The sequence below is a fragment of the Medicago sativa genome, chromosome 4 (assembly GCF_051527215.1).
Source record: "Medicago sativa cultivar Bolivia chromosome 4, Bolivia_mono, whole genome shotgun sequence".
Classification (NCBI taxonomy): domain Eukaryota; kingdom Viridiplantae; phylum Streptophyta; class Magnoliopsida; order Fabales; family Fabaceae; genus Medicago; species Medicago sativa.
Window position 1 is genome coordinate 35,266,705 of NC_140752.1, and position 65,315 is coordinate 35,332,019.

Sequence of the window (65,315 nt, forward strand, 5' to 3'; positions counted from 1 at the left end):
GAACCACTAGTCGGGGTGTCGATAACCATCTCTCGGGACAACGGAGTCACAACCAAACCCAAACGCTCAACACAACTAACCGCGATAAAAGAATGAGTAGCACCAGTATCAATAATTGCAATCAAAAGAGTACTATTGATAATACACATACCTCGGATGAGATTATCTGTATGCTCCACCTCTTCCGCATTCAGTGCAAACACCTTTCCTGCTTCGGCTTGGTACACTTAGTACGGATATGCCCCTTCTCACCATAATTGTAGCAAGTAATCTCCTTCTCAACATAAGTACACTCAAAAGCCTTGTGACCCGCTTTTCCACACTTGTAGCAACTCTCTCCCTTCTTGCAATCATTAGCAAAATGACCCAATGTGCCACACTTGAAGCACCTGACCTGAGTAACATTCGGCTTAGAGCCTCCTCCACCTTCTTTCTTCTTTCCTTTGTCCTTGTTGTACGGTTTCCCAAATCCATGACTCTTTCCTTTTTTATCATGCTGAGCCTTGTAATGATTAGCTTTAGCCCTCCCGACATCATCAAACATACGACACTTGTGCACCAAAGTATCAAAGTCTCGGATCTCCTAAATACACATATATTGGTAGATATCGGGCCTCAAAACGCTCTCAAACTTCACACGCTTGGAAACCATCGCATCCTCCGCATTGATGTACGGACAAAACCTCGAAAGCTCTTCAAACTTTGCAGAAAAAACAACCACAAACAACTGAGCTTCTCTATCCAAAAGATACCTGGAGTATGCTGCTTCTCCCACTTAGCTCAGACCCTTCTAAAAGAACGGAACACTGGAACAAGTACCGACAGTACTTTCATACATGTCGCATACAACGGGAAAAACAACCAACAGATAGGAACAAAAGCACAACAAGACAAGTATCGAAGGTAATCCATTACCATTCGCGTACAAACAGGAAAATTCAACGGATGCTAATCCGGACAAGGACTGACCACGGCTCTGATACCAACTTGTAACGCCCTATTTCTATTAAAGCGATAAAACACGCGAATATGACAAATATTCAAGAAATAGACGCTACGTCTAAACAAAATCCAATTCAACATGCATATATAATAATATCTCAACAGTAGCAGCGGATACAAATAAAATATCTCCAACAAAACATGTCATGGTCAACACTACATCAACATACAAAAATAATCCTCCAAGTCCAACAATGGACAAATCTCAACAACATAACAGAATTCAACAGAAACAAAAGGACACTACACCCTAATCAGAGCCTAAAATCTAGACTCGACAACCGACAACAAGACAACTCCCGCTATCCAAGCATCAACTCACCAAAAGCAACTAATCCTGCACGGCGTCTACCCATCCATACAGACAGGTAGGCGGCAAAAACCATTGGAGGTTATCTTTACATTAATCATAATCAATAATACAAATTAAATGAATAAACAATTCAATTTTCAAATAGTTTGCATAAACAATTAACCTCCAGATTACATTCATGCAACCAATCCAATTATCACAACAAGCACTCATCAATGCACTTATCACTAACAACATTATTCACATTCACAACAAGACTCCATGTCATTATGCAATGCGCCTAAACTTGACACATATATGCATGCGGTACCGTAACAACAGTCATTAGATGTCAACCGCACATCTAGGTAACAGTACACCTCCTCTTACATGTAAGAGCACACCTCCTCTTACAACAACTATGTAAAAGTACACCTCCTTTTACATTTCAACAATGACTCAATATGATATGATGCATGTACATACAACAACGACCCGATAATGCACAACTTCAACATACAACTATCAACGACAATGTAAAAGCACACCTCCAATTACATTGACTATCTCAACCAATATTGCATTATCAAGTACTCATGTCCACACATTCAACAAATCACCATTCAAATGAGAGTCATCAACATGGATCAACATACATCAACAACTACCACAAAATATTACCACAATTCCAAATACTCTTCATAAACCAAGTAAAATGGAACAACACATCATTTCATGATAAGCATCATATTCAATTGTCCATAATCATCCACATATCATCAATTAATCATATACAACCATTCACAAAAGATTTATAAGGTATTTGGTTTAAAAGAACCATTTTCAATCAAGTTCGTCTATCGGTATCTCATTTTCAAAATAATTGAAGTATTGAACCAAAACCAAGTAAACAAGAACCAATGCCTCAATTAAGTATTCCTCTAGGCTACATATAAGTGCAGTAGAGAATACCTTGGCATTTCACCGGCTAAACACGACAAAATCATGAAATTCACAAAGTTCGTCTCACTTTATCGTTTTTACAAAAGAATCCCATTTTCAAATCAAAACAAGTTAGATCCATCACATCATAGTTTAAATACCATTAAACACCTTAATTTAACTCATAAAATTCAAGTTTCGAAGCTTGGAAACAATCCATAAGGTTTGGGTCAACTTAGAAATAGTTATGCGGATTTTTCGTAAAATTTCACTAAGACCTCTTAGGAGTATTTTCCTCATAACTGAAAAACCAAAAATCATTTTCAAGTCAAGCTAAAGCCACTGGAAAGATAACAAAATTATCTACAACTTTCATGTTTACACCGAAGGCCAATTCAAAACAGACACGTGTGAAAAAGACGCAAGAACTCGAAACAAGGGATGTTGTCAGAGAGCATTTCGTTTAAACGAAATCAATCTCGCGCAAGCGAAATCAACGTCGAGAGAAAACCCAATTTCGCTTGAAAATTCGCTTGGGGCTTCGCTTAAGTGAACTGGGCCCTGTTTCTGATGAACACTTACGGGTTCTAACCCCTTATCACCCAAAAATCTCAATTTTGATCACCCCAAACCCCAAAACTCAATCCCAAAGATGTTTATATGTCATATATGCTTCAAAACACTTAAACATGCATACAACTTGCAATCACAACATCAATTCATAAAAATTCACCAATTCACCAAAACTCTCACAACTTTCAACAACAACAACAAATCTCATCATAATTCACCAAATCATGATACCCAATGTATCAATTCATCAACAACACATCTAACAACAACAACAACAACAACAACAACATTTAATCATGATTTCATCCTCAATCTAACAACTACAACATTATCCATCATCAATTTCACTCAAGAACATGTCATATACATATAAACCCATTTTGACATACAAATTCAACAACAACAACACAAATAACATTCAATTCATGCATATAATCATGTCATTAATCTTAAGCACGAATTTCTACAACCAAAAATCAAATTAATCACTTAGTCAAAGAATTAGGGAAGAACTACAACTATTAATTATGATTAAAGTCTAACCCCCTTACCTTAATTCTTCACAAAATCAACTAGAGCTTCACTTTAGCTCCCAAAGCTTGAATCTCTAGCCTCCTCTAGCTCTCTCTAGATCTTCTTCATCAAACCCTTATCTTCTCTCTATCTCTATCTCTTCTCAATTGTGAAAATGTTGGTAAAACCCTATTTCTCTACCAACACTAGTGTTTAAACTTTACTTAATTGAGTTCAACTCACAATGCCTTAATTGGCCTAACCCATTACTAATCTAACCCAAAATGTTAATACTCACTTCACGGTAAAATGTAATACTAACGGTCACTTACCGGTAATAAAACAATTCACTACAACTCTCTAGCACTTGGTAAAATAATTCTAGCTCTCACTAAGCACTAAAAACAATTCTCAACAAAATTACTAAATTACCCCTACTCATAAAATGACCAAAATATCCCTGAGTCCAAAATGATTAAAATACCCTTCTACACCGAATTCTACAACTCCCAACCAAAAATACACATAGAGGCAATTAATCACATAAGAACACATATAAACACATAATAAACAATTAAAAATAATTAAATCTATCGAAAAATCGAGCTGTTACACCAGGCACAGATAATAGATGTTGAATGAGATGTTTAGAACATCTTGCTAGCAGTAAACAAAAATAACAAGGAAAATAAAGAACAGAAAAATAAAAGGCACGAGAGAATTGTTAACCCAGTTCGGTGCAACGTCACCTACTCTGGGGGCTACCAAGCCAGGAAGGAAATCCACTTGTGTAGTCCTTATTCTAAGTTTCACAGCAAACTCCTCGTTTACAACTCTAGACCTAGGACCTACCCGTATTGACTTTAACCTAGGAACTCCTAGATCTGAGATCCCATCTCACTTCTTACAGTCAATCACAGCCCCTATGATTATCTGAGATCCCTCATAAGAAAATAAAATAAAAAATATGAACAAAAAGGAGCATTTTCTTCTCTTCAATAAACTTTTACTATTAATGTTACATACAATAATTGATACATATTATTAAAAAGAAATACATATTATCGATTAAAAAAAGAAAAAGAAATTCACATTAAAGAGTGACATATTATAAACAACACCCTCCTTAAGTTGTTTTTGAAATTTGTAAATCAGGGTCTTCTTATTAATTACATGTATTTTGTTACCCTGCATGTAATTAAATTCAAAATCTTTTAGTACAAATAATAACAAAATAAAACACAAAAAAAGACATAATATATTTTAATCAACCTCAAGATCATGAAAAATCAACTTGAGTGAGTGGGATTTCTGAGGATTCGAGAACTCGGGCACAAGCCACATTCTCACAACCCTTACAATCAACACCAAATCGCGGGCATTTTCAGTAACATCAGAAATCAAGACATTTTTAGAATTAACATCCATTTAAAAATTGAAAAAAAGGAAACCAAATTAAAAAAATATGTTTTGAAAGCTTGTTTTTCTGAAAAAGAGACAAAAGAAAGATGTGATGGAAAGTGATTGAAGAAGCAACCTTTTTTTTTAGGGAAAGGTAGCTCATTCCATTTCATCTAAAATATTAGAGTGAATACATTCAAGAGGATGGAAGAAAATATTGGGACTAGCATGTAATATAGCCGCTCGAGCAAGGTTATGAGCGACCATGTTAGCTTGTCTCCTAACATAAGCTAGGGCATAACTAGAATTAGAGAAAAGAAAAGTCCTACAATTAGAGAGTAAACTTCCTAGTTCATTCATATAGGAGCTATTATTAAGGACTGCATTCACAACTAGTTGACAATCACTTTCGAATACTACCCGATTCAGGCCAAGGTTAAGAGCAATTTAGAGGGCTTGTTGTAGAGTAGTAGCTTCACACTCAGCTGCGGTTGAAACAGAAGGAAAGATCATTGAGTTAGCTTGGATAAGATGTCCAAGGATTTCTCGAAAAAAGATACCAACACCAAACTTTCCTTCGGCTTCAAAAATGGCACAATCAACATTACACTTGATCTAATCTACCTTTGGTTTAGACCAAACTGGAGTATCAAACTCCACATCATTGTTGAGACGGTGGCACCACATGTAACCGTGAACCGTATCCAAGGCTAGGACACAAGATGCATGTGCATTGACAGATTTTTTGCTCCCATAAACAAGCATGTCAAATACTCCATAAAATAGCGACAAATCTAGACGATTGTCCACTTCAAGCGCTATAAGAATGGCAAAGGTAATAGATGAAAAACTACCGCTAGACATCATGTATGACTCTATCTTGCCCCAAAAAATTGCCTCTTTCCAGCAATCAGTAGCAAACTTGCAATGCATAAACATGTGCATTTCATCTTCCAGGTCATTATTGCAAACCACCCAAGTTGATTGGCAATGGACTACACGAATTTGCAAATTAGACCTCGTGGGTAAGAAACTACGAAGAAATCTCCAACAAAAATGTTTAATTTTAGGAGGAACTCGCAATTACCATATCAACTTCCAATCACCAGAGACATGATATTTTAACCTTTGGTTTGAAATACTCAAACACATCTTGTAGGCAGATTTGACTATGTATGAGCCATTATGAGATGCATTCCAAATAATTGTATCTAAATGAGTTTGAGTGTGCAAAGGACACTTAAAAATATTGGATGTGTCTTGTGTGTTCATGATAGAAGCACTAAAGTCTCGATTCCAAGTGTTGGTTGTTGGATTGAAAAGCTGTGAGACACTCATGTTGAGAAGATTGCTTGGCGGGATTGAGGAAGGCCACAAATTTTGACGAGTGAAGATCCATGGGTCTTTCCAGACATTAATATCATTACCATCGCCAATTTTCCACCTATAACCAAGAGATAACATCGGAACAGTGCTCCAGATACTCCTCCATGTGAAACTTAGACTATGACCAATCTTGGCACCCAAAAAACCACTTCTAGGAAAATATCTATCTTTAAGAACTCTAGTGAGGAGAGAGGAGGAGTTTGTGAAGAGCTTCCATCCTTGTTTACTGATGTAGTAAATCCGCAAGTGCACGGTTTACAGATGTATTAATAAAAGAGCATCGTTCCGACAGGGAGTTATGAATTTAATTAACTTTCAGAAATGATTAGAAAAGAGTTTTGAGTTATAAAGTTTGGATTTTTAATTAAAAGAAAATAATAAAAATAAAAGCGCCTTGGGATTATTGATTCATCTAGATGACAAACCCTTCACAAAACAAACCCTAAACCAGAACTTTATATTGGACCCACTTTCTAAAGACAAGTTTCTCTTAAGCGTATCAAAGCTTCTCTCGAAGTCATTGAGTGTGTTCCTCTAGCAACCACACCTATTCTCATGGTTGATTGTTATTAGAATCCTTGAAGAACAGAACTTTATGTGTCTCAAGGTTTGCTAGACTATTCTCATGTTTCGCAATCCTTGTCTAATTTCACTTGTTCCAATATCAAAGCTACGCGTTCGCTTTATGAATTGATATTTGTGATGATGAATTAACAAATACTAACCCTCCGTGTTCGCTTTATGAGTTTGGTATTTGTTAAATCCCAAGACAAGAAGAGTTTACTCACTCACGTTAACAATTGTCACTTATTATTTCCAAGAACAAAAGATGTCATTACAAGTTTTGTGGCTGCTCTAAGAAATAAATCACTAAAGTGTTGCACAAGAAACCATGGGCTTTAGGTCAGAAATAAACTAAAATAAGCAGCTTGTCGAAGAAGCAACAGCAACAAAAGGAAAATTGGAGGCGTGCCAAGCTTCTATTGGTTGGCTTCATATTTTTGCATCAAATCTTCATATTTTGGTAAAGGATCTTCAAATTCTTTGCACAAGATATTTTTGTACGAGATCTTCATATTTTTGGCATGAACCCTTGCACAATATATTTTTGCATGAGATCTTCATATTTTTGGCATGAATAAGCTCAAATTCTCCTTTCTTTTGCTCCAAGACTAAATCTTTTGAATATTCGTTCCTAAAATATAATAACTTGCAATTGAAGTAAAATAGTTCTAGAAGGAAATAAAAACATATTAAATTTAATTAAAATAAACTTAAATATTAAATAAGATCGCCATTGGACTTAAAATTAAAATAAACTTAATGACTCATTATTGACTCATCATTTACCAAGCATGGCAAGGTTGAAACCTTCGAGGTCACGAAAAGTAAGACCACCTTGATCCTTACAAGCAGTCATCTTATCCCAATTTAACCAATTATTACTTCGACCTCCATTCTTCTTCAAACCCTAGTAAAATGAATTCATCATGCGCTCTATTTCCTCCACATAAGAGGTAGGGAGAAGAAAATCACTCATACAGTAAGTAGGAATAGACGGGCTATTGATTTTAAAAGCACTTCCTTACCTGCGCGTGAAAGAGATCGAGCATTCCAATTTTGAATATTTTTCAGATGTGTTCTTTAATAAATATTGATTTTTTGTCTCGTCCTACCATAGATGGGAGGCCAAGATACTTTCCATGCCCCATAAATTCCACAACCCCTAAGAGATGAATAATGTTGTTGTGACATGAAGAATTTGTATTTCGGTTGAAAGCGATGGAGGATTTTTTTATAATTAATAGCTTGGACACTAGCAGTCTCATAAGCATCCATAATATTCCTGAGGGTAGTCACTTCAGAGACAGTAGACTTGCAGAAGAGGAATCTGTCATCTGCAAAGAGGAGATGAGTAATAGATGGACTCCCTCGACAGATGCGTGTACCGTGAATAAGGTCGTTATTCTGAGGGTGGCGGATGTAAGAACTGAGACCTTCTGAACAAATAATATATAGATAAGGCGAAAGGGGATCCCCCTAACGAAGGCCGCAAAGAGGAGCAATAGTCCCCACATGATCATTGTTGACAAACGTGTGATAGTTAACAGATGAGACACATTGCATAATCCAATTAAACCAAGCATTTGAAAACCCCATTTTTTCCATCACCGCTAGAAGATAGCGCCACTTAACCATGTCAAAGGCTTTACTAACATCTACCTTTAGAGCAATATTTCTCTCTTTACCGTTGGTCTTGCATTTCATATAATGGAGAACTTCAAAAGCAGTGAGTGCATTATCAAGAATATCTCTACAAGGGACAAAAGCGGCTTGAGAATCATAGATGCACTTTTGGAGGATTAGCTTGAGCCGATTGGCAAATACTTTTGAGAGAATCTTGTATATGACATAACAAAGTGAAATGGGACGAAGGTCCTTCACTCTCTCTGGATGATCTACTCTTGCAATTAAAGCAATGTTAGTATCATTTAAATTGGGGGGAAAGATACCTTCATTAAGCCACGAAAAACAAGCTGCGAAGATCTCTGTACCAATAAGAGGCCAAAACTTATGAAAGAAACATGGATTAAGACCATCGGGTCCTGGTGATTTGTTAGGGTGCATAGAATAAATAGCTTGAAGGGGGCTGTTAAGGCAGTATTATCTTCAGGAGAAATGCATTGAGGGATGGTAGCAATAATTGGTGAAGCAACCTATTTATAGTACAATTGGAAACATAGTTTTTGTTAAGTATATAAATTGCTGTAATTATCATTAATAATGAAAAATAATAGACATTACAATTGTTTCATGTACCAGTTAACTACTTTTTTTCCAATTTATTAATCAGATTTTTTTCTTATTTGATATTGAACAAAAATGTGCCACACAACCCCACTAACGGGCAAATGTTTGGAAAAAAAATATCACAGCTCCACCATTCTTCTAGATTTTTTTTTTGGAATCAGATAATATATATTTTTTTAATCTCAATGAGCTAATTTTTTTTATATACATTTATATTAGCTAATATATTTTTTATGTTGTCTTATTAAAAAAAATTATTTACGTTGTCACTAACTTTTTTTTTTTGACAAATTTACGTTGTCACTAACTAAATTGTCATTTTGTATACTATTATAATGGGTTGTATAATTGATCCCAATAACATTAAGAAACAATCAAATAGAGAATCAACTTAGTTAATATGCGTTAATATTATTAAGAAACAGCCAAACAGAGTATCAACTAATTTAAGTTTGTATTTGGCTTAAAAAAGTCATCTTACTTTGTATAGTGTAACACACATACTAAACGTATCTAGAAAGTTTAGCATGTGCATTAACTTGATACTGGATACATTAAAATTAAAATTTACAACAATAAGTCTTCGAATGAATAATATATACAACAATACATGTTCGTACAATCATCAATACAATACTACTTGTCCAAAACGCAGAAAAATACATCCTTAAAGTCCATAACATCGAGCAGCGGGTACGAACAAGCACTTGCTGATTATCCATCCGGCTACAAGTATACAAAATCTTGCTATACCAACCTGCTAATCTGGAAAAAAAGAGGATTGGGATGAGACATAATGTCTCAGTGAGTTCTACCTAATCCTAGGCTATAGGTAACCTTGGGGAAAACCTATGGTCACCACGTGGTTACAATACAACCTGCCGGTTGATTATACGTGTGTGGACTTGCTTACCTAGACGGTCGTGCATGCTAGATCTGTCATAGGTTCTTCGTATCTTAGATCATAAGTCTTGTCTTCCATTCTACATGTCATGGCGTTCAAGGGAACCTAAGACCGCTGCGTCAAGATACAATAAACGTACCAAGACCTAAACTTAACCTATTCATGACACGATCCTAAACCGGACGATCGGGGAGGTACTAAGATCGTCAGCGGTATTACTTCATATTCTTGTTCTATTGCATGAGCTTGCACATATTCTTATCATAACATAACTTATCATAGTCTTGATGCATGATTCATTCATATTAAGTTAGAGGTTAGCGTTGAACAAACATAGTTATCTTGGTTCATTTTACGGATTAATCCCGAGTGGAGTAACCCTGGAAGTTAATCCCTCTTGGCGTGGATAACGGAAAGACACGACACCTACATCTTACTTTATGGTCTTGACCATGTATGATAATTTGTCTTGATACTTGCTTACTTAATCATTCTTGTTTAGGGTTCTTGCTAACTTTCTAGTTCTCGACGATCTATGTCGAGGCTCTATGGTTTTACCCCATTCTTAGTTTATTGCTACCCGAATAAACATGCTTAAACTCTCTCATGTGCCATTGTTGTTGAAATATGTTCATATGTCTCATGCATTTTCCGTTGGAAACTCAAGTGTGATGGTACATTAGGTTATTAGAGATTGAGGGTTTTCCTTAGATTAATAAGTGTTAAAAAAATGGTTTCGGATGGCATACAAGGCCCCAAAGCCAACTAAATGTGAAACTTGGTGTGCCATTTTTGCCGGAATTTCGCTGATAGCGAAATGGCTCTGTGATGGCTATCTGGAAATTTGGCTAATAGCCAAAATTTGGCTATTAGCGAAATGGTTCTGGGAAATTTCGCCATTAGCGAAATAATTTCGCTAATTCGGACCAGAAGTGCAGGAAAAGCAATTTTCAACATTTCACCTCAATCCTAAGCAACCTAATGCACCATAATCATCCAGAATGCATAAAAACAAAAGGAAATGGATTGCATGGCAATATAAACCTATTTCAAGCAACAATCACATAAAAGGGTACTAAAATCATATCATACTAAACTTAGCTTAAATCATGTTTTCTTACTAGAATCACACAACCAAAGGTAGGTTTACACTATCTAAAAACTCACATGATGTTTTTTTGCATCCTTCAAGCTTCAACATCTTTCCTTTCTCCAATCCAAAACCCTAGCTCTTGAGACTCTTTCCTAATATGCTCCACAAGCTCCAATGCAACACCAAACCCTCTTCTTCTTGATGTTTCTTGCTTATGAAGTATCTATGATTCATGCTTGCTTCCGAATATACCAACTTGGAAATATTAATGGCTAAAGAGGGAGATTGGGGTGACACCCTAGAAAGAAGGTGGAGAGAATTCTTGTTCTTGATGTTTAGAGAGAGAAACAACATAAAATTATGAAGAGTTTGGCTCCCATCACCTTTATATACTCCTTGTATGAAAATACTAAAATACCCTTGGTCTTAATCGTTCTTTCTCTGACACTGATAATTCAACCCGTGTTTAGCTGACACTGCATAATTGTACCCTCCATCTTGCTATAACCTTCCTGGACATTCTCACTCTGATACATCGACTGCTAAATTCTCAAACTTGACGAGCGGGATGTTACACTCTCCCCCCTTAAAAGAAATTTTGTCCTCAAAATTTAGAGATCGCTTAACAATCACTGAGTTTAATACATAACATCTTGAAGTATCCCACACATTATCAGACAATATCTTCTTGATTTAAAAGTCTCTTCAAAGTTTAGGTTCATCTTAAAACATCGTGGTCGAAACTCATCCTTGTTGCGTGTCGGACTAGTTACTTCGGATCCGTAGCCTACCCTCTTGACAATAACTAATCACAGAAGTAACTTATCGTTAACTGGAACACTCAGGATTTGCCTTTCTACTGGAGTCCTACCGAAATCCAGGTTTGCCCTGTAGTGCTCAATGGCATCTGAAGTGTCTTTCTATCCATACGCATACTCAAAACATCTCTGACACAACCATGTATCTCTAACCGACAATTTGTTAAGTCTGCACCTTGGTGTACGAATAGTTCCATAACTTCCTTACAGTGACCAACATTCTTGAGATTCTCATTTTATATGTAACTTACAAGGACTCATGATCTTTCTCACCGAACCTTGAGGCATCTGCCTCTTGCTTGTATAGCTTATCTGACGTTTCTGCGAAATTCTTGTCTTTGCTCAGAGTCTTAGGAATTTTCCAACCTCGTTTCAAACTTCATGTAACCAAATTCATAGGTAACTCATATAACTCGATGTGAAGAGGTAAAATCAAACCGCCAAAGCACCTGACAATCATTAACCAGTCATTTAATTCACACACTCTTGAAACTTCGGACTTAGACCACTTGCACTTGAGTACCCTTAGCAGAAACCCGTACATCCCGTACGATCTTTTGACGAACATGTTGTTCACCTTGTGATCGATAATTTCCCAAAACCATCCCGTAGGTTTCACATACTTCTCAAATGCCGTACCTTGTTAGATAATAATGATACTTGTCATGACGTTTTGTTTTCAAGAAACTTTAAACATTGACATACGGGTCCTTCGAATGAACAGGCACATAACTTTTTAAAAGAATACTGTGAAACTGAGTCCATAACGGCACTGTAGAACCACAGGACGAGTCACTATACTTTAAAAAAGTCGCGCAATTCGCCCCAAGCTCGCCAATGACGAGTTGGCTCTAGAGTTTGCACGTCTTAAGTGAGCTTACTCGCTTACGACGTGTTTCATCAGTTCCAGAAATGTAAAAATATCATGTTTTAAAATAAACTTCATTTCCAAGTCCCTTATTACATATCTTAACTCTAGGAGTTATAAAAATCATGGTTTGACATTATTATAGCAAGTATCATTATCACTTAACAAGCATGGTGCAAGATGTATGAATCACATCATGTAAAACTTGATATTCGTGTCTACCTTCTTGGCAACACTTTTAACTTCAAAGGTGGATTCTTTCAGTCTCCTCTTAATCGAATATCGGTTATCATTCTTGACAACCCAACGTTACCCTGAGTTGCAAGAGAAAACCTTCTGGACCTTACATGCGCTTCTCTTGTCTAATACACATTCCTTTCTTAATTGACTGACAATTATTACGTGTACTTGACATCACCAACCAAGAAATCCAATTATCACACTGGAGGTGACTTCAGTTTCTCATTACTCACTTAAGGGAGGACACATTCATCATATTCTTTCCACGCTTTTCATCAACTATCCGAGTTTTGCTACCTTGAATTTGATGCTTCAAATTTCTTACTCTTCTCGTAATGATTCTTATCCCAACATCCAAGACTTCGTGGACTTCATTAAAACTCTTACCGACCAAACCTCGGTTGCGCTACTCTGATTCCTCACTCGACTTTAGCCATAAACGTTAACCCGTCGAGACGAGTGAAACTTCACATTCTTCTTACTACATGGTTACCAATTCCATGAATCATTCTGATGGATTCACATGGTAGACTTATCACGTACTCGTATATGCCTTCCTTTAAAACAAACGTTGCACTTCATATTCTCGCGTACTATGTTTTGCTCAATCACACCAATAATTGCTCGTTGGTCTTCCTCTTAAAGAAAACCTCATAATACTAACACACGGTTCATTGGCGTTGATGATCCCTCATTATATATAAAAATATAGTGAATATGGGCCCAAAACGATATTATAAAATCACGGAACGAGTTGACAACATAACGGTGCCATTAAATCTCCCTCCAAGTGAGTTCAGCCCGCTTTATGCGAGTTATGACGGACTAGGACCTGCAGAATTCCTATTTACTTCAAGAACGCCAACTCCAATCACCCATATGCATGTATCCATTTTTAGACCTTGTAAATATTATAATACATCATTACCACGAGCCTTAGCAATTTAATCAAACAAAACATAGATTCGAGGAATAATTATAACCATATAAAATCCGGGAACCCTGTGATCTCACTTAACTTTTCACCACTTTACTTTTGTCTCATGTCTTCACATCCACGACATCCATTCCATATGCCAGAACCTCAAAACTCTTGGTCCAAGCTTCTTCTTAACTCTTGACACATTAACTTCTGATGTTACCTTGAACCGGACCGATTTCGTTAATGGTTGTCCATGCCTTTTTCTTTGGAAATATTAGCATGTAATGTGCATCTGATACTTGATGTTATAAAGGGTCTTTATTGCATATAACACTGCGAAGACGACCCCCAATAGCCACTGCGGACCCTATGGACGAACTGACAGCTTTTGGAAAAGATGAAAATTTCGCCCCAGGTTAGCTATTAGCGAAATGTTGCTGGAGCAATTTCGATATTAACGAAATTTTGGCTATTAGCAAGTTTCTTCAGCCCAGTTTTTCCAGAAAACGTATTTTACATAAAAATCTTGTTTCTCAAGTAACACAATGCACACTATTCATCCCGAACATCATAAAACAGTTCATAACATTTGCATAGCAAGCATTAACACCAATCAAGTTGGAAACTAATATCTTAATCATGAAAACACTTAACATAAAACTTTCACATAGAACCTTAACTTCGTCCGCTACAAATGGTTTAACTTGTTTCTCTACCGACTCACTCAACAATCCAAATGTTAGAACCTTGTCCACTCTGAGCATTCAAGTCCTTGGCTTCATTCACATACTACTATCCTTGAGATTTTACTGACCTCTTCAACGTATGCCGACTTCTCCATTCCGAATCTCTCCTTATCTGGTACCCTGAACTTACGTTCCAGAATACAATTCCTTTCTATATCATAATCCCATTCCGACAACGACTCTTTCCAAAGCTCTAGATGAAACTTAGATATTTCCAAATTCTTCACTTTCGTGTGTATCATTAACAACTCACCCAACGATTTCGGAGCACTCCAACTTACTCTTAACATTGCTTTGTGTTCCCAGAGGAATCAAACTTCGACTGCTTAGTACACCGGCCACCTTCTGGCGTGCTAAGACTCTTACTATTACTTGCTCCGAGTTCTCACCTTCTGGTTCATCACCAAAACTTACTTCGTTCCTCCTGGGTCCTATACAGCTCTCAGGCATCTGTTCTAATCGTCGAGTGCTAAATTGAGTTGATCAGGCTCAACTAACAACAACAATTAGAACATTTACCTGGAACCCAATGGTCCCACTACCGTAGTTGAAATTTAATTACCCATGGCACGATTTGAATCGACCTGCTCTGATACCAAATGTGACACCCATACTAAAAGTATCTAGAAAGTTTAGCATGTGCATTAACTTGATACTGGATACATTAAAATTTACAACAATAAGTCTTTGAATGAATAATATATACAGCAATACGCGTTCGTACAATCATCAATACAATACTACTCGTCCAAAACATAGAAACATACATCATTAAAGTCCATAACATCCAGCAGTGGGTACGAACAAGCACTTGCTGATTATCCCTCCAGCTACAAGCTTACTAAATCCTTCTATACCAACCTGCTAATCTGAAACAAAGAGGATTCGGATCAGACATAATGTCTCAGTGAGTTCTACCTAATCCTAGGCTATAGGTAACCGCGGGGAAAACCTAGGTCACCACGTGTCTACAATACAACCTGCCGGTTGATTATACGTGTGTGGACTTGCTTACCTAGACGGTCGTGCATGCTAGATCCGTCATATGTTCTTCGTATCTTAGCTCATAAGTCTTGTCTTCCACTCTGATGACACTCTGTCATATCACATTTTTATAGTCTTTTTAGTTAAGTTTCAATTCTATTTTATTAGTTTAGTATCTTAATTTAAAGTCATTTTAAATAAATTGTCATTTTCATATTCATTGAGTCAAATAGTGTATTAGTGTGGTCAATGATTAGATGAAATAAGGAAGGTGTGACACTTTGTAGTGTAATGGCAAAATTACAAAAGCATAATTATTTTTACAAGAAACACACGTGCAACAAGCTTGGTAATTGAGAAGAATAACAAATGGGCCTTAAACCCATTGGACATTGGTGACCCGAGAGAAAGGAAGAAAGAATGAACTAGGTCACTTAAAAAGGAGGTTACATATCTTTATAAGGGGCCGCACACACCAAATGAGAAGGAAATTTTTTTGGTGATGTACATACAGAGAGCAATATCACGTTTTAGGGAGAGCCGCACAAGAGCTTCACGTTTTGCATCCAGGGAACAGAGGCGGCAGCAACATCATTTTGGGAGAATTTTGGTTTGCTATTTCTAGAGAAACACAAAGCAAGTGGTTTAGGAGTAGATTCAACCCTAGATTCATTGAGACATCAAGGATCTTGGCATGGAATCTTCATCTTTCCTTCATCCTTTGCATAGTTTACATGTCTATGTGTAGCTATCATCTACTCTTGTAGTATTGAGGTAATCAAACAAGCTATTATGTAATCTTTTGATCTTTTAATATATAAGGTTCTAGCTTATTAATTCAATATTGTTGTTATTCTTGTTTTTAATGCTTTCAAAGAGATTCAAGATGATTTGGACACGAACTCTTGAATCTAGAACTAGAATAACAATCTATCTTAAGTTATATCACTCTTGACAAGTTTGTAAATCTTTGATAATCACTTTTAATCAAGAACTTAATGCTTTCGGATATTTAGTCAGGTTGTACATGATCGATTAAGTTATCCGATTGACTTTGTTATCTTTTAAGGGATTTGGACACGAATGTTTAAACGATAACTTAGAAATAACGGTATCGCTTTGGACACGAAGGATATTGTAGAAATGATTGTGATAATATTGGTTATAAAGCTAGAATCTGTTAATCGATCGAGAGATTGCTGCTGTTATGCTTGATTGTTATCTTATACCGCAAGCGAAATAGTTCGATCTTCTCTCGTTTTTACTTTTATGTCGTTTAGGAATTTAGTTTTACAAACAAACAATTTATAAAGGATTCCTTAATGTGAACTATTGTGAAAATGCTTATGATTAACGCAACTCCCTGCGGAAAACGATCCTATATATACTCACGTGTACATAGTTATATGACATGTAGAAATTCTACATCAAAATGGAGCCGTTGTCGGGGACTGGCGTTTAGATATTTTAAGCATCACGACAACTTGTATTGTTTTGAGCATTTGTATATAATTTGTAAATATTTTTCGCTATTGTATAGTTGTTTGCACTAACCCCTCTTTGGTATACAAAGAAAAATTTCTTGTTAGTTATATCCGTTTTAGATTGAAGAACTGATGATGGTTGCAGAGAAAAATGAACGGTTACTTAGCAAGGAAAGAATTATGCGAACAAAAGGGGAGGAAGGTATTTCTATTCAGTAAAAAAAAAAGCAAAGAAAAAAAAAAGTGTGTGAAAAGATGGACGAATAAAAAAATCAAAGTCCACATCAGTTCTTTTTCAATAACTCGTTTTTGTCAGTTGTGTCAGTTGAACTTTTAATTGTTGTGTTATTTATTTGGATAACTCAGCGTACCCCCTGTTATGTAATTGAATCTAAACTTGTTTATTATTAATGAATTTGCTTGTTTGTTACTTTTTCCAGTTTAGTAACAATTGGGTAGTCAAGCGGTATTCCAAAAGTTCATAAGGAGGTAATGACTTGAAATTCAAAGGCGAAGTGTACGGCATATGTGATAGGTAGTCACAACTCCTAGAAATCTAACACTATAAGGTTCATAACCAAATTTTATTTTTCAATTTACTTATATAGAGTGTTCCGTGCAACTACATTTCTAGAACTTGCATTGTTTCTTTATTGTTGATTGGTCTTTGTCATTTACACACTGAGGCGAAAGTGCTTGGTCCTGTGAGCCTTTAAAAACTACCCTTATTTAATTTGAAATTATCCTTTTTGAAAGCCAAATTGAGCCGGTAGGTTTAGACCTTTTTGTTCGGTGACAAACTACATATTTAGCCTAGAGACTTTTAGGATTTAACCCAAAATGCTATATTTGAGTTAGGCTAAGTAGGGTGTTGCTAAACAATAAGTTTGGGGTTGCTTTTGGAATTTGCAACCAACTAAGTTTGGGGTGGGTTACTAGAGAACAAAGAACAAAGCATGAAAAAATACACACAAAAATGGTGTATAAAAAAAATAGAATGAAAAGAAAAAGGGGGCAAACAATGAAAAATCTGAGTAATTTCAAACTCGATTGTCCCGATAGTTACAAATAATCTCTAGTACCTTTACAATTGTTGTTTCAAAGGGTGAATGAGGGATTGAATATGTGCTTTAATTTCCGTAGGAGTGACTAACTCAAATTTCGTGTAGCCTACTTATCCAAATATTATCCCACCTTTACCTAAGCCTCGTTATAACCCTTAAAGACCTCAAAGTGTGTAATGACATTGATTTTAATTGACGTTTAGAAACTTTTCAAGCGTATGGTAATATGTAGACCTGCACGTCGACTGTGTGTGAACCCTTATCAAATTGTTGAGTGGAGTTGTGTATGGTGGATGCAAGCAAGTCAAACTAGCTCATTTTTAGCTAGTAGGGAGATGAACTTTTGTGTACTATCGCTTGATTAGGTAATTGTTATTTGACTATCTATTGTCAATATTACAAGTGAATTCCTTGAGGACAAGGAATGATTCAAGTTTGGGGTTATGATGACACTCTGTCATATCACATTTTTATAGTCTTTTTAGTTAAGTTTCAATTCTATTTTATTAGTTTAGTATCTTAATTTAAAGTCATTTTAAATAAATTGTCATTTTCATATTCATTGAGTCAAATAGTGTATTAGTGCGGTTAATGGTTAGATGAAATAAGGAAGGCGTGACACTTTGTAGTGTAATGGCAAAATTACAATAGCATAATTATTTTTACAAGAAACACACGTGCAGCAAGCTTGGTAATTGAGAAGAATAACAAATGGGCCTTAAACCCATTGGACATTGGTGACCCGAGAGAAAGGAAGAAAGAATGAACTAGGTCACTTAAAAAGGAGGTTACATATCTTTATAAGGGGCCGCACACACCAAAGGAGAAGGAAATTTTTTTGGTCCTGTACATACAGAGAGCAATATCACGTTTTAGGGAGAGCCGCACAAGAGCTTCACGTTTTGCATCCATGGAACAGAGGCGGCATCAACATCATTTTGGGAGAATTTTGGTTTGCTATTTCTAGAGAAACACAAAGCAAGTGGTTTAGGAGTAGATTCAACCCTAGATTCATTGAGACATCAAGGATCTTGGCATGGAATCTTCATCTTTCCTTCATCCTTTGCATAGTTTACATGTCTATGTGTAGTTATCATCTACTCTTGTAGTATTGAGGTAATCAAACAAACTATTATGTAATCTTTTGATCTTTTAATATATAAGGTTCTAGCTTATTAATTTAATATTGTTGTTATTCTTGTTTTTAATGCTTTCAAAGAGATTCAAGATTATTTGGACAGTAACTCTTGAATCTAGAACTAGAATAACAATCTATCTTAAGTTATATCACTCTTGACAAGTTTGTAAATCTTTGATAATCACTTTTAATCAAGAACTTAATGCTTTCGGATATTTAGTCAGGTTGGACACGATCGATTAAGTTATCCGATCGACTTTGTTATCTTTTAAGGGATTTGGACACGAATGTTTAAACGATAACTTAGAAATAACGGTATCACTTTGGACACGAAGGATATTGTAGAAATGATTGTGATAATATTGGTTATAGAGCTAGAATCTGTTAATCGATCAAGAAATTGCAGTTGTTACGCTTGGTTGAGTGTCTCTGACCCCAAGCGAAACGCTCCTATCTCTTCTCTATTTATTTTATGTCAAATAGTTTATATAGTTTACACAAACACACATTTTAAATCCATACACTTAGATCAATATTGATTGTTGAATGACTTGAATATCGCGCTAGTCCCTGTGGAGACGATATACACAAAAATACTTACTTTTGATTGATAGAAAAATACTACATCACATTCTACATGTCATGGCGGTCAAGGGAACCTAAGACCACTGCGTCAAGATACGATAAACGTACCAAGACCTAAACTTAACCTATTCATGACACGATCCTAAACCGGACGATCGGGGAGGTACTAAGATCGTCAACGGTATAACTTCATATTCTTGTTCTTTTGCATGAGCTTGCACATATTCTTATCATAACATAACTTATCATAATATTGAAGCATGCATTCATATTAAGATAGAGGTTAGCGTTGAACAAACATAGTTATCTTGGTTCATTTTACGGATTAATCCCGAGTGGAGTAACCCTGGAAGTTAATCCCTTACTTGACCGATGAAAACCTCGCTAAGATACATCGGACTCCCTCAAAGACGTGCGGGCCTACCTTGCGGAGCGTATCCCATTCCCCTGGCGAGAAACTTTCGTATCCCCCTTGGCGTATATAACGGAAAGACACGGCACCTACATCTTACTTTATGGTCTTGACCATGTATGATAATTTGTCTTGATACTTGCTTACTTAATCATTCTTGTTTAGGGTTCTTGTTTACTTTATAGTTCTCGACGATCTATGTCTAGGCTCTATGGTTTTACCAAATTCTTAGTTTATTGCTACCCGAATAAACATGCTTAAACTCTCTCAAGTGCCATTGTTGTTGAAATATGTTCATATGTCTCATGCATTTTCCGTTGGAAACTCAAGTGTGATGGTACATTAAGTTATTAGAGATTGAGGGTTTTCCTTAGATTAATAAGCGTTAAACAAATGGTTTCGGATGGCATACAAGGCCCCAAAGCCAGCTAAAAGTGAAACTTGTTGTGCCATTTTCGTCGGAATTTTGCTGATAGCGAAATGGCTCTGTGATGGCTATGTGGAAAATTGGCTAATAGCCAAAATTTTGGCTATTAGCGAAATGGTTCTGGGAAATTTCGCCATTAGCGAAATAATTTCGCTAATAGCGAGTTTTTTCGGACCAGAAGTGCGGAAAAAGCAATTTTCAACATTTCACCTCAATCCTAAGCAACCTAATGCACCATAATCATCCAAAATGCATAAAAACAAAAGGAAATGGATTGCATGGCAATATAAACCTATTGCAAGCAACAATCACATAAAAGGGTACTAAAATCATATCATACTAAACTTAGCCCAAAATCATGTATTCTTACTAGAATCACACAACCAAAGGTAGGTTTACACTATCTAAGAACTCACATGATGTTTTTCTGCATCCTTCAAGCTTCAACATTTTTCCTTTCTCCAATCCAAAACCCTAGCTCTAGAGACTCTTGCCTAATATACTCCACAAGCTCCAATGCAACACCAAACCCTCTTTTTCTTGATGTTTCTTGCTTATGAAGTATCTATGATTCATGCTTGCTTCCGATTATACCAACTTGGAAATATTGATGGCTAAAGAGGGAGATTGGGGAGCCAGCCTAGATAGAAGGAGGAGAGAATTCTTGTTCTTGATGTTTAGAGACAGAAACAATATAAAATTATGAAGAGTTTGGCTCCCATCACCTTTATATACTCCTTGTATGAAAATACTAAAATACCCTTGGTCTAAATCGTTCTTTCTCTGACATTGATAATTCAACCCGTGTTTAGCTGACACTGCGTAATTGTACCCTTCGTCTTGCTATAACCTTCCTGGACATTCTCCCTCTGATACATCGACTGCTAAATTCTTGGACTTGACGAGCGGGATGTTACACTCTACCCCCCCTTAAAATAAATTTCGTCCTCAAAATTTAGAGATCGCTTAACAATCACTGAGTTTAATACATAACATCTTGAAGTAGCCCACACATTATAAGACAATATCTTCTTGATTTAAAAGTCTCTTCGAAGTTTAGGTTCATCTTAAAACATCGTCGTCGAAACTCATCCTTGTTGCGTGTCGGACTAGTTACTTCGGATCCGTAGCCTACCCTCTTGACAGTAACTAATCATAGAAGTAACTTATTGTTAACTGGAACACTCAGGATTTGCCTTTCTACTGGAGTCTGATCGGAATCCAGGTTTGCCCTGCAGTGCTTAATGGCATCTGAAGTGTCTTTCTATCCATACGCATACTCAAAACATCTCTGACACAACCATGTATCTCTAACCGACAGTTTGTTGAGTCTGCACCTTGGTGTACGAATAGTTCCATAACTTCCTTACAGTGACCAACATTCTTGAGATTCTCATTTTATATGTAACTTACAAGGACTCACGATCTTTCTTACCGAACCTTGAGGCATCCGCCTCTTGCTTGTATCGCTTATCTGATGTTTCTGCGAAATTCTTGTCTTTGCTCAGAGTCTTAGGAATTTTCCAACCTCGTTTCAAACTTCATGTAACCAAATTCATAGGTAACTCATACAACTCGATGTGAAGAAGTCAAATCAAACCGCCAAAGCACCTGACAATCATTAACCAGTCCTTTAATTCACACACTCTTGAAACTTCGGACTTAGACCACTTGCACTTGAGTACCCTTAGCAGAAACCCGTACGTCCCGTATGATCTTTTGACGAACATGTTGTTCACCTTGTGATGGGTAATTTCCCAAAACCATCCTGCAGGTTTCACATACTTCCCGCAGGTTTCACATACTTCACATACTTCACACTGGAGGTGACTTCAGTTTCTCTTGACTCACTTAAGGGAGGACACATTCATCATATTCTTTCCACGCTTTTCATCAACTATCCGAGTTTTACTACCTTGAATTTGATGCTTCAAATTTCTTACTCTTCTCGTAGTGATTCTTATCCCAACATCCAAGACTTCGTGGACTTCATTAAAACTCTTACCGGTCAAACCTCGGTTGTGCTACTCTGATTCCTCATTCGACTTTAGCCATAAACGTTAACCCATCGAGACGAGTGAAACTTCACATTCTTCTTACTACATGGTTACCAATTCCATGAATCATTATGATGATTCACATGGTAGACTTATCACGTACTCATATATGCCTTCCTTTAAAATAAATGTTGCACTTCATATTCTCGCGTACTATGTTTTGCATAATCATACCAATACTTGCTCGTTGGTCTTCCTCTTAAAGAAAACTTCATAAAGAAAACTTCATAATACTAACACACGGGTCATTGGCGTTGATGATCCCTCATCATATATAAAAATATAGTGAATCTGGGCCCCCAGACGTTATTATAAAATCACGAAACGAGTTGACAACACAGTTGTGCCATCAGATCTCGCTCCAAGTGAGTTCAGTCCGCTTTATGCGAGTTATGACGGACTAGGACCTGCAGAATTCTTATTTACTTCAAGAACGCCAACTCCAATCACCCATATACATGTATCCATTTTTAGAGCTTGTAAACATTATAATACATCATTACGACGAGCCTTAGCAACTTAATCAAACAAAACATAGATTCGAGGAATAATTATAACTTCACGAAATCCGGGAATCCTGTGATCTCACATAACTTTTCACCACTTTACTTTTGTCTCATGTCTTCACATCCACGACATCCATTCCATATGTCGGAACCTCAAAACTCTTGGTCCAAGCTCCTTCTTAACTCTTGACACATTAACTTCTGATGTTACCTTGAACCGGGTCGATTTCATTAATGGTTGTCCATGCCTTTTTCTTTGGAAATATTAGAATGTAATGTGCATCCGATACTCGATGTTATAAAGGGTCTTTATTACGTAAAAGACTGCGAAAATGACCCCCAATAGCCACTACGGACCCTATCGATGAACTGACAGCTTTTGGAAAAGCTGAAAATTTCACCCCAAGTTGGCTATTAGCGAAATGCTGCTGGAGCTATTTCGCTATTAGCAATATTTTGGCTATTAGCAAGTTTCTTCAGCCCAGTTTTTCCAGAAAATGTATTTTACATAAAAATCTTGTTTCTCAAGTAACCCAATGCACACTATTCATCCCGAACATCATAAAACAGTTCATAACATTTGCATGGCAAGCATTAACATCAATCGATACAATTCATGGTACATTGGAAACTAATGTCTTAATCATGAAAACACTTAACATAAAACTTTCACATAGAACCTTAACTTTGTCTGCTACAAATGGTTTAACTTGTTTCTCTTCTGACTCACTCAACAATCCAAACGTTAGAACCTAAGCATTCAAGTCCTTGGCTTCATTCACATACTACTATCCTTGAGAGTTTACTGACCTCTTAAACGTATGCCGACTTCTCCATTCCGAATCTCTCCTTATCCGGTACCCTAAACTTATGTCCCAGAATACAATTCCTTTCTATATCATAATCCCGTTCCGACAACGACTCTTTTCGAAGCTCCAAATCAAACTTAGATATTTCCAAATTCTTCACTTTCATGTATATGAAGTATCATTAACAACTCACCCAACGCTTTCGGAGCACTCCATCTTACTCTTAACATTGCTTTGTGTTCTCGGAGGAATCAAACTTCGACTGCTTAGTTCACCGGACACCTTCTAGCGCGATTGGACTCTTACTATTACTTGCTCCAAGTTCTCACCTTCTGGTTCATCACCAAAACTTACTTCGTTCCTCCTGGGTCCTATTCATCTCTCAGGCGTCCGTTTTAATCGTTGAGTGCTAATTTGAGTTGATCAGGCTCAACTAACAACAACAATTAGAACATTTACCTGGAACCCAATGGTCCCACTACCTTAGTTGAAACTTAATGACCCATGGCACGATCTGCATCGACCTGCTCTGATACCAAATGTCACGCCCATACTAAACGTATCTAGAAAGTTTAGCATGTGCATTAACTTGATACTAGATACATTAAAATTTACAACAATAAGTCTTCGAATGAATAATAGATACAACAATACGCGTTCGTACAATCATCAATACAATACTACTCGTCTAAAAGGTAGAAATCACGACACAAAATTCACAATCGTGACCAGCGCACGAACTAGAATTTCCTAGTTCGGCAAGCCTAACAACAACACTTAACAAACTCTAATTTAAATAATTTTCAAATTTACTTTCACTTAAAATAATATCCAGTTAAATTTCGACAGAGTATCATCTGTATTTTGAATACTTTCCAAGATATGAATCCTGTTTTAAAAACCTGTTTCATTATCCAGTATCTCAAATAGCATTTTTTTTTTCTCATACTTGTGTTACCATTAGAATCTCAAAGCGACATAACTAAATGTTTGCACAACTCAAAACAAAACATTTGTAAACAACCAATAGCTGCAGATACATTGATCATTCAATTTATATACATAGGAAACCTACCAAAAGATTGACACTGATAGATCTTTGACCCTGCTAGAAGCTTTCTACGCAATTGACTTTGAATCTGTAAAAATATAAGAAAAAGGGGTAAGTCACAAGGACTTAGTGAGAGATTACAACCATCACCAACTAGAAGGGAAACACACAAGAGCACGATTATTTACTTTATCAAATCTATTGTCAATTACAAAAATAGTAACCGTCTAAAATTCTAATAATCTGCAAACCTTTATACGCATGAAAATCCACACATTGTATATACTTCCAATCAAATAGGTATACTTCAACGAAAAGTCCAACATCGTAAAGACATGAAGATAACATTACAAGCCTTTAAAATAAATTGCCGAAAATTAAAATAAAAGCCTTTAAAAATATATTGCCGAAAATCATAATAAAAACCTTTAAAAATATATTGTCGAAAATCTTGATAAAAGTATTTAAAGAAAATATGGAAAACTCCATTTAGTGAAAATAAACAAAATGGGTGAATCGAGAACTAGCTCCATCTCGTTGATAGCCCTCTCCTCCTAATGGTGGCCTTTCCATAGGGGCGGCTCCATCTAACGGATAGCTCTTTTCTCTCGACTCAAAACAAAGTGCAAAAATATAGAAAACTCCGTTTAATGAAAATAATCAAAATGGGTGAATCGAAAACTAGCTCCATCTCGTTGATAGCCCTCTCCTCCTAATGGTGGCCTTTCCATAGGGGCGGCTCCATCTAACGGATAGCTCTTTTCTCTCGATTCAAAACAAGTGTAAAACATTTTCAATTAGGTAGTTTACCTCTCGTTGATAGCCCTCTCCTCCTAATGGCGGCCTATCCATAGGGGCGGCTCCATCTAACGGGGTAACTCCACCTAATTGAAATCACATACTAGGTGCACCTAGGTCGTCGTCATTATAACCGTAATTTTCAAAACACCGTTCTTAAAACACAATGCCAAAACCATATTTCACAACATAGCGTAACTTATTTCAAAAATAGGTATATCAAAATTCAATCGAAAATCTACTACTTATAAACATAAGTAAATCCAAATTCAAATCCAATTCAAAATCCAAATCGCTTACAAATTAATATCAAAAATTCCCAAGAACATATATCTCAAAACCGTATTTTCCCATATCTCAAAACTCATGTCATATTATATGCAACCAAATCTCAATTTCAAATCCTTTGCACAATAAGTGATAGATAAATCCAAATAGAGACCATAATAATATTGATGACTTTTAACATAAGTATCAACGAGAAGAAAAATGTTCAAAGGGTGTGTTCCCGAATCTGATAAATACTTTAACATATAAAATCAACAAATATCGATAATAACAATAATTAAAATTTATAACAATAATTAAAATAAGTGATAATGATCGTTATCAACTCACAGTTATGACGAATCAACTAAGTTTGCTCTCTAACCACTCCTGAAGAAGCATCTGAAGCGTCTGCGTCATATCTGAGCATCCATAATATTTTCTTATGAATTAGAAACTCATTCTATTACTTCACTAATTATAGTTAACCATAAAATCCCCATAGTATATATTCTTAACTCTAAATAATTTTTAAACAAACTAATCATGCCTAAATTAGCACTAATTGAATTGTAAGTTGATAAATATACCTCAAAGAGTCTCAATAGACAAGTTTTATGAGATGGGTATTCTTCTCCTTCTTTGGAGCACTAACTCCAACTCCAAAACTTTACCCAAAATTGTTTGTGCCATGAAATAGCTTTGATTATATGTGTAATTTTTCTCATGGGGTTTGATTTGGTGATGGAATTGGCGGTTTGTAAAAGGAAGAAGAGAAAATGAAAAGGAAAGGTGGGAACAGAGAGTTACGGGGAGGGAGTAAGAATGAGGGAAAGTGTATTTTTTCTTTCTTTCTTATGTGAGTGAGTGTGTTTGTTGTGTATCTAGTATGTTCCATATATATAATATATTATATTATATTATTATTACTTATTTATTTATTTTATTTTATTTTCCCTAATAAAATAATGGAACGGTGTGTTATATTCTTCCCCCCTTAAGAAAATTCGTCCTCGAATTTTTTGTTTTATCACATGAATACTACTAATCTTGATTCAAATAAATATGGGTACTTTTGACGCATTACTTCTTCGGGTTCCGTAGTGGTTTCTTCGTCGGACAGTCCTTTCCAAAGATCCTTCACTGAAACAATATCTTTTGAGCGTAAACTTCTCACTTCCTTATCTACTATACCTATCGGATGTTTGGTGTATGACATATTCTTATCCAATTGCACATCTGCGTGACTAATTACATCACAAGGGTCATAAAGGTACTTTCAAAGACAAAAATATGAAAGACCGGATGAACTGTTGAGAGAACCAGTGGAAGTACCCAACAATAAGCTACAACCTTAAACGTCCCAAAGAACTTTGGTCTTATCTTGTCGTTCTACTACATCGCAAACTCCTTCTACTAATGATGCTCGTAAAAATAAATGGTCTTATCTTGTGAACCTACGTCCTTTGTGTGCTTTTTATTACTTAACGATCTTTGATCAATTTCACCTTTGAAATAACATCTTGAATCAATTTTTTTTTTCTCAAGCTTCATTGCACTGCCTACAATACAAAGCCCCCAAGGGTAACATCTAAACACTAGATTGGTGACTATTGTTATATCCAAATTTCCACCTTAGATAAATATCGATCCTAAATCCCTCAAAGTTCAAGAACAAAAGTACGAAGCATATCCTCTAGGATGTGTATAACTTTCACTAATTAAGAATCATTCTTAGGATGAAGGTTTTACTGAGATTCAATCGGGTATTAAATTCATATTCGAAAGACTTTCTAAACGGAGTAGTGAATCGAGCTTTATAATCACATGTAGCAAAGATCGGCACACTAAATACCTAGAGATAATTAATTTATTTTATTTTACACCCTCATTCATCCCTTCCCATCACTAAAATTTCCGTAAATCTTTGTACATATTATTAGAACCTAATACTCCCTCCGTTTCAAAATGAGTGTCGTTTTAGCCAAAAAAAATTGTTTCAAAATGAATGTCACTTTCAGTTTCCAATGCAATAACAACTTTTTCTTTTCAATTGTACCCTTCAATTAATACTCTGTTACACTACTTCCAAAGTATTATTTTTTCTTTAATGAAAAACAAACCAATAGTTGATTAGGATAATTTGGTAAAATTGCTATGACATTTGACTACTTTATTCAATTTCTTAATATGTGTGCAATTAGCTAAAGCGACACTCATTTTGAAACTGAGGGAGTATATAACAAGAATAATAATCCTCCTATAATATTTTTCTCCTTAATTTAGTGAACACATAATCAAGGCTTCAACCACAAAACACCCTCAAAATTAACTAAGAAGCTTATAACTTTATCATTCCACACATTATATACCACCTATACCAAACCTAAATCAAATAAGAAGTTTGTAACTTTACTATTCCTCCCATTATCTATCAACTTACCTACCGAGTCTCCCTGATATTGTAAACTATGGTGGAACAGATTTACGCATGACCAATAATGCCATTGAATGATCAAGCTAAAATTGAATCTCACTTCCAACAAGTTTTTGTAACCCTTTAATTATAGGTCCATTCATTTTGTCTAAATGAGTAAGCCCATCCATGTTTTTCCTACTCAAAACATCTACAACAACATTCGACTTTCCAAGTCTTTTAAGAGACTTCATCCACCTTATTTCTCTTAAATTTAAATTAGACTATAACCTTTGTGGCTGTTATAAATCTAAGAAAGTCCTTTCATATAGATAATGCCTTTGTTTACTCTTGAAATACACAAGAATGTCATCACTAAACAACATCACCCATCTGTCTAAGAAAGGTTTAAAAAATCCAATTCATCAAATCCATAAAAGACGTTGGAGCATTAGTAAGTCTTAAAGATCTATCTTCCTTACTTATAATCAATACCATTAATCCTCAAGGAAACAAACTTAGGTCAATAAATCTCTTATTGAGAAGGTCTTGTGGTCAATCCCTTAACAATGTAAGTTATTTCTAGGTCATTTGATAATGAGGTATGGATGTGGGTTGAGTGGTAGGGACCAAGTCTATAAAGAATCTAATCTCACTATCAAGCGACAATCCAAGAAGTTCAAGACAACATCATGAAACCCAAATGTTTTTAGAACTTTTATAATTCTTTACTCACTTGTATATCCATAAACAAATTCAATTATCCTTGGCAACCTACTTTCAATAACTTATTAGATCCTAAATCTAAGGTTAAATCATATGGTACCCAACCACGTTTTTCTCAAAAGTAGAAAAGCAATTACCTAGTATCTCAACTCTTGCTAGTTTGTTATAATGGACTATGGCGGCATGTTGGAAGGACAATCAACTCAAAATCCTATAAATCAATACTAACACGACTACTGCTAACGCATGACTAGATAATAGTTGTGTTGTAACTGCAGAGGACTATCCCTTCTGATATGACATACTTAACCACGTTGAAATCATACTTTTCATCTTTGAAACAAAATATTTCTAGATTCGAGTCAACCATTGTAGAATCAAAAGTACTCTATGGAAAAGTGAATTGTCTATATGTTCCATGATATAACCTATGATTTTGCATTCCGCCCAAAAGTTTGTCTACTTGAACCATCCACTTGTGATATTTATGTTTGTTGTCCCTAATGATCAAGTATAACTTCACCATCACGCTAAGAATAATCAATATATAATCATTCAAGTCATTTCTTGCAAAAATTTGGTTTACTACTTCCCTTAAGATTTTGTTGCCTAATCTGAAGTGTCAGGTTCAAAACATCCGCGTAGTACAATTAGATCAAACCACAAATCAAATTAAGTATTCCAGCAACACATCTTTTCTATGATAGGCTGATGAACGTGCCTATGAGCTCTATCAAACAAGTTTTGTACCCTAAAAGTGACATATCCTCCGTTTGTTCCAACACTCCGTACTAGTGAGAATCCATTGAAAATGCCATTTGAAAATATCAAATATCAACTAACTCTTTTTCTTTAATCTCCGAACTTCCGCACAACTTAACTGAATCAAGATCTGCTCCATATAGGCTCTCTTTATTTACTCAACAATTTTAACAAATTCCAAAACTCTCAAATCATAACTTAAACAAAATAACTTTCAATTAAAATTACCTCAGAAACCCAACACTGCCAAACAACACCTCTACTATCACATTGGTTATTGCGTTTTCTAATACAAAAGAATTCTCATTGCTTATGCATCAATAATTTCAAATCTATAAATCCTTGAACTGTCAAACTTATGACATTATTGGCATTCATAAGATCAAAGTTATATTGATTAAGGACTATTCAGAACAAACTAAAAGGATTTTCCAACATATTCCTCGTACTTCAATTGTCATTTGACACAAGAAAAGATAATTACTCGTCACTCACTAAGATAGGGAAGTAACTGAGACTTTGAAAGAGACATGACACTCCTAGAAAGGTCTTTCGTATGGTCTTGTTTGGAGTATGTATAGGATTCATAATCACTTCTAGATGAATTTGTCGTCTATCGTTCACACTAACTAACTCTTTGTTGACCGCCAAGATTTGTTTGTCTTAGATTATCGTGTTGCTTCCCAAAAACAACCCAAAAAAATAATTGTTGGAAAACCAATAGCAAAATTCGCCTCCCTCTGTGAACCTCCACACTAACTACTCTTACAATCAAACTACGTTTGTCAACATGAACGCCATAAGAAACCACAACCTCTTTGACTAGGATCTTAAGGTTGGGCAGTAAACCCATAAGGAATTATCTTCCCTTCTAGTGGTGATCATAGAATTGGGTGACACCCTCAACGAATGAAAGAAAAAATTGATCAAAAATAGGACGAGACGACAAACAAAAGTGACACAATTGAAAGACCAAAAGAAATAATAAGATCGGACAACAAATGACACTACCATAGAATGCAAACAGATTTTTGCAAGTAAATGGTGCCGCGGTTCACAATTTACTAGCAAAAATCCATTTTCATTCTATGTCTGCAGCTATTAGGACCAACAACCGGGCTCTGATACCAACTTTGTCACGACACAAAATTCACAATCGTGACCGGCGCACGAACTAGAATTTCCTAGTTCGGCAAGCCTAACAACAACACTTAACAAACTCTAATTTAAATAATTTTCAAATTTACTTTCACTTAAAATAATATCCAGTTAAATTTCGACAGAGTATCATCTGTATTTTGAATACTTTCCAAGATATGAATCCTGTTTTAAAAACCTGTTTCATTATCCAGTATCTCAAATAGCATTTTTTTTTTCTCATACTTGTGTTACCATTAGAATCTCAAAGCGACATAACTAAATGTTTGCACAACTTAAAACAAAACATTTGTAAACAACCAATAGCTGCAGATACATTGATCATTCAATTTATATACATAGGAAACCTACCAAAAGATTGACACTGATAGATCTTTGACCCTGCTAGAAGCTTTCTACGCAATTGACTTTGAATCTGTAAAAATATAAGAAAAAGGGGTAAGTCACAAGGACTTAGTGAGAGATAACAACCATCACCAACTAGAAGGGAAACACACAAGAGCACGATTATTTACTTTATCAAATCTATTGTCAATTACAAAAATAGTAACCGTCTAAAATTCTAATAATCTGCAAACCTTTATACGCATGAAAATCCACACATTGTATATACTTCCAATCAAATAGGTATACTTCAACGAAAAGTCCAACATCGTAAAGACATGAAGATAACATTACAAGCCTTTAAAATAAATTGCCGAAAATTAAAATAAAAGCCTTTAAAAATATATTGCCGAAAATCATAATAAAAACCTTTAAAAATATATTGTCGAAAATCTTGATAAAAGTATTTAAAGAAAATATGGAAAACTCCATTTAGTGAAAATAAACAAAATGGGTGAATCGAGAACTAGCTCCATCTCGTTGATAGCCCTCTCCTCCTAATGGTGGCCTTTCCATAGGGGCGGCTCCATCTAACGGATAGCTCTTTTCTCTCGACTCAAAACAAAGTGCAAAAATATAGAAAACTCCGTTTAATGAAAATAAACAAAATGGGTGAATCGAGAACTAGCTCCATCTCGTTGATAGCCCTCTCCTCCTAATGGTGGCCTTTCCATAGGGGCGGCTCCATCTAACGGATAGCTCTTTTCTCTCGATTCAAAACAAGTGTAAAACATTTTCAATTAGGTAGTTTACCTCTCGTTGATAGCCCTCTCCTCCTAATGGCGGCCTATCCATAGGGGCGGCTCCATCTAACGGGGTAACTCCACCTAATTGAAATCACATACTAGGTGCACCTAGGTCGTCGTCATTATAACCGTAATTTTCAAAACACCGTTCTTAAAACACAATGCCAAAACCATATTTCACAACATAGCGTAACTTATTTCAAAAATAGGTATATCAAAATTCAATCGAAAATCTACTACTTATAAACATAAGTAAATCCAAATTCAAATCCAATTCAAAATCCAAATCGCTTACAAATTAATATCAAAAATTCCCAAGAATATATATCTCAAAACCGTATTTTCCCATATCTCAAAACTCATGTCATATTATATGCAACCAAATCTCAATTTCAAATCCTTTGCACAATAAGTGATAGATAAATCCAAATAGAGACCATAATAATATTGATGACTTTTAACATAAGTATCAACGAGAAGAAAAATGTTCAAAGGGTGTGTTCCCGAATCTGATAAATACTTTAACATATAAAATCAACAAATATCGATAATAACAATAATTAAAATTTATAACAATAATTAAAATAAGTGATAATGATCGTTATCAACTCACAGTTATGACGAATCAACTAAGTTTGCTCTCTAACCACTCCTGAAGAAGCATCTGAAGCGTCTGCGTCATATCTGAGCATCCATAATATTTTCTTATGAATTAGAAACTCATTCTATTACTTCACTAATCATAGTTAACCATAAAATCCCCATAGTATATATTCTTAACTCTAAATAATTTTTAAACAAACTAATCATGCCTAAATTAGCACTAATTGAATTGTAAGTTGATAAATATACCTCAAAGAGTCTCAATAGACAAGTTTTATGAGATGGGTATTCTTCTCCTTCTTTGGAGCACTAACTCCAACTCCAAAACTTTACCCAAAATTGTTTGTGCCATGAAATAGCTTTGATTATATGTGTAATTTTTCTCATGGGGTTTGATTTGGTGATGGAATTGGCGGTTTGTAAAAGGAAGAAGAGAAAATGAAAAGGAAAGGTGGGAACAGAGAGTTACGGGGAGGGAGTAAGAATGAGGGAAAGTGTATTTTTTCTTTCTTTCTTATGTGAGTGAGTGTGTTTGTTGTGTATCTAGTATGTTCCATATATATAATATATTATATTATATTATTATTACTTATTTATTTATTTTATTTTATTTTCCCTAATAAAATAATGGAACGGTGTGTTATAGTCACGCCCATACTAAACGTATCTAGAAAGTTTAGCATGTGCATTAACTTGATACTAGATACATTAAAATTTACAACAATAAGTCTTCGAATGAATAATATATACAACAATACGCGTTCGTACAATCATCAATACAATACTACTCGTCTAAAAGGTAGAAAAATACATCCTTAAAGTCCATAACATCCAACAACGGGTACGAACAAGCACTTGCTGATTATCCATCCGGCTACAAGCTTACTAAATCCTGCTATACCAACCTGCTAATCTGAAACAAAGAGGATTGGGATGAGACATAATGTCTCAGTGAGTTCTACCTAATCCTAGGCTATAGGTAACCTCAGGGAAAACCTAGGTCACCACGTGTCTACAATACAACCTGCCGGTTGATTATACGTGTGTAGACTTGCTTAGACGGTCGTGCATGCTAGATCCATTATAGGTTCTTCGTATCTTTGCTTATAAGTCTTGTCTTCCATTCTACCTGTCATGGCGGTCAACGGAACCTAAGACCACTGCGTCAAGATACGATAAACGTGCCAAGACCTAAACTTAAATAAATTAATACCATGATCCTAAATCGGACGATCGGGGAGGTACTAAGATCGTCAACGGTATAACTTCATATTCATGTTCTATTGCATGAGCTTGCACATATTCTTATCATAACATAACTTATCATAATATTGATGCATGATTCCTTCATATTAAGTTAGAGGTTAGCGTTGAACAAACATAGTTATCTTGGTTCATTTAACGGATTAATCCCGAGTGGAGTAACCTCGGAAGTTAATCCCTTACTTGACCGATGAAAACCTGGCTAAGGTACATCGGACTCCCTCAGTGACGTGTGTGCCTACCTTGCGGAGCGTATCCCGTTCCCCTGGCGAGAACCTCTCGTATCCCCCTTGGCATGGATAACGGAAAGACACGACACCTACATGTTACTTTATGGTCTTCACCATGTATGATAATTTGCTTGATACTTGCTTACTTAATCATTCTTGTTTAGGGTTCTTGCTAAATTTCTAGTTCTCGACGATCTATATTGAGGCTCTATGGTTACTTCATGCTTAGTTTATAACTACCCGAATAAACATGCTTAAACTCTCTCAAGTGCCATTGTTGTTGAAATATGTTCATATGTCTCATGCATTTTCCGTTGGAAACTCAAGTGTGATGGTACATTAGGTTATTAGAGATTGAGAGTTTTCCTTAGATTAATAAGCGTCAAACAAATGGTTTCGGATGGCATACAAGGCCCCTAAGCCAGCTAAAAGTGAAACTTGGTGTGCCAATTTCGCCGAAATTTCGCTGATAGCGAGATGGCTCTGTGATGGCTATTTGGAGATTTGGCTAATAGCCAAAATTTTGCTATTAGCGAAATGGTTCTTGGAAATTTTGCCATTAGCGAAATAATTTCGCTAATAGCGAGTTGCTTCGGACCAGAAGTGCGGAAAAAGCAATTTTCAACATTTCACCTCAATCCTAAGCAACCTAATGCACCATAATCATCCAGAATGCATAAAAACAAAAGGAAATGGATTGCATGGCAATATAAACCTATTTCAAGCAACAATCACATAAAAGGGTACTAAAATCATATCATACTAAACTTAGCCTAAAATCATGTTTTCTTACTAGAATCACACAACAAAGGTAGGTTTATATTATCTAAGAACTCACATGATGTTTTTCTGCATCCTTCGAGCTTCAACATCTTTCCTTTCTCCAATCCAAAACCCTAGCTCTTGAGACTCTTGCCTAATATGCTCCACAAGCTCCAATGCAACACCAAACCCTCTTCTTCTTGATGTTTCTTGCGTATGAAGTATCTATGATTCATGCTTGCTTCCGATTATACCAACTTGGAAATATTGATGGCTAAAGAGGGAGATTGGGGTGACACCCTAGAGAGAAGGAGGAGAGAATTCTTGTTCTTGATGTTTAGAGAGAGAAACAACATAAAATTATGAAGAGTTTGGCTCCCATCACCTTTATATACTCCTTGTATGAAAATACTAAAATACCCTTGGTCTTAATCGTTCTTTCTCTGACATTGATAATTCAACCCGTGTTTAGCTGACACTGCATAATTGTACCCTCCGTCTTGCTATAACCTTCCTGGACATTCTCCCTCTGATACATCGACTGCTAAATTCTCGGACTTGACGGGTGGGATGTTACATATGGAATAGAATGCTCACCAAAGTTTGTATACACACCATTTAAATTTTTTATATAAACATTTTTATTTTTGTATTCTACACGCACATATTAATTATATATGTTCTTAGTTTCAACCATACATTGTCTAGGAGAAAAGAGCTCTAGTCACAACCGAACAAATTTAATTATGGTCGTGAGAAAATACGTGAATGTGTAACTTAAGAATCAACAATATTTGAATTGATTCTAATCTTCTTGAGTCGTTTTCAACAAAATTTAGTACATATATTTTTTTTGTAGTGATTTTGACAATATCTTAACAATAGTACTATGTTTTACATTAAAATTGTTTTAGGTTCGTTTTCACACGGTATTTTTCTACGCGTACAAATTTGTATGACCTTTTTCCTTTTTCCTAAGTGATTATCAAGTATTGTTAGAACTACTAATTTTTTTTTATCAAGTATTGTTAAATACTAGCGTCCAGACGGACACTCCCATGCCTGTCTGTCCGCTCTTTCTACTGCGCTAACGGATGTAACTCATAAATAGTATGTTTTTCAACCTCTCTTGAAACCTGAGAAGAAATTCAATTACATCATTTTTGTACTTGAATGATGTATTAAGAAATTCAATTAACCTCATATAACGGATGTATATATATTCAATTCTTAATTATTTTTCCCAAAAACAAAAATTTCAATCACAAAAGCAAAAATGTCAAATGTGACATAAGGAATTTCTGAAGTCCATTGATGATATCTCAATTACATCAGTCACTTATTATAAACTAAATTTTCATTGTGTATACCTTCCTATTTGTTAACTAAGACTGTTAAGTACAAATTCATGTTAATATGTTCAATTATGCTCAATGATGGAGAAATTAAACTGCATAGAGATTGAAAAACAGAATTAAAAACAGTTATAGAGAAAAAAAGAAAGGCCTAAGAGAGACATTGAGGTTTAATTGAGTCTCATAATGAAAAGAAAAGAAGAAACACAAATAATATAAAGGGTTAAGAAACTGAAACAACATGTTAAGATAAATAAAGTTGCATTCAGAGCAAAAAGTAATGGACTAATTGCAATTGAAACCAACCAAAGAAAATAATTTACTTTACAACAAAAAAAAAATCCCATTTGTGCAGTACATTTGAAGTGAATTAATCAAAGAAAATAGTAGAAATTAGAATGCTCTTATCCGTCACCAACACACACAAACTCATCCATGCACTCATAGATTCAAATTGCAACTATTGTTTATTATGTTTGTGTGAGTTTCTCCTTTGATGCCTTATCTCTTTTGGGATTAGAACTTCTAATCTGGTCCCTGCACCCTATTGAAAAAAAACAAAAAAAAATTACAATAACAATTTAAAACAAGCATTGAAAATGTAATATTGATGAAGAGATAAATTAGAATTGTTAATTACCAAAGTTTGTATTCCCCAGTTGATAAGTGCCTGCATTGGTTTTGGCATTCAAGCACCAAAACTAAAATTGTATTTCCATTGATGCATATGAATTGTTGACTACCACAGATAAGTAATTCCAACCACCCTTGTTGTTCTTCTATTTTGTCCTGCAGACAAAACTCCCCTCCCCTCCCTTTACTTTATGTATCTCTTCACATTTACAACAACCAAACAACCTTTCTCCGGTGACAGGTGCTCCATCTCCCCTTCTATCTTTTTCCCTCATCTCTTTATGTGGGTCGGTTGCATAAAGCTTAAATCTGATAACCTCCTTTGTTGTGCGGTTTATTAAGAAAAAACTAAACAATTAAAAATGGCTAAAAACTCTTTTTTACCGTTAAGTTTGTTGTTGCCTTTAACAACTGCATATATTCCCTTCTTCTTGTTGTTTCATGTTGCAGGTACTTTCTTAATGTGTTGAAGTAATTGGTGGCAACAAAGGGTAAATTTGAAAATAGAAAAAGTCAAACCATACAATTGAAGAGTACAGTAACTCTTTCTTTGTGAGACTCCTCTACTCCCTAAAAGAAGAAAAGATAACCTTGAACCATGATCATTGATTCAATGAGATTGAAAATAAGACTTGCATTTAAAAAGTTGCAAAAATGATAAATTGCATTGCAATTGTCATCTCCCTGCTCTACTCGTCTGATTTTTTTCTTGACAAAATATAATGAAGCAGCCGCTCAATGTTTTTTGCTTCAATGAAACTGGTCAATTAATTAAGAGAAAAAGTAGAAACTGCTAAAGTATTATGTTTATCCCTACAACTTAGTCACCATCACTGCCACAAAAATGTAGTCCTTTTTCTTACGCCTTCTTTAGGTTCACACCATGTGGAAGATGAGAACATATAAGCAAGAAGTAGTAAAAACCAAAATAAAATAAAGAATAAAAGTCAATTGATGATAAAAGAATAACAAATAAACATGAAAACACAGAAAGAAGTTAATAATGGAACGAAAAAGAAGTTTACATGGTGAGATTAATGGTGTAACCGCTCAAATCACAATTGTTGTATTGTCAACTTTTTATAGAAACCATCGCTTCCAACTTAAGGATATCTTATTTGAGTGAGAAGGCGTGTAGAAGATCAAGAATATAAATGGAAATAACATGTTAATGGAAAAAAAATGTTAGAATTAATGAGTGTTTGTAAAGGACGTGTGGGATGAGAAATTAATGGGCGTGTGGTGAGAAGTTAAAAGTATAGAAAACCATAACTGAAAAGGGCATTTTGGTATTTTTAAAAAAGGCTACACCACAAGAAAAGTATTGCCTTTATTAATAGGTATAGATTAATGGTCCCATTTAGAATGGACAAATGCAATACTTGTGCACAAAACACAACTTGTGCATTTACCTACAGCTGCAGGTTTTGGTGGGGTCCGATGACCTGCTAAAAATAAATAATTAATAAAAGAAAACATATTATATTGGGAAATATTGGTTTTATTGTTTTTTCTGTATACACCCCCAAAACTTGAACATTGAGAGTAGTAATTCACACCACCCTTAGAAACACGCATTGCTATCAGCTTGGTTCTCACCTCTCACCTTAGTTTTCTTTCCTCATCCTTCATGTTCGACAGAGAAGCATATTCATCACATGTACCCAGATTCGTTTGCTCAATCCCTATAATCCGAAATCAGATCCAACATCTCTTTTTCATCTTCGATTCACTGAATCCATATTGAATTGTGTTCGTGGGTTTAGGGTTACAATAAAAAACAACAGGTCAAAGTTATATTTGTGGATTAAGAATAAAAATCTAGATTTTTTTTTGAATGAATGAATTATGGGTGTTTATGCACACATATACCTTGGTTCCAGACATGTTTCTTTTTCTTACTTAAACGTTTTTCATTAATGTAATTTATAAATTTGATAGATTTGTGGGTTTAGATTTTAGATTTAAAAACTTTGAGTGATTTTTACTGTAATTTTGGGTATTCAAAATTTTGATTATTCCAAATTAGATTTATGCTTTTACTGTTATTTTTTTTTTAATTTAGAGTTTGATTTTCAAAGATGTTGATGATGATTCCATGATGTTGATGTCTTTTGTTTTTTGGGCTGTTGCTGCTTCTGTTTGGGTTCTGTGGCTGCTGTTCGTGACAGCTTTGGTAAAGAGCAGCAGGGAGTTTTTGGTTCTGGTAGTTTTTTGCTGTCAGGGCTGTTGGTTTTAGCTGTGTTGCGGTTCTGCACAATGTAGCACAGCTGCTGTGTTCTTGCGTTGGTGTTTGGGGAGTCTTTTTTGGGTGTTCTGTGATGTTTTTGTGGTGGTTTTGATCCAAATTAACAGGCAGGGTTACCTGGGTATTCATTTCCTGTCTTAAGGGTTTTTTATTGAGTTTGTATTGGTGTGTAGGTGCCCTTCATTTATAGGAACTTGTTGTACTCTTCATCCTCCTTTAATCGTGCATCGTGCTTCCTGAGCTTAATAATATTTGTTGATTAAAAAAAAAGAGGGAAATTCTTGGTTGCAGTTGATGATGATGGATGATACAAGATTGTGTTGAAGGTGGAGGTGGATGGTGATAGAGATGCTGGATTTTTTTTTTTTTGGTTGTATGTTAATTGATTTCTAATAATTTAATTTAATGTATTAATGACATGGAAAATATTTAATTCAAATCACCAATGCAAGGTGAGCGCCATGTAATTAATAAATTTGTCGCATAATTTAAATTAGTAGGGATAAAAAAAAATTGCTGAATAGAGGGACCTTTTTTTTTTTAAAGAAAAAACAGAGGGACTAAAAAGTTGGTTTTGATAAAAGGGGGATCAAAAGTTAACGAATGTATAAATAAGAGGGTCAAGATTGCATTTAAGCATTCATTTTATTATGGGTTGACACAAGCCTACCATTTTATTGTTTAATTGACACAGGCTTAAATAAAATTTATATTGACACATAATTAATTTTTAGGTGTGTCCAAATTTTTTGATTTGTAGTTGTGTCCAACTAAGAATTTCTCTTCTATATAATTAATTTGACCGTTGAATAAAACTTAAGTGGACTAAGGCCGAAATACAAACTCAATTTTCGATGATCCGACATGTTATAAATCAATCGCACAAACTATCCCTTCATCGAAAATAACACTGAAACATAAATTTTCCTTTAATAAAAAAACACTGATGCATAAATTTATTCTTGACCACAATAAAATTAGAATTAAGATAAATGTGAAGAAAAATAAAATCAATGCAAAGGGCACTCATCATCTTCACCCATCTCCTTGTTAGCATTATCACTGTCGCCTATACTTTCATGTGAGGAGGTTCTAAAATTATTGTGGCATGACACTTCAACATTCGATCCCATTCTGCTTAATTCTTTATTGCACATATCCTTTTCATCCCTTTTATGCTTCATTTATAATGTTAGTGCCTCGATTTTAGCTTCTTTCGAAGGTGAAGTTGAAGGTGGATGAGAGGAAATCCTTCCTCTACCTTTGCCTCTTCCTCTACCCTTGCAACTGCAATCACTAGATCAACTTTCTTTGAAACAAGTCAGACAGTGACTTCACTCTAAATAATTCAAAAACAAGCCAAATTTAATATGAAGCATACTCAATATAGAATCAGGAATGAGATTAAACTTGTTCACATCTGTATATGAGTACTCATTGAGTTACTTCAAACCAACCAAAAGTGGCTTCTCATATGATAGCTCAAGGCATGCAAGCGTATCACAATTCGTTCCATAAACTCTTTCCCTTCAGCATCTGGCTTAAGCAATTTCAAGGCACGTCTTAAATCCATAAAGAACAATGCTTGAATTTCAATTGGATAGCCATAAACACCCTGAAACCATAAATTATAAAATTAAAAAAATTAAGAAATGGATAGATTGACCACCATTAGGAGTAAAAGTCATGGTAAATCCCCTGTCAGAGATTAGCAGTAGTACATCTAAAGTAATTATGCTAGATTGTTATCCTCGTTCACTTTGGATTCAGTACTAGCAAAAAAACAGATTACTACTTGAGTTTTGATACACAGGGTTGAAGTCATTGTGATATAAATCCATATAGAAAAATCATTTTATCCTATCATTAATGCTTATGAATAAAATTCATAAAACTCGCCATTCTACGATCAATCATACAACACCCATCAGCACCCATCGCTAAGAACAAGACAAATAGAATCAGTAGTACTCTGATAGAAATTCCTAATATCAATGGAAAATGTTTTTTGTTCCGTTTATGTAGTCCTGGATTATCATCATAGCTGAAAGAAAAGAAAAAAATTGTCTGTCACTTCGATCTAGATACCAATGTTGTTTTAAATTCATATTCAACGAGTTTGTAGCATTTGCATTTAAATTGATCTGATATGAGAAAACTATGATTTGCTGAGCTTACTTACATGAACGTGATTTTTTTAGATAATAATCCTGCTGGTATATCCCCGGTAAATGAATTATTCTGTATGTACCTGGCATAGATTCATTCATAAACATCCGAGGGGAGACAATTAGTTTCAGTTGAAGAAATATGGGGCTAACAACGAAAAATGCTACGAGTTGTTCTGAAAGTAGATATGATAAACAATGGTGAGCAAATGCTACCTACAATGCTTGTAAACCTGGTAAACTACCCAGGTACGTTGGTAGTGGACCGATCAATTTGTTGTTCTCTAGATGCCTGCATACATTATTGAAAGAAAATAAATGAAAATGAGGAAGAAAAAAAAATAAGAACAGTGTTTTCCAAGATGGTATGTGAAACTAAAGAACTTACACAATCTTTAGATTGATAAGATTGCTCATGTCTGGTAGTTGTCCGGTAAACAAGTTTCTATCTAACCACCTAAGAAAACAATAATGAATTACAAGAGAAACTAAAATAAAAAATATAAATAAAATCATTTTTTGTTTTGAAGAATGTTTTACTTACAATTCTGTCAAGGCTTCCAAGTTGTTGAGCTCTCGTGGGATTTCATCTGTCAAATTCCTTCCTGACAAGTTTCTAATACAAGGTATTGTAACCAGTAAAAATCCGTACTACTTTAACTTGAAAATATTTACCATGGCAAAATGTTATGTTGTTATGCAAAAAATAGAAACATTTGCCTACAATTTTTCATCATGCTTCTGACTTATGTCTTATGTTTTTCTTGAATATAACTACATCAGTATCTCACACTCTAGAGTATAAACTTTTGGAAATCAAAATTCTAATGTGTTTTAAAAACATAAGCCGTAGATGACTTATTCACAGAATTTGCTAGACTAGAAGTTAGCATGGAATAAAAGTGCAAACATAAAGGTATGGAGACTTTATGTATTTGTAATTCTTGCAGGTATAGCAGTACTACAATTCACCCACTCCCATGGAGTTGGAACGCAAGGATGGCCTTCATTCTTTGGGATAATTTCATCAGACAAGGAGGAAAATGCATTTACAATTCACCCCAACTAATAACTTTGAAATCACAGCAAAAAAAATTGTTTAAGTTCCTGCAAAACCCATAACACGAGATCCTCCGTTCAAGTTCCTCCGATTCACGTTCCTGCAAAACCCATAACACAAGATCGATCAAAAAACCACTAACAAAAACACGAAATTAATCAACACCCATTACCCAAAAAATAAAAAATAAAACAGCATACAAGTTCATCGTTGAAAGAATCAACCATCATCGAATGATAGCGTCGTCGACGGGATTGAGAGAAGGGTTCGATGGTGGATGCGATTGGGGGAATGAATCAGATCTGATTTTGTGTTTTGAGATTAAGAGTTCGATTGATTGTGAGATTGAGAGATCGATGGTTTGATTTAGGAGTTTGAAGGGCTTGATTGGGTTTGTGAGGTGGTTTGGGGGTGAACCGAAAGAGAAAGGAGAGAAAGTTTCAGATTTGGGAGAAACAGAGAGGAGAGAAAGAATGGGAAAAAAAATTGATAAAAAAAAATGGAAAATCTTGTCTCTTTGAATTTGGAATTTCTTGAAAATTAGATGAGGTGAAATGTTGGAGCCATGGTGAAATCAAATTTTGGAGCCATGTTAGAGATGAAATCGAGAGGAGGGAAAAATTATGAGCGAAATTTTGTTTTTGACAAAAATAAGGAGGGAAATTAAATTTGATTATTTTGGGAGAAGTGGGAAAGTGAAAAAATTCCGCCAAACAAGAAGTGGTTAAAGTGAAATTGAGATTTATTTTTTATTTTTTTTAGCAAAAACTCAATTCATTTCTATGTAGTTTTATTGCTGGTCAATTTAGTCTTTGACAAAAAAATAAAACTTAAATTGTTCTCTAATATATTATATTAAAGACAAATTAATCTCTAAATCATTTTTTTTTTGCAGTGGTCGGGGTTTGAACCTCGGACCTTGTATATTTTTATGCACTGTCCAACCAACTGAGTTAACCTCACGAGGACCTCTAAATCATTGTATTAGAAAGCTAGAGCATGTTTATTATAAAAAAAATTAAAAAAATTATCATTTTTAAGAATATTACACCTGTTTGCTATTGCTTTTTAAGAAAACTGGATTTAAAAAATAACTAAAAACAAACTATTACCCTAGCTGCAAAATCTTGTAGTCAAAGTACTCGGATGAGCGTTCAATGACTAAACAAACTATTTATCGACTAACCAAGCTTACAACTATCACCCTGATGACAACTCTAACCCTAATGACAAGATTCTTTGACCTAAACAAATACAAATATCTCATCACGAATGATCAAACTCACAACTCTTGCCCTAACTGAAAGAATCTTGGAGTCAAAGTACTTGAATGAACGTTCACTGAGTAATCAAACCCTTTTATCGACTAAACAAGCTTACAACTACAACCCTAATGACAACTATAAATATAATGAAAACATTCTTCGACCTAAACTAATACAAATATCTCATCACGACTGATCAAACTCACAACTCTTGCCCTAACTGAAAGAATCTTGGAGTCAAAGTACTTGGATAAACGTTGAATGACTAATCAAACTATCTATCGACTAACCAAGCTTACAACTCTCACCCTAACGACAACTCTCACCCTAATGACAAGATTCTTTGACCTAAACTAATTCAAATATGTCAGCACGACTCATCAACCTCACAACTCTTACCGTAACTAAAAGAATCTTGAATGTGAAGGTGAGAAAAACACAAGAAGGGGGGTTGAATTGTGTTTTGAAAAATTCTTCGTTTCTCCTTAAAACTGAACACACTGATCAGAAGCTAAGTGAGACAGCTTCTGAAGTGATAATCAGAATCTAAATGCAGCGGAATAAAACAGAGAGAGAGAGAAGAAGAACGACACAAAGCAATTATACTGGTTCCTTCCACAATCCGGAAGTAGTCCAGTCCCCCTTGCACTTCCAAGGAGATTTCACTATGAGTAATATCTGATTACAAATGCTCAAGCACACAAGCAAGAGACTTCCTTTGCTCAAGCACACAAGCTAGAGACTTCCTTTGCTCAAGAACACAATCAAGAGACTTCCTGCTCAAGCACAACTGCAAGAGACTTCCTAACTAAACAAAATTACACAGAAAATTGTTTAAGGTTGAACACTTGATATACAATCAGAGGTGCTCACAATACAAATCAGATACAGACTCAATGGACTTAAGAATTTCTAAGATATGACTTTTAGACACAGAAATTCTAAGTGAATGCAGAACAATTTCAGCAGAGGTTTGGTACTTGTGAAAATCTTGTGAGTCTTTCGTTCAGCGTTCTTGCATTACCAAATCTCTAGGTCTTCACTCCTTTATATAGAGGTGTGAAAGAGACGTTGTGAAATTGCCAGCACACCAAAGAGTCGTTGTTGAAGCTTGATCTTTCACCAATGATCTTTTGCCTGATTTGGTTGTTGTCCTATGAAGAACCAATTTGAAATCCATTCCTTATCCAAAGGAACATCTATGCAGGCGAAACCGTATTCTGGAGCTGTTTTCTTGTCTTGTAGCGTGGACACAAAACAGAGTAGTGGAGAACGTGGTTGTACAATTCGTACAAAGTACAATTTCAACGCTTTCGTCCAAATTGCAAGCACAAGCCTTCAAACACCTTTGAAATGACCGTTGCAAAACTCCACTAATCCTTTGTTTGTGTTTTCGAATCCAATAGACAGCTTTTGCATTGATAATTCTTCAATTCTTGAATCTTTTGCAAATCCAGTTGAGATTCAGCTTCTGGTGAAATAGCTTCTGATGAGGCAGCTTCTGATGATGCAGCTTCTGATGATATGACTTCTGCAGCTTCTGATGATGCAGCTTCTGATGATATGACTTCTGGACTTCTTGTCTTCAGGAGCACTATTCTTACTTCAGAAGCGACTTAACTTCAGGAGCACTATCCTTACTTCAGAAGCGACTTAACTTCAGGAGCGCTTTTTCTCTTCAGTAACAAGTTGCCTTCAGGAGCGTCCAAGCTTCAAATTTTTGTTGTTTCCTTTGCTCTTTATTTGCTCATTCAGAACCAATGATGATGTAACTTTATAATTATGGTCCTGTACACTTGAACAAATATTAGCTAGTCCAATTTACAATTTTTAATACCTTGTTATCATCAAAACTCTTTAAGGTTCATTGTTAAACACATTTTGTTCCAACAGAATGGACGTTCGCTGAGTAATCAAACCCTTTTATCGACTAAACAAGCTTACAACTACAACCCTAATGACGACTATAAACCTAATAACAACATTCTTCGACCTAAACTAATACAAATATCTCATCACGACTGATCAAACTCACAACTCTTGCCCTAACTGAAAGAATTTTGGAGTCAAAGCACTTGAATGGACGTTCACGGAGTAATCAAACTCTTGTTATCGACTAACTAAGCTTACAACTACAACCATAATGACAACATTCTTCGACCTAACCTAATACAAATATTCGCCTTTCGAATGATCAAAGTCACAACTCTTGCCCTAACTGAAAGAATCTTGGAGTCAAAGTACTTGAATGAATGTTCGCTGAGTAATCAAACTCTTTTATCGACTAATTAAGCTCACAACTCTCATCCTAATGACAAGATTCTTTAACCTAACCTATTTCAAAGATTTCAAAACCACTGATCAAACTCACAACTCTTACCCTAACTGAAAGAATCTTGGAGTGAAAGTACTTGAATGAACGTTCATTGAGTAATCAAACTCTTGTTATCGACTACCCAAGCTTACAACTCTAACCCTAATGACAACTATAACCCTATTGACAACTTCTCCTAATTTTTTATTCATTTTCGATTTATTGTATCTCTAATTTATAAATATGATTTATTGTACATTTAATTTATATTATGATTAAAGGAAAATTGCTATATCTTTTTAGGATTATATTCGATCAATCTTTGTCCCTACAAACTTAACTCAGTAAGTAGAGACAATATATAATATATGCAACCATAAAAAATATTCAACCAATCATATGAAGTAAATTACTGATTTTAGTGTGTGCCATTAAAATCCTACCAACTATACTTTCGTTGGAAGGCATGATTATTAAACCTAAACACCTTGAAGGATGAACTTTGTGCTTTAAAAATTGCTCCTAATCCAAACAACTAAAAATACACGTTATTGATATGAGGAAGCTGTCAAGGAGAGAATATGGCAATAAAAAGAAGGAAATTATCTTGTTTAGAAAATAAAATTATATAACGCTACTATAATTAATTATTTTTTACGGGATACCGTTGATTTTATTTTTATAGAAAAAGGGATATAATTGATTATTAGTTATTCATATAATATACTCTCTCCATATTCCACGTAAATGTCAGTTAAAAAGAAAATTTTTTGTCTCATATTTTATCTATTCATCAATGCGGTTATCACGTAAATATTAGAAAATTATGAATTATGAATTCCACGTAAATATGAGAAAATTATTTGTCTCATATTTTTATCTATTCCACGTAAATATTTTCATTGATTATTAGTTTCAATCTCCATATGCGGTTAACACGTAAAAATCTCAAAAAAATTCCAATTGTAATACAAATGTATTTTATCATATGTTATTTTGACAATACTAATACATTATTAAGGTTTTTTATTTAGTGTGTGCCAATATTAATTTTTGGAATAGGACCAACAAAATCAGCCCAATATTCTTCATCACCAAGAAAATCGGCCCAATAAATTGGCCCAATCCAACACTTGCCAAAAAACCATTAAAATAATCAGATTTATTCCACGTGTGGGTCCCACCTGCACAAAAGCAACTTGTTGGCAGCAGGTTGCCTCTCTCAAAATTCCAACGGTCAGGATCTGTTTCAATATAATACTAATATATCAATGGCTTACAATGGCTGTCAGACTTATATGCACAAGTTGTGTTTTGTGCACAAAAAGATGAATTTGTGCATTCTAAACTGGGCCTAGATTAATAGGTATAGATATAGGTGGCATTTAGGGTGCACATGGCTATAATTTGTGCACTATGGGAAAGTTTATCTCAGCCATTAGATTAAATAGGTGCATTGATTTTATTATGGTTCATCCACACCATATCATTTTATTTTTTTTCACTTTACCTTCAACCATTAGATTAAATAGATGCACTGATTTTTATTATGGTCTATCTACACCATAACATTTTTTTCTTCACTTTATCTTCAACCTTAGTTTCAACAACCTCCATGAGAGACCCACCACCTCCACCAACACCTATCATTTTAATCTTCTTCAATCAATGGATTACCGTGAAGGATGTGGCTCACCGCTCAAACCCATTTTTCCTTCTTCCATATTTTTTGGTTCCCTTTCCCAAACCCATTTTTCAGGTTTTATCAATTGCCTCTTTCATCTAATCATATGAAATTTGGTATTCAATCAGAGATTGTTTTCACAAATTATTACTTGAATTTACACGAAACCTTAATAACCCTAAAAACATAAATAATCTTTGTATTCACCAAGATGGTAGCTGTTGTTGTCTTGTTCAATGTTCATTCACATGACTAGTTTGGTACTACCAGATACCATGGAAGCGGCGACTAGAAAAAGAAGGAAAGACTGAAGAAGAAAAGAAAAAGAAAAAAGATAAATAATGGTGTGTTGATGTGGTAACGAAATTCAATGTCGTGACGAAAATTTAATGTAGAAGATTTTGAGATATCCATTAAAAAAAAATCTGGATTTTGATTCCTCTAATAAAAAAAAAATCATCAACTTTTTTGTGAATAAATTATTTAATCCTCTTTATGAACCACCCTTAAACAACGTGTAAATATTTGGTTCTGGGAATGTATTGACATTTTTTCAAGGTTGTTCTCGTGGTTGAGAGAGGTCGAAGACAATGAGAAAAAACATGAAGGTTGATGATGATAGTAAGGTTGAAGGTAAAGTGAAAAAAAAAATGATATGGTGTGGATGAACCATAATAAAATCAATGCACCTATTTAATCTAATGGCTGAGATAAACTTTCCCATAGTGCACAAATTATACCCATGTGCACCCTAAATGCCACCATAGATATATGAGTAATAATAATAAATAACATAATTTTCTTGAAGATTTACGGTGAAAATTTAAGATGATTTCTCATAAATTATATTATGAGTTTTTGACAAGTATATTGTTAAGTTGGTTGTTGATGAACTCTATGCCCATGTGATCTCTTCTTTTGTGGTAGTGACTTCCAGGTGACAAGGAGTATGACATATGGTTATGTTTAATTAGTTTGACATAAGTATGACATACTTTAACTTGCAAGTGTTGTAAAATATCTAACTACCCCTGACAAGCTTGATTATGTAAGCCTGAGGGCAAGATAATTAATGGTCTGTAGAATATATATATGATGCATATTTTATATCCTTGTGTTTTATTTATTTTTATTTTTATGTTTTACGATCAAGAACTAAGACTTTAACTTAATGAAAAAAAATGCAAGAAAGATATTTATTTAAATTAAATTTTAAGTAACCTAATTAATTTACTAGTAAAAGTAAGATTTACGAACTTAATCCGCATTAGATATTTAAGTATTAAGACGTAACACTATCTTCCAACGTTAAAGAAAATTAGGCGTCACAGACCTCCCAGAGAAAAGGTAACAGTATGGTAACATAACAATGATTAAATGACTACACATAATTAATCATAATTCAATTGAACATTAGATTCACTCTCTCGTCATAATAACCAAAATTCACCAAACAGTTTTTATGGAATGCAATATAATACGGGACGAACATATTTTATTAGAACTTTTGTATCAATTTTTTTGTATATAGACGAAACATGGAGGTATAAGCAGTGGCGGATCTCTTTGGGGGCAGGCAAGTGTCATGGCATCCCCCAGATTTTCCTTATATACTATATTAGGTATACTATAACAACTATAATTCAGCTACTGCAGTGGAAAGGGGGTATTGTAAATTGCTCTAGGTCACTGGTTCAACATTCTTGTACTTTTTTCACCGATTCAACACCTACACATCTTCTTTTTACATATTTATTCTTCTACTTTTGCATATTGTATTTAAAAAAAAAACATTTTTGAGGGGAATCTAACCCATATCCTCTTGCTCCTTTAAAAAAATTTATAGCACTTTGGCCGATTATTAATTATTGATAATACTTGAAACCATTTAATATATATTCCATAAAAGTTTGGCACCCCCAACAAATTAATTCAAGTCCGGCACTAGGTACAAGATTCAAATCATGGTCATAGCATCTGATTAACAATTTTGGCATTTTGTTAGTTGAGGTGGAACCTATGAAACCTTGAAACTCTTGGAGACATATCCAAGTCGTATATGTATTAGATATCGATATTCAAAAATATTTTTAAAGTATTTTAAATGCATATAAGTTCTAGTATAAAATTTTGCTAATGTATCTTAGTTGTATTGTATTCTAAATCTTAAACTATTCGCGTATCCGTTTGTCGTAACACACTCATACTATGTATACTAGGAATTCAGCCCGTGCGTTGTACGGTTTTCATTAAATTATGTTAAATATTATTATTTTTTATTATATTATTTTTATTGTTTGATTTTGTCATAGAGAATATATTAAATCCCAAATATTATTTCTTTATGAAATGGAAGAAAATTAACCTTTACATGCATCAACTTCTCACTTTTAATCTCTTATATCTTACTTAAGTTCTCTAATATTCATTGAAAATTTAATTTTTGTGGAGATAAATTTTCTTTTACGTTCCCTAATTATGTCCTTAAATAATTGAAGCTATTTTCTTAATTAATTATATTTAGAGATGATTGGTATAATTAAACATACTATTACTATATTTTGGTTAATTCAAAAAAATAATATTGTTGAAGTCATTTTCTTAATGAATTATCGTGACATTTAGTTGTAATTTACTATAAAGTTAGTTTTAGAATTTGAATAGTGGCTTTACATAAGGTACTCAACAAAATTTCAGTTAAAATATTTAGGTGTAATTGTAGTTTTAGTCCCTTATTGTACTTAGTTTTAGTCCCTTAGTTTTAAAATCATTCAATTTGGTCTTATCTTCAGATTATTGGATTTAAGTCCGCGATATAGAATTGTTACCTTCAAAATATTGTTACCTTCAGTTATATTAGAAAATGTAAACCATACCTTCAACGTAGATAGTTTAACATAAACTTCAATTCATTACTTCAACCATTAACCGAATTTAACATAAAAACAATTAAAATTTAACTTCAAAAAATAGGACATTCATTTTTTGGCCAAACCTTCCACAACTTAAATATTACATTAAAAATAGACAGTCATACACACAACCTTGAGCCACCACATTTGATCATAGAATCAGTCTCAGTTAAAGATAGTAGCATACATCCTATTACGAGGATTATTGACCATGAACAAAATAACGTCACCAACTTTTAGGCCCTTTTCAAGAATAAAGTCGTACCATCCTCTCGCTTTGTATTTTTGATGCATGGTTCTTGACGCAGTGTGAACATCACAGTCATAAGATTTACCAGTTTCTTCATTAAAAAGGAGAATTTAAGATTGATTGATATACAAACCATCCTCAACAAACGTTGAGGAAAATGCTACAATAGATTTGTCAAGAAATCATACAAATTATAATTAATCAACAACAACTTAACAACATGAAAACAACAAATAATTCTTTGTAAATGCCACTAACCAAAATGAACATCGACCTTTTGAACATTATACTTCCAATAATGAACATCGACCTTTTGAACATTCTCTAATTCAGTGCCATTGACTTCAACTTCAATGTCATTCATTTTTCCTTCAATCCAAATGATATATAACATAGACAAATAAATCATATTTTTCAGCCATTAAAAATGTAACGCCTCATTGAAAGTGTCTAGAATATTCAAAAGTGCATTATAACTGATATTGGATACATTAATATTTACAATACTGAAACGACATTAAGTCGAGAATTTAGATACAAAACATCCAAGTCTTATGATGCATAGTGTACACTTAGACATCCAAAAGAAACTTGTTTACAATAAGTCATCACAACTTGTCTTATAATTATACATATGCATCCTTGAGTCCAACTTCAAGTATGTTTCCACGAACACACAGTCAATCCAAAGCTTTTTCCTTACCTTTACCTCAAGTAACCTGTAACGCCCCGGATTTTAGTCCAAGACATTACGTCTAAATCATTTATCTTTTTCTGAAAAACACTACTATTTATTTATTTCATCAATAATTATTGTAGCAAAACCTATACAAAATTCTTAACATAATTTAATTAAAAATTCTTAAAATAAATATCCTTCAAATATTTCTTCTAAAGTTACAATTCGATCAAAAAAACCCATTTTTTGTCCCCGCATACGCTTTCATCACACATCAAACTTCATATATCATTTTTGGTACCTACAACATTATATTAATGTAAGGGTCAATTTCCTTATCCAAATTGGTTCATACTCAAAGCACAAGAAACAATGTCATAAAATAGATAATATCAAAACTTATCAATCAAAAAGAATTAAGAAAAATACGTTCAAGTCATATGCTTCAAAGTAAGGTTCACACACATCTTATTTGCAATAAAATAGTTTTAAGTCAATAATCAATCACATGTATACAAGAGACTCAATGCAATTATGTGTAAGATGCATGCTCTTATAACTATATGATCCGGATATAATTCCCGCCACTAAGGCATCCACACAGAATATAATTGCAATTCCCGCCACACAGGCATCCACACAGAATATAATTGCAATTCCCGCCACTAAGGCACCACACAGATGCATATGCCATGCATGATTATGAAAATGCAGACTACAACCCGCCACTAAGGCACCACACAGAATATAATTATAACCCGCCACTAAGGCACCACACAGATATGTAATATTAACCCGCCACTAAGGCAATTACAACAAAATATTAACGCATCATCAAACACACAACCAACAGTCAATCATTACACAAACTCACATTTTCATCCTTCTCTTTTCTTTAATTCATCTAAAATCTAACATTTCTTTTCCAACATCGCCAAAACATAAAGCATAATAATATAAAATATATCAATTCACACCACATTATCATACAGAACTTTCATATAAAACATAATTAAGAATAATCACATTTAGAAAAGATTAATTTTTACTGTAAAAATACATTTTAATTATTTTTTCTTTTTAAAAGACAAGAATTGCTACCACTATTTAATAACAAAGCCCTAGCACTTAGTATGGATGTATGGGGAAAAAGCCCTTACCTTTTGTGTTTCTTTTCCTAAGACACAACTCTACGCCTCAAACTTGCGGCTATGATGCAGAGATGATTTCTCCCGCCCTGAGCATTATTTTGAAGACTGAACCTTTGAAATCATGGAGAACCAAGTGGTGAAATCGTGGAGAATTTCTTAGAACTCCCACGAGATACTCACGAAGGAAAAGGAGCACAAGCTTCATAGAAAATAATGCTAGACTTAGAAATTGGAGTAGGAAAATAATTAAGAAATGAATGAGACATTAGGGTACTCTAGAACTTGCACAAATTTTATGAAGTGGAGATAGAGGAACGAGTGACAAATTATGGGAAAATCTTACCTTGTTTCACATGAATTTGAAGGAGAATAAGATCTGGAAATTTATTTTAAATCAGCAAGGTGGATCATTGTAAGGATTTTTGAGGAAACCGCCCGTGTAACAGGTGCAGTTACTAGGTTTTCAATCAAAAGACTTGGGATAAAAAGAGAGTTGTGCGTGTACTGCTAATGGGATATTTTCAATCTAACATGGGAAGCTCTTGGAACGTTTTCCTATTTCCTTGGTCTGATCTTGGTTAAATTAATATTAGCTAGGTGTGGATTGATTTTAGGAACCAAATATCTATTTCCTTGACTCCACAATTCAAGGAACAAAGAGACATTTTGAGAGAGGAACTATACACGTACAATTCAAGGAACAAAGAGACATTTTGAGAGAGGAACTATACACGTAAATTGTACAAGCTAAATCTCTAGTAACTACTATTCTTATGCCACAATAAAAGAACATGGGTTTATCATCTTTTTTTTTTTTTTTTCCCAGCAAGGTCACTAACCTAATAATTAGGAGGTAGTTGCAATTTCAATTAGGCCACTAAAAGCACGTGCATTACCATTTCAAAATAGAAAATCAAATAATAAAATAATTAATATTAATATAATACAAATAATTTACTCTAAAATAGATTACAAATAAGATTACAACATTAAATTATTTGAATAAAAACAAATTATGTAAAGAATGACTGTCCTATTTTTGTCACACAATATTGATTAATAAAAATGAACTATATGAAAGAAAATCTACTTATTAAACCAAAGTAAGAAATGCTAAGATTTTGTAAATTTCTCGCACATAAAATAAATTGATGAACAATAAGTGACAAATCAAAAAAATCATTTAAAAATACATATATAAAATATTGGGATGTTACATAACCTGTGAACCTGAACAAATAATGAGAGGGATGAGACATAATGCCTCAGTGAGTTCTGTCTAGCCTTAGGCTAGTGATAACCTCGGGGAAAAGCCTATGGTTACCACGTGTCTAAAATACAATCTGACAGTTGATTATACGTGTGTAATCTTGCTTGACTAAACGGTTGTGCTTACTAAATCCGTCATAGTTTCTTCTTAACTTGTTATAGGTTTATCTTCCTATACGTGTCATGGCGGTTAAGGGGAAACTAAACCGCTACGCCAAGATTCGCTCTATGTATCAAGGCCTAAACAATACAAGATCACGATATGATTCTAAGCCGAACGATTAGGGAAAACCTAAGATCGTTGTCAGCATAATTTCTTAATCTTGCTTGCTTCTAAACTTGTACATAATAAACGTCGCATTACATACATAGCATATTATAAGTGCTCAATCATTAAGTTAGAGGTTAGCGTTGAACAATCAAGAATATCTGAATTCATTTTACGAATTAGTCCCGGGTGGAGTAACCCCGGAAGTTAATCCCTTACTACCGGTAAAATGCCTAGCAAGGGCGTACCGGACTCCCTTAGTGACGTGCGGGTCCCTTACAGCTTACCCCATTCCCCTTAGAGAACCTTTTATATCCAACCTTGGAAGGAATACAAAAGACACGACACCTTTATTTTCTTAATGGTCTTGACCATAAATGATTCTTATCTTGGCTTACTTGATAAAAGTTCTTGTGGGAAAAATATAATCGCCACCTCTTAGCATAAATAATTTATGCATGACTATCTAGTTCTTGACAACTATGTCAAGGCTCTATGTTCATTCCCTTACGTGATATATATATATAGTTCGCTACCCGATTCGAAACTTATAACTTCTCTCACATACCATGCATTACTTGATTAGTTAGTACTTGCTTCTTAATCAAGAAATTCATTTCAAAATATGTTCAATGGGATCTTGGTTTGAGGGGTTCACATTTGTAAAAAGACACCACGGAGAAAACCGCCTCGCGAATACCCATGCCTGTCGGAAGCAAGCAAAACAGTGAGATTTCTCACTGCCTTACTCGCCTAGGCGAGTGATTCTACTGGGGAGGCGAGCAAGAGCTAGCCGTGGCGAGTTGGGGGCGAGTAAACCCCCTGTTCTGGTGGTTTAGCTCGCCATGGCAAGTAGTTACTCGCTGAGGCGAGTTATGACAGTCCAGCACCCTCAAAAATGGTATTTTTGACCCAAAAACCTCAAATCCAAGTATCTCAAAGTGTATCATGTCTCTAAGGACCATAAAAGACTTGTAAAACCTTCATCTAGCAAGTATTAACAAGTTATGTAAGCATGGCATGAAAAGCGGTACAATTACACTATGTATAAACCCTACAAAAATATATTTTCTTACAAGCATGATCACGCAAACCCAAGGGTGGAATCTAAGTAAGAACTCACCTAAAAATAATCTGAAGATAGCTCACAACCTCAAGCCCTTGACAGCAAAACCTTAAGAGCAAAACTCTAGATGAAGAAGTCTAAGTTGGCGAAGTTTGCTTCCACTTTCTTGCCAACACCTTGATGAATCTTTAAACTTGCTTAATCTCTATCTTAGAGGAGGATTGAGAGAAGTTTAAGGGAAGAATCAAGTTTGGGAAAGAGTAGTGGTGACTAGTTCTAGAGGGAAGGGAGAGCAAAGAAACTTATGAAAACCCTAGAGAGAGAAAGATAAGAGAATTGTGATGAATGTTGGTACCAACATGCTTAAGTACCAACTTAGCGTGAAATTCCAAAAATACCCCTTATCTTAACGCGTGCATTTTATCGTTTCCAGATATTATCTCGGTTCCTAATAAGCGGGTTATTACATCCTACCCCCCTTAGAAAAAATTTGTCCTCGAAATTTAGAATATACCTGAAAACAAATGCGGATACTGATTTAACATCTCCGATTCAAGCTCCCATGTAGCCTCACCATCTGGCGAACCCTTCCATATAACTTTCACTATAGGAATCTCTTTGTTCTTGAGGGATTTGACGTCACGGTCTATTATTCTTTCTGGTTCCGGTTGAAATGTCAAATCCGATCTCAAATCTATAGAATCTAACTCAACGGGTTGGAAAGGATCCGGAATGTACTTCTTCAATTGAGATACATGAAACACATCATGTAATCCCGACATAGCTGGAGGTAAAGCTAACTGGTAAGCTACTGGTCCGATACGCTTGAGTATCAAAAACGGCCGCACATACATTGGACACAACTTCTTAGTTCTGAAAGCTCCTCTTAAACCTAATTTAGGAGTAACCTTTAAAAACACGTGATCACCTTCATCAAACTCTAAAGGTATTCGTCTCTTATCCACGTAACTTTTGTGACGACTCTGAGTTGTTCTCATCTTTTCCTGGATTGACTTAATTTTCAGAGTTCTCTCTTGAATGATTTCTGGTCCAATAATACTTTTATCACCCACTTCGGCCCAACACAAAGGAGTTCTACACTTCCTACCATACAATGCTTCATAAGGTGCCATTCCAATACTAGAGTGAAAGCTGTTGTTGTAGGAAAATTCTATCAAAGGTAGGTGATGATTCCAACTTCCGCCATCTTCAAGAATACATGCACGCAACATGTCTTCCAAAGTTTGAATGGTTCTCTCTGACTGACCATCAGTCTGAGGATGGTGAGAGGTGCTTAGCTTCAACCGAGTCTCTAAAGCTCTCTGAAAAGCTTTCCAAAAGTGTAAAGTGAAGATGGGATCCCTATCTGATACGATACTTACTGGTACACCGTGTAACTTGACTATCTCTGAGATGAACAACTCTGCATACTGCGGTGTCCTGTAGGTAGACTTAACCGGCAAGAAATGAGCTGATTTGGTTAATCTATCCACAATTACCCAAATTGAATCATGGCCTTTCTGGGTACGGGGTAAACCTCCTACAAAGTCCATAGTAATGTGTTCCCATTTCCACTGAGGAATCTCCAACGGTTGAAGCAAACCCACTGGTCTCTGATGTTCAATTTTGAACAGCTTGTACTTTCGACTGATCAACCGCCACACCTCCTTGAGAAATTACATGACCCAGAAACTTGACTTCTGTCAACCAAAACTCACACTTACTGAACTTTGCGTATAACAGCTTCTCTCGAAGAATATCCAACACTATCCTCAGATGTTGAGCATGCTCCTGCGGATTCTTAGAATAAACCAATATGTCATCAATGAAGATGATAACAAATTGATCTAGGTATGGCTGAAAAATCCAATTCATATAATCCATAAAAACTGCTGGAGCATTAGATACACCAAAAGGCATGACCAAAAATTCATACTGCCCGTAGCGTGTTCTGAAAGCCGTTTTGGACACATCTGAAGATTTGATACGTATCTGATGATAACCCGATCTAAGATCAATTTTTGAGAACACAGACGCTCCCTTAAGCTGATCAAGTAGGTCATCAATTCTTGGTAGAGGATACTTGTTCTTGATAGTTACCTTATTCAACTGGCGGTAATTAATACACAGTCTCATACTACTATCTTTCTTCTTGACCAACAACACTGGTGCACCCCATGGTGACACACTAGGCCTGATGAAATGCTTCTGAATAAGCTCTTCCAATTGGGATTTCAATTCCTTGAGTTCCAAAGGAGACATTCTATACGGCGCTACTGACACTGGTTCCGCTCCTGGAATCAGATCAATTGAAAACTCGATTTCCCTTTCTAGTGGTAAATTTGTAATATCGGCCGGGAAGACATCCAGGTACTCACTGATAATTGGAATATCGCTAGGACTTAAATCTGACTCTGAAGTCACAGTGAGCGTAACATAAAAACCCTTATCTTGAGCACAAATAAATTGAACCATCTGGTATGTGTGCTTAAGTAATTCTGACAAGGCCACTCCCTCCACTGTATTACTAGTTGGCATATAAATACTCTTCTCCGTACACCCTATATATACATGATTGGCTGACAACCAGTCCATACCTAATATCATATCAAGTTGCTTCATCAAAAGACATACCAAGTCTATGTAATAAGTCTTACTAGATACGGTGATAGGACAATTTTCACAAACATAATTCGCTACAATTCCTCCGTCGTGGCCGTAGTTACCTTCATAGGGGGATTTAATAACGAAACAGATAAATGAAGAGCTTCCACACATTGAAAAGAAATGAAAGAACACGATGCACAACAATCAAATAAAACATTAATAGGATTCTGACCAAGATAGCACGTACCACCAATCAAGTCTTCATTAGCTTGTGCCTTCTTCCCATCCAATGAGTACACCCTGCCTTTGCTCATTGTGGTACTCACACCTTTGCCCTTGTTAGCTCGAGTTGGACAATCTGCCATAAAGTGTCCTTTCTGACCACAAGCATAACATGAATCGTCACCTATCTTGCATTGCCCAGCATGGGTCCTTCCATATTTCCTGCAAGCTACAAAATGATTAGATGAACCCATCTGCTTCCCTTTTTGAGGAGACCCCTTTGGTTTCAACTTATCATGATGCCTATCAACAAAACTTCCCTTCCTTCTATCAAAAGACGTAGTACCCTCCTTAACAGCTTTGTCAAAACCTCGCTCAGCTTCCAAGCTATTATGCACCATCTCATCAAAACTCGTCAACCTCTGCTGACTGACCATAGCATACAGTTCACCCCTCAAGGCATGCTTATACTGATTCATCTTCCACATCTCATTACCTGCATACTCATTGTGAGTAGAGTAATGAGACAACTCTTCGAACTTCTTGGTGAAATCTGTCACCGACATACTGCCCTGCTTCATATGAAGAAACTCTTGCTCCTTACGAATACTTCTCTAACATCACATGCTTGAAGTTGTCCCAGTTTATCTCCATGCCACTATTTACCATGCGGCGTCGAGCAGTCTCCCACCAATCTTCCGCCGGACCACGGAATTGATTAGTCGCAATGATAACCTTCTCTTCTTCAGTGCAAACAGCCATACGAAAAATCCTTTCCATATGCTTATTCCACATCTTTGCCTCTGGCGGTTCACCGCGACCATCGAACTCTGGAGGATGGTTCCGATTGTACTCTCGGAAAGCTGGATTTCCCACAACTGGAGGTGGTGGATGTTGTTGTTGCACTCCGGGACCTTGTTGCATAACGGCAGCCAACTGCTGCTGGGACTGAGCGTTTTGCTGAATCTGCTGCTGCAACATTTGCATCATCTGTTGATTCTGTTGCATCAGTTGTGCCCACATCTGAGCATCAGGGTTAACATTCTCCTCATCATTCTGATTAACTCTTGGCCGGCCTTGTCCCCTTCGTGCTCCAGACATTTCACTCTAACTATCATATTTAAGTCAAAGTGATCAATTTCAACTAAATATAACAATGAGGACAAATTTCCTAAACACAAAAGAACGACTACTTGGATTGTAATATTAATGACCTAAGGCACGATCTGAATCGACCTGCTATGATACCAAATTGTAACGCCTAATTGAAAGTGTCTAGAATATTCAAAAGTGTGTTATAAATGATATTGGATACATTAATATTTACAATACGGAAACGACATTAAGTCGAGAATTTAGATACAAAACATCCAAGTCTTATGATGCATAGTGTACACTTAGACATCCAAAAGAAATTTGTTTACAATAAGTCATCACAACTTGTCTTATAATTATACATATGCATCCTTGAGTCCAACTTCAAGTATGTTTCCACGAACACACAGTCAATCCAAAGCTTTTTCCTTACCTTTACCTCGAGTAACCTGTGAACCTGAACAAATAATGAGAGGGATGAGACATAATGCCTCAGTGAGTTCTATCTAGCCCTAGGCTAGTGATAACCTCGGGGAAAAGCCTATGGTTACCACGTGTCTAAAATACAAACTGCTGGTTGATTATACGTGTGTGGTCTTGCTTAACTAGACGGTTGTGCTTACTAAATCCGTCATAGTTTCTTCTTAACTTGTTATAGGTCTATCTTCCTATACATGTCATGGCAGTTAAGGGGAAACTAAACCTCTACGCCAAGATTTGCTCTATCTATCAAGGCCTAAACAATACATGATCACAATATGATTATAAGCCGAACGATTAGGGAAAACCTAAGATCGTTGTCGGCATAACTTTTTAATCTTGCTTGCTTCTAAACTTGTACATAATAAACGTCGCATTACATACATAGCATATTATAAGTGTTCAATCATTAAGTTAGAGGTTAGCGTTGAACAATCAAGAATATCTGAATTCATTTTACGGATTAGTCCCGGGTGGAGTAACCCCGGAAGTTAATCCCTTACTACCGGTAAAATGCCTAGCAAGGGCATACCGGACTCCCTTAGTAACGTGCAGGTCCCTTACGGCTTACCCCATTCCCCTTGGAGAACCTTTTATATCCAACCTTGGAAGGAATACAAAAGACACGACACCTTTACTTTCTTAATGGTCTTGACCATAAATGATTCTTATCTTGGCTTACTTGATAAAAGTTCTTGTTGTAAAAATATAATCACCACCTCTTAGCATAAATAATTCACGCATGACTATCTAGTTCTCGACAACTATGTCAAGGCTCTATGTTCATTCCCTTACGTGATATATATATAGTTCGCTACCCCATTCGAAACTTATAACTTCTCTCACATACCATGCATTACTTGATTAGTTAGTACTTGCTTCTTAATCAAGAAATTCATTTCAAAATATGTTCAATGGGATCTTGGTTTGAGGGGTTCACATTTGTAAAAAGACAGCACAGAGAAAACCGCCTCGCGAATCCCCATGCCTGCCTGAATCAAGCAAAGCAGTGAGATTTCTCACTGCCTTACTCGCCTAGGCGAGTGATTCTACTGGGGAGGCGAGCAAGAGCTCGCCGTAGCGAGTTGGGGGCGAGTAAACCCCCTGTTCTGGTGGTTTAGCTCGCCATGCCGAGTAGTTACTCGCTGTGGCGAGTTATGACAGTCCAGCTCCCTCAAAAATGGTATTTTTGACCCAAAAACCTCAAATCCAAGTATCTCAAAGTGTATCATGTCTCTAAGGACCATGAAAGACCTGTAAAACCTTCACTAGCAAGTATTAACAAGTTATGTAAGCATGGCATGAAAAGGGGTAGAAATACACTATGTATAAACCCTAGAAAAATATATTTTCTTGCAAGCATGATCACACAAACCCAAGGGTGGAATCTAAGTAAGAACTCACCTAAAAATAATCTGAAGATAGCTCACAACCTCAAGCCCTTGACAGCAAAACCTTAAGAGCAAAACTCTAGATGAAGGAAGTCTAAGTTGGTGAAGTTTGCTTCCACTTTCTTGCCAACACCTTGATGAATCTTTAAACTTGCTTAATCTCTATCTTAGAGGAGGATTGAGAGAAGTTTGAAGGAAGAATCAAGTTTGGGAAAGAGTAGTGGTGACTAGTTCTAGAGAGAAGGGAGAGCAAAAAAACTTATGAAAACCCTAGAGAGAGAAAGATAAGAGAATTGTGATGAATGTTGGTACCAACATGCTTAAGTACCAACTTAGCGTGAAATTCCAAAAATACCCCTTGTCTTAACGCGTGCATTTTATCGTTTCCAGATATTATCTCGGTTCCTAATAAGCGGGTTATTACAAAAAATAAAACAGAATGAAAGAAAAACATATCCATAAAAGGGACAAACAAAAAATTTATGCAAAAACCCATGACATTTTTTCACTTATCTATACTTTTTAAGTTTTTTTTTGTCTTCGAGGGACTATATATTTTATGGATAAATATCTATAGAAAAAATTATACTTAATAAATGATTTTTAATTAAGTTTTATCAATATTATCATCCTCATGAGATCATAAACATCTTGTAGATAACATAGCATCAAGAATGAGACACATATTTATATTTCTAAATTCATCGGATTGTTCTCTTTTGATAGATTGCTTCCAACATTAATTTCCTCTCAATTCATAATGAAATTTCAAAGTAGTGCTTACATCTTTCTTTTTTGAAAGAAGGTATGACCTATAACTTGAAATCAACAAAATCAATAATTGAATAAATAAATTTAAATCACAGAAACATAAAATAAATAAGTATATAAAATACATTGAAAATAAAGAGGTGGAAATAAATGTATAACAATTAGCACTTCACTAATATAAAGAAACTTTAAAATTAAAAATAATTAATTTAAATTTTATTTTATTTAAAAAATATTCTATTTTATCCATACAAAATATTTGATATAATAATATTATAAATCATAAATTAATTGATGCAAATATTAGAATTAAAGATATATAGTTATACAACCTATCATTTTATAGGCTTCTTGGGCGGCAATGATGCAGTGCTTTGTCCTTTTCTCCTCATCCACATGAAAAATAGGCATATCCAATCCAAAAGTCCTAGCTCAACTGGCAAAAATGCCGATATTGTTAGGCCGGATGCCATGACCGGGGTTCGAACCCCGGTACCTCCACTTGTGTGTGTGAGTTTATAATGGCTTTGTCATTTCGTCTATCTACCAAAAAAATAGGCATATTCATATTAAATGATAAAAAAATAATGAAAGAAAGATAAAAAAATAAAATTAGACGAATGAACATTATATCAATAAAAAAAATAAAAGGTGAAATATTTGACAAATCTATATAATGGAGAAACTTGAATCTCTATGGCCTTTCACAAAAATCAATAAATAGTCGAGACATATGTGGAGAGTAGGAAAAAGAAACAAAAACTATCATACAAAATTGAAGAGTATATCATCCAACAATTGTTTAGAAAAGACGACGATGATCCAAAACTTCACAATTCAACCCTTTCCTTCTATTCCATTCCATTTTTTTTTTCTAATTTCATACTCATTTTGTTGGAATGGAGGGTAAGACAAAAAGATCCTGAATCCTCAACACATATTTATACACACAATGATCATGAATATGAATAGGAAAAATACAATGACAATTATTATTAATAAAAATTATAACTAACTAATAATACAATGAATGAATGTTCATATTTAAGGAATAGAAGTTATGAAATATGAATCAAATTGTAGTTCAAAGGTTGAAGTGAGAATTTATTTTTTAAAAATAATATGACAATACAAATTAAGAAAAGTTGTAACTATTTAATTTATTAACTCATATATACTATTTAACCACCCGTGGGTTGCTTGTTTTGAATTATATTATTTAACTAAAATTAATTGTTGCAAAGATGAATAAAAACGTATCCTTAAAAAAATGAATAAAAAATTAATTAGCCATATGCTTAATAAACTATTCCATCTATTAACTAATAGACAATATATAACATCATAACAACAATAGAATAGGAATATTATTATACAATTAATCCTTCATTACACAATTTTCTAAACGTATAAATAAAAAATATAATCATGCAAAGAAAATGAAAAGTGGGATGAGTGTTTTATAGGTTTAGATAAGAGAGTGTGTGAGACCTTTTTAAAGGATGTATTAAATTGATAAAGTGGAGAGTTGTAAAGTTTTTCAAGAAAGAGGTTAGACATTTAATTGAAATAGAGGAGAGTTGTATTGTAAGGTTTTAAGAGAAACATATAACTCTTTGTAGAGTGCCACATCATCACAAAGCTTGCATGAGAGCAACTCAAGTTTCCTTTACAAAGATATAATATAGAAGATAGATAGATGGGATTCATAAATAGAACTTGTATACTTGTGTAAGTAATATTTATGACAGTTGAAGTGCAAATTTAATTTCGTTTAAAGTTATAAATCAAATTAAAACAAAATGATGGTAAATGAATAGAACTTGTATACTTGTGTAAGTAATATTTATGACAGTTGAATTACAAATTTAATTTCGTTTAAAGTTATAAATCAAATTAAAACAAAATGATGGTAAATGAGTAAGTGCATTATCTCATCAAATTTGAAATCTAATATATGTCTTTTCATGTGGGTAAGATTGCAACAAACACAAAAATAATATGTTCATAATTAAATTATGACATTGAAAAGATACAATAGTATTGTAACACCATCTAAATCACTATGAAATTTTAAATCACATGGTTTAGTTTGACAAAAAAAATATCCAAAATTTATAATATGTATTTGATAAAAAAAAAATTTATATGTATATATAAGTTATTGTAACTCAACACAGAATCAATTTCCAATTAGTTCTATTAGACACCTAACTAAATAAAACTGATTAGAGAAGACAAAAAAACCACTTTGAAGAAAAACATAATAGAATGTCAAGAGATTAACAATGATATTTCTTTCAGAAGAGAACCGAACAATCGTAAATCAATATATTTCTTAATTCTTATTCATAATGCTTTAAATATGTTCTTATTATGTAAAATGCAAAACTATAAGAACATGTAATAATAAAAATATTACCATTGGATCTTATAGATTCTAAAATTAAATTTACAATAGTTTGCATACTATCAATGATTACATAAACAATCCATTTTATACATGAAACTTCTTATAATGTTTTATATTTAATTGTTTATAATAAATCTTTTGAAATAGAATTTTACTCATTTGTCTTTAAAACTAAACACCAGTATTAATATGAACTTTATAAATAAGGATATAATGAGTCAATTTCAGCTTTCGAACATGATAATGTGGAATAAAAAAATAAACATGTAATAATCTGCTAATGATAGTTATGATAACCTTAATAGTTTGATTAATATGAGTACAAATTTGATGAGTGTCAACCAATTTGTAGGCACAAAAAGGACGATACTTATATGCAATAATTGAATCAACATTCAACATCTAATCATGGACATTTCAAATGTGACATCCTCACAATCAAAATTTAAATCAACATTGAATGTAATGTAAGGGTGGAATCAGACAACAATGTCATATAATTTGGGTTTAAATAGAGGAGAGTAAGTTCGAAGTACTTACCTTCTAATACTTTTGATCTTATATTTTACAAACACAAAGAGAATGTCTACAGTATATTTCAATACGATTTTCCAATGATGTGGACAATGTTTCCATAAACATGTAGAAAATATCTACTCACTGGATTCATAAAATTAATTTCAAATGAAAAAATGCTAGAAAATTTGGTATGTTATATTATATGTTATATTATAATTCCACAAATGTTTAAACATTTAATTTACTACAAAATCTACGTGTTTAAATTGTTTATATATTATATACGACTTTAATGATATACATGATGCATTATTTACCTACATATCTATATATATATTACCCAACCAAATTA

The 65,315-nt window shown here is 34.6% G+C and overlaps 7 long non-coding RNA genes across 9 annotated transcripts; 3 read left to right on the forward strand and 4 right to left on the reverse strand.

The window, feature by feature from the left end:
• The first annotated feature begins 15,615 nt into the window (after positions 1-15,615).
• Positions 15,616-19,222, forward strand: LOC146929020 (uncharacterized). Its single transcript, XR_015005932.1, has 2 exons — positions 15,616-17,181; positions 17,420-19,222. It is a non-coding gene; the product is annotated as an uncharacterized LOC146929020 (long non-coding RNA).
• A 5,627-nt stretch (positions 19,223-24,849) lies between these two features.
• On the reverse strand, positions 24,850-33,412 carry LOC146929021 (uncharacterized). Its single transcript, XR_015005933.1, has 5 exons — positions 33,138-33,412; positions 32,899-32,969; positions 31,507-31,570; positions 26,445-26,515; positions 24,850-25,116 (listed from the first exon to the last, which is right to left on the reverse strand). It is a non-coding gene; the product is annotated as an uncharacterized LOC146929021 (long non-coding RNA).
• Positions 33,413-36,762: 3,350 nt separating this feature from the next.
• On the reverse strand, positions 36,763-38,233 carry LOC146929022 (uncharacterized). The gene is made up of 2 exons (XR_015008235.1): positions 37,139-38,233; positions 36,763-37,042 (listed from the first exon to the last, which is right to left on the reverse strand). It is a non-coding gene; the product is annotated as an uncharacterized LOC146929022 (long non-coding RNA).
• Positions 38,234-38,480: 247 nt separating this feature from the next.
• Positions 38,481-39,863, forward strand: LOC146929023 (uncharacterized). Its single transcript, XR_015005934.1, has 2 exons — positions 38,481-38,918; positions 39,303-39,863. It is a non-coding gene; the product is annotated as an uncharacterized LOC146929023 (long non-coding RNA).
• A 421-nt stretch (positions 39,864-40,284) lies between these two features.
• LOC146929024 (uncharacterized) lies at positions 40,285-42,417 on the reverse strand. Of its 3 annotated transcripts, none has more exons than XR_015005936.1 (5): positions 42,092-42,417; positions 41,936-42,004; positions 41,768-41,839; positions 41,562-41,630; positions 40,285-41,423 (listed from the first exon to the last, which is right to left on the reverse strand). It is a non-coding gene; the product is annotated as an uncharacterized LOC146929024 (long non-coding RNA). The 3 variants fall into 3 exon arrangements; XR_015005937.1 differs by having other exon boundaries at positions 40,285-40,994; positions 41,764-41,839; XR_015005935.1 differs by having other exon boundaries at positions 41,764-41,839.
• A 5,143-nt stretch (positions 42,418-47,560) lies between these two features.
• On the forward strand, positions 47,561-48,212 carry LOC146929025 (uncharacterized). The gene is made up of 2 exons (XR_015008236.1): positions 47,561-47,637; positions 47,719-48,212. It is a non-coding gene; the product is annotated as an uncharacterized LOC146929025 (long non-coding RNA).
• A 3,296-nt stretch (positions 48,213-51,508) lies between these two features.
• LOC146929026 (uncharacterized) lies at positions 51,509-53,662 on the reverse strand. The gene is made up of 3 exons (XR_015008237.1): positions 53,206-53,662; positions 52,872-53,061; positions 51,509-52,012 (listed from the first exon to the last, which is right to left on the reverse strand). It is a non-coding gene; the product is annotated as an uncharacterized LOC146929026 (long non-coding RNA).
• Positions 53,663-65,315: the final 11,653 nt, after the last annotated feature.